Source organism: Elaeis guineensis, chromosome 13 (genome assembly GCF_000442705.2).
Source record: "Elaeis guineensis isolate ETL-2024a chromosome 13, EG11, whole genome shotgun sequence".
Classification (NCBI taxonomy): Eukaryota; Viridiplantae; Streptophyta; class Magnoliopsida; order Arecales; family Arecaceae; genus Elaeis; species Elaeis guineensis.
The window spans coordinates 3,260,230-3,324,761 of record NC_026005.2 but is presented as its reverse complement, the minus strand read 5'-3'; the positions used below and the strand labels follow the sequence as shown (position 1 = coordinate 3,324,761).

The 64,532-nt window shown below is 35.5% G+C and overlaps 3 protein-coding genes and 2 pseudogenes across 7 annotated transcripts; 1 reads left to right on the top strand and 4 right to left on the bottom strand.

The window, feature by feature from the left end:
• Nucleotides 1-11,534: 11,534 nt before the first annotated feature.
• LOC140853335 (patatin-like protein 2) lies at nucleotides 11,535-13,657 on the bottom strand. Of its 2 annotated transcripts, none has more exons than XM_073247837.1 (6): nucleotides 13,431-13,657; nucleotides 13,137-13,318; nucleotides 12,661-12,850; nucleotides 12,376-12,537; nucleotides 11,971-12,273; nucleotides 11,535-11,851 (listed from the first exon to the last, which is right to left on the bottom strand). In XM_073247837.1, exons 1-6 carry the CDS (start codon nucleotides 13,593-13,595, stop codon nucleotides 11,615-11,617), a joined length of 1,239 nt encoding a protein of 412 aa, XP_073103938.1. In that variant the 5' UTR covers nucleotides 13,596-13,657; the 3' UTR covers nucleotides 11,535-11,614. The 2 variants fall into 2 exon arrangements, with proteins under 2 accessions (XP_073103938.1, XP_073103939.1); XM_073247838.1 differs by having other exon boundaries at nucleotides 12,661-12,836; nucleotides 13,141-13,318.
• A 12,843-nt stretch (nucleotides 13,658-26,500) lies between these two features.
• Nucleotides 26,501-28,505, bottom strand: LOC140853326 (patatin-like protein 2). The gene is made up of 6 exons (XM_073247830.1): nucleotides 28,309-28,505; nucleotides 28,015-28,196; nucleotides 27,543-27,732; nucleotides 27,259-27,420; nucleotides 26,857-27,156; nucleotides 26,501-26,737 (listed from the first exon to the last, which is right to left on the bottom strand). The coding sequence occupies exons 1-6, from the start codon at nucleotides 28,471-28,473 to the stop codon at nucleotides 26,501-26,503; spliced, it is 1,236 nt and encodes a 411-aa protein (XP_073103931.1). The 5' UTR covers nucleotides 28,474-28,505.
• A 2,691-nt stretch (nucleotides 28,506-31,196) lies between these two features.
• LOC109505077 (probable peroxidase 61) lies at nucleotides 31,197-46,660 on the bottom strand (annotated as a pseudogene).
• A 5,995-nt stretch (nucleotides 46,661-52,655) lies between these two features.
• On the top strand, nucleotides 52,656-54,950 carry LOC105034426 (patatin-like protein 2; annotated as a pseudogene).
• Nucleotides 54,951-60,554: 5,604 nt separating this feature from the next.
• Nucleotides 60,555-63,172, bottom strand: LOC105034419 (protein MIZU-KUSSEI 1-like). 4 transcript variants are annotated; one of them, XM_073247782.1, is made up of 4 exons: nucleotides 62,133-63,172; nucleotides 61,902-62,026; nucleotides 61,664-61,777; nucleotides 60,557-60,900 (listed from the first exon to the last, which is right to left on the bottom strand). In XM_073247782.1, exons 1-2 carry the CDS (start codon nucleotides 62,769-62,771, stop codon nucleotides 61,970-61,972), a joined length of 696 nt encoding a protein of 231 aa, XP_073103883.1. In that variant the 5' UTR covers nucleotides 62,772-63,172; the 3' UTR covers nucleotides 60,557-60,900; nucleotides 61,664-61,777; nucleotides 61,902-61,969. The 4 variants fall into 4 exon arrangements, with proteins under 4 accessions (XP_073103881.1, XP_073103882.1, XP_073103884.1 ...); XM_073247780.1 differs by having other exon boundaries at nucleotides 60,555-60,900; nucleotides 61,664-62,026; nucleotides 62,127-63,172; XM_073247781.1 differs by having other exon boundaries at nucleotides 60,555-60,900; nucleotides 61,664-62,026.
• Between the last annotated feature and the right edge of the window lie 1,360 nt (nucleotides 63,173-64,532).

The following is a 64,532-nucleotide window of genomic DNA, read 5'->3' as shown; positions in this document are numbered from 1 at the left end:
TGTATTGTATTTATTTTTATTTGTAAATAGTTTATTTTATGGTTTATGAGACATGCTTTTTTATATTAATCGTCTCAAAGTTTCTCTGAATCTATCTTATTACTCAATTTTGTATAAATTGTTGGTTCTATAGACTAACTAGAGATCATAAAGTATGTTGGTGCAGAATTCCACCGACGCCGGAGAAGCTGGAGTCGAGGAGATTGCATCCACCGTCGGGACCTACAAGAGAAGTCTAAACTGGAGTTGGGGGTGTTCCGGCAAGACTCTCCGATGCTCAAGTCAGTTCTCTGCCTCAATAGAAATGGAGCACTCAAATAAAATTTTAGCAGAGTTTCGAGATAGAGTTTTTAGCTTAGAGAAGAACGTATCTGGGGATCTCTTTTTATAGATGGAGAGCATAGCTGATCGACGTAGTGGGCCGTTCGTGGCCACGCGGAGTTTGTTGCAGAGAGTAGTGGCGTCAGTGGGCCATTCAGAGCCATGTGAAGTTTGTTATGGAGAGTAGAGTGGTGTCCGTTGTCGTGACTTGTCAGAGAGTGGTGGGGCCACGTGGAATCTGTTACAGAGAGTGGAGTGGGATAGTGGCCATTGTCGTGACTTGCCAGAGAGTTCGGGCCTGATGGCTAAAGCTCGACTGGGACGTCTGATGGAGCGGAATGGCTGTCTGTCTCTGCAATCTAAGAGAGGCTCGGATGTTTTTGAGGTTGCTGACGAGTCCACTATTGTCGGGTGCCTTGGGTACTGATTGGGCACTGATGCTGCAGGCGGAAGACATCTGCTGTAGAAGCTCAGATGGAGACTTTCTGTTGGAGAAGTCCGGTAAGAGTTCGATTGCTAGAGGAGTCCGTCTGGAGTTTGCCCGATGTAGAAGCTCGTCTGAGGACTGTCCGTCGGAGAGGTCCGATTTTATGAGGAATTCGACAGAGGGTTGACCGACAGTGGGGTTCGGATGGCATTGTGGAGGTTCGTCCGCTGGAGGAGTCTTGAGGACACTGTTGAAGGTCGAACATTGGAGGAGTCCAGGATTCAATTTTGTTGTAGAAGTTCGGACGGAGTCCGGCTCTCGTAGGAGTCTGGATGAAGTCCGTTTATTGTAGAAGCTCGGTCAAAGATCAATTGTTGTGGAAGCTCGGATGGAGACTTCTTATTATAGAAGTCCCACTGCTAGAGAAGCTCGATCATTGATGAAGTTCGAAAGAAGTTCGGAGTAGAGATCCGACTGGTGGAGCCCATCCGTTGTAAGAGTTCGGCTGGAGTCCATCTGCTATAGAAGTTCAGCTGGGATCCGACTCTTGTTGGAGCTCGGATGAAATCTGTAAGACGGTCGATCGTCGTTGAAACTTGGATGGAGACTGATTACTATAGAAGTCCTGCTATTGGAGAAGCTCGGACATTGACGAAGTCCGGAAGAAGTTCGGAGTAAAGTCGTTCGTGGTCAGAAGAAGTCTAGGCTGAGATTCGGAGAATTATCGATCACTGTAGAAAATCGACTGATAGTGAAGCTCAGAGAGCATTTGGAGCAGTCCGGTAGATGAATGGAGGAGCCCATTATTAGAGAAGCCCGGATGGTATTATGGAAGCTCGGACGGTCGGGGGAGTTTGGAAAGACGCCACACAAGGTCGGAAGTCGGAAGAGCCCTGGAAGAGTCGGCCTTTTACAAACTTCGACTGGGGTTATTTTATACCCAACAAAATACAAAGACCTTGTATTTATCCAAGAACATAGAAAGAAGATAATTCAGGATTTTTATACGTTAAAACATGATCCACAAAAAAGTTATTCACATGGTGGCATGATAAGATAAGTTTACTCTTAAGGCTTAGATCCTGTCTTTGAATTTGAGTTTAAATGCTCCCCCTTTCCTCTTGTGTTGCAAGAAATTATTGCTTTCTTTCTATAGAATAGTGAAAGAGAAGTTCGAAAGAATAATATTCTACAGATTTTTGCAGTATCAATATATCCTTTGGAGCTATATTCTTCTATCATGCGATGGAAGTGTTTGACTTGCTATTTGTGCAGGAACAGTGTCAGCGAAGATTAATTTGCTAAGGTATTGCATTATGAGATGGACACAATAAGAAAGATAATTCTTATTTTATCAATATTTTCATCATAAGTATTCGATAATTTACGATTCAGTCTTGATAGATTTCTCTCACGATCTCAGAATCGCTACGATATTCTCGTACTCCGACTTTAGAAATAAGGATTTCAAGAAGAAGATGAGCTCTTTGGAGATCGAAGATCTCAAAACTATCAATCTCCCATAGTGTCCATTCCATTGTGGAAGTCGAAGAGCTGCTCTTATAACAATTATTAGCGACGTAAATTAAACTTTTCATCAAAATTATAATTTTCATGTACGTAATTTTTTTGGAGGAACAATCACAAATTAACTATTTATGTAATTTTTTGATTAATAAAAAATTAATGTTTTTGATGAAATTATTTTGAAAAATTTTTTAGACCAAAAATTTTTTAGATTAAAAAAAAATAATTTTACTTTTCATCATGAATATTTTTTTAATGTCATTTTTTGTTATTAAATTTTTTGGATGGAAAATTTTTTTGGTGAAAAAATCTAAAATTAATTTTTTACAAAATTGTTATTGGAAAGATAGTTAATTATTAGCGATGTAAAAAAATTTTTTATCGCAAATATTCTTTAATTTTTTTTATGAAAATTATTGATGATAAAAATAAAATTTACATTATTAATAAATTTATTAATGATGAAATTTTTTATTTTCATCGTCAATAATTTCTTTTTATAAAATTTTTTAGAGAGAAAATTTTTTAATGAGAAAATTTTTTTTGACAAAAATTATTGGTGACGAAAAAATTTTTTGTTGCCAATAAATTTATTAACGATGAATTTTTTTGCATCACCAATAATTTTTTTTGGATGAAATTCTTTTAGAGAAAAAATTTTTTTAGTGAAAATTATTTTTTTGACTAAAATTATTGGTGATGAAAATTAAATTTTCATTGCTAATAGCATTATTAATGATGAAATTTTGTTTTTTCATCATAAATAATTTTTTTTAATGGAAAAATTTTTTTAATAAGAAATTTTTTTTGGCAAAAATTATTGATGATGAAAATAAAATTTTTATTCCAACAAGTTTATTAATGATAAAATTTTTTTCATCGTCAATAATTTTTTTTAGGCAAAATTCTTTTAGAGAAAAAAATTTTTAAATGGAGATTTTTTTTGGGGGGGCATTATTGGTGGCGAAAATTAAATTTTCATTGCTAATAGTATTATTAACGATAAAATTTTATTTTTTCATCATAAATAATTTTTTTAGAGAAAAAAATTTTTAGTGAAAAAATTTTTTTTGACTAGAATTGTTGGTGACAAAAATAATTTTTCATCGCTAATAATTATATTTGCGATGAAAATTTTCATCGTAATAGTTTTGCATTTAATGCATATCAACTCGATGTCCCTTCGCACGAAACCCTCTCCTCTCCCTCTCCCCTCTCCTCTCTTCCTCTCCCCTCTTCTCTCTCCATGCTCTCCCCTCTCCTCTTTCCCCTCTCCTCTCTCCCTCTCCATGCTCTGCCCCCTCTCTTCTCGCCGGCAAGCCTGTCTCCACCATCACCGCCACCGTCCGTCGTTCGCACTGTTGCTGTGCCACTGTTGCCGTTGCTATCTACCGGAGGTAAGGTATTCCACCCCATTTTCTTTATGTTGATCGGGCCACCGGGGGGCGAAGGGGGTTGCGGGGGGAGGGGGGGCATGGGTGGCCGATGGCACCATGGGGTTGGGGAGGGGGTCGGTCGGTGGAGACGGGATTGAGGGGCGGTCGGGGGCGAGATGGGGGTGAAGATGGGTTCGGGGGGTGGTCGGGGGTGAGACGGGGGCGGAGTGGGGGCCGTGGGTGGCCGACGATGTCACGGGGCCGGGGAGGGGTTCGACCGACGGAGATGGGGTCGGCCGACGGTCGGGAGCGAAATAGGGGTGGGGATGGGTTCGGAGGGTGGTTGGGGGCGAGATGAGGGCGGGGAGGGGGCCGTGGGCAGCCGACAACACCACAAAATTGGGAAGGGGGTCGGTCGGGAGAGATGGGGTCGGGGGGCGATCAGGGGAGAAACTGGTGTGGGGATGGGGTTGGGGGGCGGTCGGGGGTGAGACGGAATTGGCCAGGGGCAAGACGGAGGCGGGGACGGGGCCATGGGTGACCGAGGTGCCACAGGGCCGGGTAGAGGGTCGACCGATGGAGATGGGGTCGGGGGGCGACCAAGGGTGAAACAGGGCGGGGAAGGGGTCGGTCGCGACACGGCGACGCCACAGGGCCGCGGAGTGGGTCGGCCAAGGAGGGGGTCCACAGGGAGGGGTGGGTGACGATGGGGAGGGGGTCGGCTGGAGAGGGGTGGGTGATGGCGAAGAGGGAGGAACGGAAGAGAGAAACGAGGGGAGAAAATAGAAAAAAAAGGAAAAAAAAGAAAAAAAAAGTGAGAAAAATATTAATCAAATATTTTATTATTTGATTGATAAAAGTAAAATTTGGATCACGATCTGAATTGTATCGAGGTCAGAATTCGGATTAAGATCCCAAAAAGTCATGACTCCCATGTGATGATGCAACGCTTGCTTCTTGTGGTCATGCGTGGCTATTTGGATAGTGATGTTCAAACTATATTGATTGAGTTGGGAGTATATTTTCGATAACTATGTTACCGAAAATTGAAGATTAACTTACTTGAGAAGTTTGAGAAAGATATCGTACTCATTCTTTGTAGGTTAGAAAAAAATTTTCTATCATCATTTTTTAATGTTATGGTGCATCTGGCTATTTATCTTCTAAAGGAAGCTCTTTTGGTCAGACCGATACACTATTGGTGGATGTATCCTATTGAAAGGTTAAAATATTGTACGCATTTTGTCATATCAGTTATAAGATATAAATGCATTTCTAAAACTTAAATTTATTTTTATTTGCTGATTCTTAGGTATCCTAAAAAAGTATGTGTGCAATAAAGCACTGCTTGAAAGGTCTATAGCGCAAGCATACGTAGCTGCGGAATATGTCATGTTCTTCTTGATGTATCTTAACGATATCGAAACAATATTCAATCGTACAGATCATAACATAGACCGTGAATAGGGTGACAAAAAACCAATGCTGTCTATATTTAAATAAATAATTTGACCAATTGGTGAAAGGAGATATGAATTTATGGACGTGAACGAGCTATCCAAGGCACACTTCTATGTTCTAAATAATTATGAAAAAATTATAGATTTCATTGAGTAAGTACCATCTTAGCATATTATTTAATATTTTAAGTAATTTTTTAATGTCGATGTAAAATTAAAAATCATAATTTGATATAGTGAGCACAAGAGTATATTATATAGAGAGAATAATACGGATGCTGATGATCGATATAGAAAAAAATTTATAAAATAATTTGTTGATCTTGTAAGTTATACTAGTAATATATTATTTTTAATAATTATAAAAATAATTATTTAAATCAATATAATTTTTTATTTTATGGTATAGATAAAATATAAATATTTTAATAAAGAAGAAGGTGCGATCGATGAGTTATACGATTTAGCATGTGGTCCCGATCGAAGGGTTAACCATTATGCATCCTGTATCATTGGAGGAATAAGATTTCATACAAAAGAGCTTGAGATGCAACGACGGATCCAGAATAGTGAGATTGGTACGATAGGATATGAAAGAAAAGAAGAGATTGAATATTATAGTGTACTGACAGATATCATAGAACTGAAGTATGAATCCAGTAATTCTGTATTCTTGTTTCAGTTTGAATGGTGGGATATTAGCAATAAAAAGATCGGTATTCATATCGATTCACACTTTATCAGTGTAAATTTTACAAGAACATGGTACCAGAATGAGCTGTATATATGAGCAACTCAAGCGAAATAAGTAATATATTTGAAGTATCTAAAGTATCGAGATAATTGATATGTCATACAAAAAATAACATCTAGAGACGTATATGACTTACCAACCTGATTAGAGATGGATCAAAATTCGGATTTACATAAAAAAAAAAAATTTAACAAGAAGAACAAACATTAGCCGAGCTTCTTGTGGATGAAGAACTTGTAATGGCTTCTTTGAATAGGACTAATTTGTCATCCAATGAAGTTGAAGCTGATTTTGTATTTAATCTAGATGAGTCAGAGTGTGACGATCAGTTCATAAATGATAATGAGATAGAAGGCGACACATATATCGATTATTATGATTCGAAAGAGGATCTACACATCGAGGAAGATACGAATATTAATGAGTAGATCTATATTCTTTATTCAATATTCTCTTGTGATAATGGTATGCGATATAACTTTATTCATTAGAATATAATTTATTTTTCATTATTATTATTCAATATTATGTTTATTTATATATCAAGAATTACAGATATGGTATCAGGAGACAGATGATGATATTCGCATTCACAGTCTATCTCAGAGGCTGAGGCGTCTTCATCGATTTTCACTGCCGCAGCAGCTCCGTCACCAGAGGATCCTGCACTGGCAGGTCCCAGTGAGGCGGATCCGAGTGAGGCGAATCCGAGTGGTATTATTATACTTTTTATATAATAAAATTTAATTTTTTTTATTTGAATAGCTATCATACTAGTGATTTATTTATTGTTGTTTCAGGTCAGTCTCCACGAGTAGTGAGGTGAGGGCGAGGTCCATCGAAAAATTTTGCTCTAGAGCATTGAAGACGTGAGCACCCAGGACAGCATCTCCATATTGAGATACCACCCGACTACACCATACCCAATAGGGGATGGTGCGAGCCGTGATAGATCGGGTTGGGCATCATATGCCACAGCTATGCCCCCGTGACGCTTTTCGATTAAAGTCACATTGTACCGGCTCAAAGAGAGATTTTCTACATCTAGTTACAGGTAAAATAAATTATACTGTGAATATTTAAATAGCACGATATTCGTCTAATATTTATTATTGGAAGGATATATTTGATATTATTGATTTTGAGGATCGCGTGCAGCAAGCTATGGACGTTCATTTATCTTTGCATTTCAAAGAGTATCACCACCATATCCATCAGCATTGGTATCATATGATGCAGGATCATAGGGTGGAGGCAGTGTGACAGCGACCCTATGACAGCATCACTATGGATGATTGGATTGTCATATGCTGGCATTATGAGAGGATCCGACATATCAGGTTACACATCCAAATTATTTTTTAGAGTTTAATGATTGAATCATTTATTCTTAAATTTAGTTTGTTACTTACTAATTTGACTGCTAACTGTACAAAGAAAATATGCCCAGAACGTCGTAAATCGGGTTAGACATACCATACCGCATTGTGGGGGTTTGAAGTTGTTCGCTTGTCACATGGAGCAGATGGTAAGTAATTTCTGATTAGTATATAATTCTCAGGCTATTTAAAAAATTTTTAATTAATTATTCTCAAATTGCAGAGAGATGCTTAGAGTGATGAGTTTTTTGATGGGATCGATATCTACCGACAGACCCACCAATGACGGTCAGGAGAATGGACGATGGAGAGCCAGGAGCTCTTTGTAAGTTTTTTAATTATTTTTTTTATTCGCAATTTGATTTTCAGTACGAAATTAAAATAGCTATAACTTTAATTTTCAGATCCCAGTCTATCTCTGAGGGCTCGACTGCATCCACAGATGACGAGATTTGTGATCAGATACTTGGTACGAGATCCTGTTGTGTTAGGAGTCTAGGGCATGGGATCACTGCTCCTTCATCCTCACGCTCGTCCAGGGCTGACAACCATACTGCTTGCAATGCTCGGCTGGCGGAGGTCCAGAGACAGGCTGAGCAGCAAGCTGATGAGTTAACTGCATGCGTCGACGAGTATCAGCAGCTTCAGATCTGGATGATGGAGTGGATGGCATAGATGGAGCAGATGATGCAGCTGATGAGGCAGCAGCAGGCCGGTCTGAGCTCATCCGAGTGCTCTCCTTCTCTAGCCCGTTCATCTTCTATAGATGCCGACACTAGATGGCCTATTTGTGTAGCTTTTTATTTTTATTTTAGACCTCTTATAATTTTAATTTAATATAATAAGATGATAAAATTTATTTATGAGTTTATTATATAAATTTTTTAATTTTAATTTTTTTTTATTTATAAAAAATATTATAAATATAAATTAAATATAAATATTCATAAATTATATTTTAAAAAAATTTATAAATTATTAACGATGAAATTATTTTTGATGAAGTATTGATCGCTAAAAAATATATTAGCAATGAAAAATTGATCGTAAATAAATTTTTTAATATATTTAAAAATATTAAAATTTTATATTAAATTAATAATGATAAAAATATTTTTATCGCTATTAATTTAATATTTATTAGCGATAAAAATTTACATAAAAAATTATGTTATTTGCGATGAAAAATTTACATCGCTAATATTTTTTTAATTTATTTTTTATAAAATTTTTTAATTAAATTAATAGCAACATAAATTATTTTTTTTATGACTAAAATTTTTTATCATAAATAATTTTCAAAAAAAATAATTTTTTTAACAATGAAAATTTTTTTATCAGTAATATTGATTGTTTGCGATGAAAATTTTTTTTCATCATAAATAATTATCAATGATGGTATTATTTGCAACTAAATATTAGCGATGAAAATATTCATCACTAATATCCTATTTTGTTGTAGTGAGTGGGACTAAGAGAACATGAGCACGAGAATGATGGATTGGGTGGGGGTGTAAGGATCCGATTCTTTGACCATCAAGAATATCTTTTTTTCATATGATTTTTAAAGCAAACAGATAAAGAAAGAAAAATTTTTGAATCTCACATGCCTAGGAAAAGAGCTCCCGATTAGCATCTACCTCCTCTCTCAAGTCCGACAAAAAGTAAATTCTAGGTCTCGTCGGATTCCAATGATATCCTAGGATTTTTTCTATAAAAACAATACCACCTATTCCCTTTAGGCATTGCCCCTCATGCATCCTCAATCAAACTGCCATTGAAATCTATGAGATTTTCTTGATTTTTCATTAAGCATTATTCGCAAACCACCACCGTTCTGGTCGGAAAAGAGGATCAAGTACTTCTCTAGAAATGAGGTATGGCCATTAGACCCCTGCTTTTCTTTTTTTTTTGGGTAGGGAGGTTCTATGGGCATTATCGTTGGTAGGTAGGGGTGGGAGTTTGTGAACAAGACTTCCCTTGTTTTGTTCTCTTCTTCTGTGAAGTCGGCCACTAGTGTCAGATGTAGCCGTGCTTAGATTGCCAAGGGCCGAAGCTGCTATAGTAATTGGGGGTTATCGCTGCCATCGGGGATCGCCGATGTGGGAGGGGAGATGGTTGTTCCTAAAGCTTTTTGCCTTCTTTATTTTTTTCAGAAAGCCGAAACAAAAAAGATACGAGAAAATAAAAAAAAAACTCCCTCTTTTCTCTCTTTTCTTTCTCTCTCATCTATACTCTTTTTCTCCCTATATATTTAGTGGCCTAGTGGTGGGTCCAAAGGTGTTTTATGGTGTGGGTCAACCCTAAGAGAGATCCCAACTCGGAATTGTGAAGTCAAGGTTAGCCTTTTATAACTTTCTATCATAAACCATGAACATTTACATTTGATCTAATGGGCCTAACTTTGTAGGTGAGCATTGCTTAGGCAAGATGATGTTAAGCCAAACTCCCTGGCCTTGAGTTCAAGAATTTAGGAGTCGGTCGATATTCATAGTGTTTGAGTCAATCGTCGGTGGAGGTAGAGTTTTCAACATGATCGTCTATATGTTTATAAAAATCATATAAATATGCATATGTACAATTGATGTATATTTTATAACTACGGTACATGTATTATACATTGTTGAATTAATGTTGCTTGAATTATAATTAATTGGTGCTTAATAATATCTGAGTAGGAAAAACATAACTTAATTGATAGGATTTGAGCGGCATCTGGATTAGTTGGTCATGCAAGAAATAGCATATATATTAGATCAGCTTCGAACTAGTGTGCGCATTGTGTTTGATTTACCATAGGCTAGAGTATGATTGTGATTATAATGATGCCAAAAATCAGATCATAATTTTAATAATATAGATAGGGTATGGGCAGTATTTGGACAAATTGGTCATATAAGAAATATGGTATGCGTGTATGTGTTGAATCAGTTTTGGACTAAGTTGTAGCATTGTATTTGATCTATCATAAGCTAAAGTACGATTGTAATTAGTCCTTTATCGGAAAGACAAACATAATGTTACATAATTATAAAAGTGAAAAAAATGAAAGCATGTAGACTAATTCACCATGCATGAAATGTGGCATATCAGCCACGAGTTGAGATAGGATATTATGATTACTGACCATGGATGGAAGAATAGTACCATCGAATCAATCTTGAAACAAGATGGATATATATAGGAGATAATTCTAGAGTTGGCATAAAAGGTATAGGCACCTACAATGCTGAATGATGGTCGTACTATACATGCTCATATTTGGTGTCCTATATGTATTAGATATTTAATGAAACTTGGTTTTTGTAATTGCCCTTCTGTATGGCTTCACAAGTTTTGGTCATGTTTAATTACTTAATCTCCCATAAGTTAGAAGTATTAGATTGCTTTTGATGATATTTGAGTTTGGTTGAAAATCAACTAGATAAAATAATCAAAATTTTAAGAATTGAACGAGAGCATGAATATTTATTTGAGCAGTTTAAGATGCTCTACAATGAGATAGAGATACATTGACAGTTGACCATTCTTAAAGCTTTATAACAAAATAATGTTGCAGGTAGACGGAATAGAATACTTTTAAGGATGGTTAGGTCAATGATGGTGCAAACAAATCTTTCTATTTCATATAGAGGGGATGCTTTTCTGACTGTGTCCATATACTTAACCATGGTCTTCTTCAATAATAGGTGCGGGCATACTTAACCATGGTCTTCTTGGGAGTCTGCTGCCTATATATATTCACGATCCTTCTCACAATTACGAATAATTGGGTCTAAAAGAAAAATAGTGTATTTTTATAAGATATCCCAAACACTCCATTATATATCTTTTTCATCAAATTCATTTACTAGAAAAGCACTACGTACTTTTAGTATCTCCTACAAACAACACCTCAAGTGGGAAATTGAAGTTCCAATATTTTCAATATCACTAATTCGTTCACTTAAGCATCAAATGTTTGATTGTTTTTTCAGCGCAATCTCCGGAAAGGTCTTCTTCAGCAATAGGTGCGAGCATACGATCTCTCTTCATTTAGACAAGCAACAAGATATGATTCTTCTATCAAAAGAAAGAAATCATATGCATGTATTATAGAACAGATTATCTCCCAAACTTTTTGTTCAGAAATGTTATTTAAAGATCAATACTTTCAGAAATGCTATTGGTCCTCATAATAAAAGAATAAAAGAATATTTTGTAACAGAAAAGAAAGAATACAAGATTTTTTTTTTTTTTGATGTAAAAAGGAAGTAGCAGGAAGTTACCCCCATTTTATTCAATGAACAAAGAAGAATGAAAGAATAATTTTATTCCATAGACGAAGGGAATTAATTGACGATCTCTTGTTTGGCACCATGCCGATGCTATCAATTCAAATGCATCTTCCCAAGCCTGAGTCGTCTTTCATCGGAAAGCATCTTGGCAAAACGAGTCAGTTCTTCTTCATTTGTTCCTGCCATTCGGACCGCTTCAGACACTCCAGAGTCTAAGTTCACCCTCGATACTGGTTTCTTTAGCAGTTGTTTGCCAATTTGAACGAGCTTCATTAAATTCTCTTTGGAAGATACGTCTACAGATGCTGTGTCACCCATCAAAGTATCATCCTACAAGCAAACCAAATAGTTCAGTCGCATGCATCCATCGTCCATCAAATCAATAAGAAACTTAGAAAATGAAATCTCGTTATCATTCCTTTAATTAGCGGCTAGAATGTTATTATTACCTGTATCCGAAGATAGTTGCCCTCGCAATGCAATGCTTGGAATACGACAGAGGCATGGATGTCCACCATATCAGAACTAGCTTGACTAAAACTATCAATCAATGGTGTCGTGCCATTGTTGTATAGCCATTCAAGGACGCCCCATTTGGATACCTTGGATGCATTCAATTTCTCTTCTTGCTTGGCTGATCCAGTCCCCAACGAGAGAACCAGAAATTTTCCATAGTCTACTGGCGTGATTGGCAAGAAGTCAGCATTTTGTAGGAAAATTTCTTTCGTAACTTCATTCAAGGTCAATAATGTCTGTTCTCAATCATTTAAGATGATTACAATCGACGCGTTAGTTTTTCTTTATAAAATAATGCAGAAATTAATAACTGAAATGGTGTTCTTGTGATGACTTACTGGATTATTTGCCGCAACCCCTCCATCAATGAGATTAAAGCTTCGGGACTTTCCGTCGACGTCTTTGGTTTGAAAATAGTGTGCGGGAAGGTATGTCGGGGCTGCAGAAGTACTTATGCATATATCTGACAGAAGAGCATCTTTTGAAGCTTCCTTCTTAGCCTGTAGAGAAGGGGAAGAGGTAAATTTAACGTTATGCATGCCTAATTGTGTCAAAGGAAGAAAAAGAGTTCATGGCAAATTTAAATGGTGTTTTTGGGAGAGGGAAACATATATAATATATACCTCAAAGGTGGAGAAGATGGTAGGCTGGAGAAGCTTGATGTCAAAAGTGGGAATAACTACATTTGTTAAAGTCTGATGGAGTCTAGTCCCACCAAGCAATTGCTCTACTTTGGAGTGGAGATACTTGCCGTCGTACTTTGGACCCGTGATGCTGCCAAATAAGCTCGCCACTGATCCTAAAATTCCCTTGCTGCATGGAGAAGCATCATGAATTGCTTAATGTAAGTGGGCAACTATAAATTCTTATCACAGAGTTATCATATATACAAATTTTCATTCAATTCCTTAAGCCTCGGTCTTTGGTTACGTATAAACATGCGCATGTATCATAGTCTGGAGTTTCATGTACACATCAGACCTGGTCTTCATTTTTTTTTTTTTGGTTTTTCTACTCCTAGGTATGACTAGAATCACTCTTCTCAACATCTCTAAATTCAGTATTTTTAGGAGTTTGGACGATGTCTCCCCATACTTACCCACTCTTGGGAAAAATCTTTGGACAAATTTGAAGGTAGAAGTCATTGATTTCCTTCGCCGCGAAGAGTGGACGATTATTCTCATCTGGAGCAGCAAGCATGGCGGTCACCAACCCACCAGTGCTTGTTCCAGCAATAACATCAAAGTAATCCACAAGTCTCACATCCTCTCCATCAATCTCCTGCATGCAGCCAAACAAACGTTATTGTTGCTTGCCGAGGAAGAATATTAATTGCACCTATCAATTACATGTAGAACTTCTTGATCTATTGAATGGAATAGGATTTCCCTACTTGAAGCTTGGATTCGAGGAAGGCAAGGATAGTTCCTGGGATGATGCCTCTCACACCCCCGCCATCTATGCTCAGCACTGTAACCATCTTTCCAAGGGAAGGTGGAGACCTTGGCGTGGCGGTGCCATTGCTGATGGTTGAAAGGCTCAAACTAAGGGAACCCATGAAGCTGTCTATCGGGCTTCAAACAAAGCTAGGTCTGCGCAATTCAAGAGTTAAGACTATGAACCAAGGGATGCTTAATAGCTTCGGTTTTCGTATGATGAAGAATCCATTCCTAGATTTATATTTATAGGCAACGAAGGGGAGGAAAGGGTAAAAGTCAGAAGGTCGATCCCAGAACTGAGTCAGAAGGTCGATCCCAGAACTGAGTCAGAAGGTCGATTCTAGAACTGAGCCAGAAGGTCAGACCATGCGGATGATCTAGGCATGGCACTTAGACCGGACCGGATCCATCTAACTAGAGGCTATTTATGATGCTGACAAGTAACCACCCCCCATTAGTATCGGAGGATGCCGATTGGTTCCTCATTTCTTTTAAATTTTATTTATTGTTTTTTAGTGTGGCTCCAACTAAGTTTATAATCATAACAATGCAGATTAGTGGTCAGAGGTCAGATCCAATTATGATGGCGTCTAGACCAATCATTCCAAGACAAAAAACAAAGCCTCATAAATGCACGTATGACTTCCCCTTGTGGGGTTTCTTCTTTTGAATAGAAGATTTTAAACGGTCCGTCTCGTTTGCATGGCCGCGGAAATTTAGAAGCCGTCAAGCAATTGATGTTCTTCCAATACCGGCCCCTGGAACTTTTCTTTTCTTTTTTTTCTTTTTTGTGGGGAGAGAGAGTGCCAAAGGCCGCCTTCAACGAGAGCACGACCGTGTCCGCTTTTGTTGGTGCAGCCACACTCTCAATAATAATAATAATAATAATAATAATACAGGGGATAAAAAAAAAGCCTTCTTTTGGACTTTTCGCCTTCACGTCTTTTGTATTACAAATTTGATGGCCGATCTGTTGGAGAAATAAAGCATACCCTTTAAATCTTTTCCACCCAAAAACGGCAGATTTCTGGGAGATGTTACTTTCATAGAGAAAATAAAAGAATACTTCCCGAAAACCTCAAGAGTTGAGAAAAAAGAGAAAAAAATCTCCAGGACTCACTGCATACAAATCCAAAATCTAATAATAGCACACCCCTGAAAGTTGGTGGTCGGATTGTACCTTTCATACAAAAAAATAATAAATTATTTTTATGGTACCAATTGCCGAATCACACATTAGATAGATTGCAAATCACTTCAATCGATCTCATCCATTCATCTATTCTATTATAAAATTACAAACCGATAGAACAAATATATAATCTTTATCGATAAAGCCAACGCAGATTATAGCTAAATAAAATATGTACAAAAATATTTTTACAAATTATTTATATTTTTTAAAATAATTATTATTCAAAACATATTCTATATCCAATGTAATTTATTTATAAAAGTATCAAAATATATATCTAACTCTTATACGGAGATAAATCATAATATGCTTGGCCATTTAATAGATTGATGTAAAGATTATGAAATAATTTTAAAAATATATCAATAAGAGTTAAGCCATTTATCATAAGCAGATGTCAAGATTCAGATAATTATCACGTGGATGCTTAATTTGAGACCCTACCCTAATTCCTATCATAACGATGGGAGCAGGATGTGGCATGATGAAGCCCCCCCAGGGCTAGTCAAGAGAGGAAGAAGAGAGAGATGTAAGAAAAAAAAAAGATGGCAGAGAATTGTGGTATGTGAGAATGAGAGAGAGTGTGCAATGAAGTGTGAGAGTATGAATCACAACAATAAAAGAATATTTTTGCAATAGAATTATTTATGACGTAAATAATTTTCGTCGTCAATAATTATATTTATAATAAAAAATTAAATTCATTATAAATAATAAAATATTTATGATAAAAATATTTTTTCATTTCAAATAGTTTACTATCAGCGACAGAAAAAAATTTCATCGTAAATATAAAATATTTACGATGAATATTTTCATTATAAATAATTTATCATTTATTTTAATTTTAAATTTTAAAATATTTACGATGAAAATATTTTCATCATAAATAATTTAAGTATTTACGATGAAAAATATTTTTTTATCGGCAATAACCATATTCCCAATGAAACTATATTGTCGCTAATATTTGAAAAAAATAAAAAATTTTAAAAACTATAGATTATTTATGATAAAAATATTTCATCATAAATAATTAATTATTTGAGATAAAAATTGATTTTTATTATAAATAATTGATTATTTATAATAAAAATATTTTAGTCGTCAATATTTTAAAAGAAATAAAAAAAATTAAAAGTTTAAAAATTATATAATATTTATGATAAAAATATTACATTATAAATAATTAAAAATTTATGATGAAAATTAATTTTCATCATAAATAATCAATTATTTATGATAAAAATATTTTCATTATCAATATTTTAGAAAAAATAAAAAATTTAAAAAATTCAAAAATTAGTATATATTTGTGATAAAAATATTATATCATAAATAATTAAATATTTATGATGAAAATTAATTTTTATCATAAATAATCGATTATTTATGATGAAAATATTTTTATCATCCATATTTTGAAAAAAATAAAAAAATAAAATATTTAAAAATTATAAATTAGTTGTAATAAAAATATTATGTCATAAATAATTGAATATTTATGATGAAAATTGATTTTCATCATAAATAATCGATTATTTATGATAAAAATATTTTTATCATCAATATTTTGAAAAAAAAATAAAAAAATTTAAAAATTATAGATTAGTTATGGCAAAAATATTGCAACATAAATAATTAAATATTTATGATAAAAATTAATTTTTATTATAAATAATCGATAAATTATGATAAAAATATTTTCATCATCAATATTTTAAAAAATAAAAAATTTAAAAATTTAAAAATTATAGATTAGTTACGATGAAAATGTTACATCATAAATAAATGAGTATTTTTGATGAAAATTATTTTTCATCATAAATTCTTAATTATTTACGATGAAATAGATTCATCATCAATATTTTGAAATAAATAAAAAAATTTAAAAATATAAAAATTATAGATTATTTATGATAAAAATATTACATCATAAATAATTTAAGTATTTACGATAAAACACTATTTCCATCATAAATAGAGTTATTTACGATGAAAATATTTTCATCTCAAATAGCTAAAAAAATAATTAAAATTTTTTTAAAAAAATAAAAATTACAGATTATTTATGATAAAATTTTTTCATTGTAAATTACTCTTTTTACGATGAAAAAAGATTTTATCGTAAATATGGGATTATTCGCAACGAAACTTGTTTCGTCACCAATAGTTAAAAAAATTAAAAATTGAGAAAAAAAATCAAAAATTGATCATTATTTATGACAAAAATTTTTTATCGTAAATAAACTATTTTTATGATGAAAAAAATTCATCATAAACACGTATTATATTTATTTTTATTCGTAAACAGTTCATTTTATGGTTTATGAGGCATGCTTTTTTATATTAATCATCTCAAAGTTTCTCTGAATCTGTCTCATTGCTCAATTTTATATAAGTTATTGATTCTATAGACTGACTAGAGATCATAAAGTACAAAGACCTTGTATTCATTCAAGAATATAGAAAGGAGATAATTCAGGATCTTTATACGTTAAAACATGATCCACAAAAAAGTTATTCACATGGTGGCATGATAAGGTAAGTTTACTCTTAAGGCTTAGATCCTGTCTTTGAATTTGAGTTTAAATGCTCCCCCTTTTCTTTTGTTTTGCAAGAAATTATTACTTTCTTTCTGTAGAATAGTGAAAGAAAAGTTCGAGAGAATAATATTCTACAGGTTTTTGCAGTATCAATATATCCTTTGGAGCTATATTCTTCTATCATGCGATGGAAGTGTTTGACTTGCTATTTGTGCAGGGACAGTGTCAGCGAAAGTTAATTTGCTAAGGTATTGCTTTATGAGATGGACACAATAGGAAAGATAATTCTTATTTTATCAATATTTTTATCATAAATATTCGATAATTTACGATTCAATCTTGATAGATTTCTCTCACGATCTCAGAATCATCGTGATATTCTCGTACTCTGACTTTCGGAATAAAAATTTCAAGAAGAAGACGAGCTTCTTGGAGATCGAAGATCTCAAAACTATCGATCTTCCATAGTGTCCATTCCATTGTGGAAGTCGAAGAGCTGCTCTTATAATAATTATTAGCGATGTAAATTAAACTTTTCATCGAAATTATAATTTTCATGTACGTAATTTTTTTGGAGGAACAATCACAAATTAACTATTTATATAATTTTTTGATTAATAAAAAATTAATTTTTTTGATGAAATTATTTTGAAAAATTTTTTAGACCAAAAATTTTTTAAACTAAAAAAATTAATTTTATTTTTCATCATGAATATTTTTTAATATCATTTTTTGTTATTAAATTTTTTAGATGGAAATTTTTTTTGGTGAAAAAATCTAAAATTATTTTTTTATAAAATTGTTATTGGAAAGATAGTTAATTATTAGCGATGTAAAATAAATTTTTATCGCAAATATTCTTTAAAAAATTTTTTATGAAAATTATTGAAGAAAAAATAAAATTTATATTATTAATAAATTTATTAATGATGAAATTTTTTATTTTCATCGTCAATAATTTTTTTTTATGAAATTTTTTAGAGAGAAAATTTTTTAATGAGAAAATTGTTTTTGACAAAAATTATTGGTGATGAAAAAAAAATTTTGTTGCCAATAAATTTATTAACGATGAATTTTTTTCATCACCAATAATTTTTTTTGGATGAAATTCTTTTAAAGAAAAAATTTTTTTAGTGAAAATTATTTTTTTGACTAAAATTATAGGTAATAAAAATTAAATTTTCATTGCTAATAGCATTATTAATGATGAAATTTTATTTTTTCATCATAAATATTTTTTTTTAATGGAAAAATTTTTTAAAGGGAAATTTTTTTTGGCAAAAATTATTGATGATGAAAATAAAATTTTTATTCTAATAAGTTTATTAATGATAAAAAAAATTTTCGTCATCAATAATTTTTTTTAGGCAAAATTCTTTTAGAGAAAAAAATTTTAAGTGGAGAATTTTTTTTTGGCGGGCATTATTGGTGGCGAAAATTAAATTTTCATTGCTAATAGTATTATTAACGATGAAATTTTATTTTTTCATCATAAATAATTTTTTTAGAGAAAAAAATTTTTTAGTGAAAATTTTTTTTTTGACTAGAATTGTTGGTGACAAAAATAATTTTTCATTGCTAATAATTGTATTTGCGATAAAAATTTTCATCGCTAATAGTTTTGCATTTAATGCATATCAACTCGGTGTCCCTTCGCATGAAACCCTCTCCTCTCCCTCTCCCCTCTCCTCTCTCCCTCTCCCCTCTTCTCTCTCCGTGCTCTCCCCTCTCCTCTTTCCCCTCTCCTCTCTCCCTCTCCGTGCTCTGCCCCCTCTCTTCCCGCCGGCAAGCCTGTCTCCACCGTCACCGCCACCGTCCGTCGTCCGCACCATTGCTGTGCCACTATTGCCGTTGCTGTTTGCCGGAGGTAAGGTATTCCACCCCATTTTTTTTATGTTGATTGGGCCACCGGGGGGCGAAGGGGGTTGCGGGGGGAGGGGGGCATGGGTGGCCGATGGCACCATGGGGTTGGGGAGGGGGTCGGTCGGTGGAGACGGGACCGAGGGGCGGTCCGGGGCGAGATGGGGGTGAGGATGGGTTCGGGGGGCGGTCGGGGGTGAGACGGGGGTGGAGAGGGGGTCGTGGGTGGCCGGCGACGTCACGGGGCTGGGGAGGGGTTCGACCGACGGAGATGGGGTCGGTCGATGGTCGGGAGCGAAATAGGGGTGGGGATGGGTTCGGGGGGTGGTTGGGGGCGAGACGGGGGCGGGGAGGGGGCCGTGGGCGGCCGACAGCACCACAGGATCGGGAAGGGGGTCGGTCGGGAGAGATGGGGTCGGAGGGCGATCGGGGGCGAAACTAGTGTGGGGATGGGGTTGGAGCACAGTCGAAGGCAAGACAGAATTGGCCGGGGGCGAGACGGAGGCGGGGACGGGGCCATGGGCAACCGAGGTGCCACAGGGCCGGGTAGAGGGTCGACCGATGGAGATGGGGTCGGGGGACGATCAAGGGTGAAACGGGATGGGGAAGGGGTCGGCCGCGACACGGCGATGCCAGAGGGCCACGGAGTGGGTCGGCCAAGGAGGGGGTCCGCAGGGAGGGGTGGGTGACGATGGGGAGGGGGTCGGCTGGAGAGGGGTGGGTGACGGCGGAGAGGGAGGAACGGAAGAGAGAAACGAGGGGGAAAAATAGAAAAAAAAAGGGAAAAAAAAGAGAAAAAAAAGTGAGAAAAATATTAATCAAATATTTTATTATTTGATTGATAAAAATAAAATTTGGATCACGATCCGAATTGTATCGAGGTCAGAATTCGGATTGAGATCCCGAAAAGTCATGACTCCCATGTGATGATGCAACGCTTGCTTCTTGTGGTCATGCGTGGCTATTTGGATGGTGATGTTCAAACTATATTGGTTGAGTTAGGAGTATATTTTCGACAACTGTGTTACCAAAAATTGAAGATTAACTTACTTGAGAAGTTTGAAAAAGATATCGTACTCATTCTTCGTAAGTTAGAAAATATTTTTCTACTATCATTGTTTAATGTTATGGTGCATCTGGCTATTCATCTTCTAAAGGAAGCTCTTTTGGCCAGACCGATACACTATTGGTGGATGTATCCTATTGAAAGATAAAGAAATTGTACGCACTTTGTCATATCAGTTATAAAATATAAATGCATTTCTAAAACTTAAATTTATTTTTATTTGCTGATTCTTGGGTGTCCTAAAAAAGTATGTGTGCAATAAAGCACTGCCGAAAGGTCTATAGCGCAAGCATACGTAGCTGCGGAATATGTCACATTCTTCTTGATGTATCTTAACGATATCGAAATAATATTCAATCGTACAGATCATAACGTAGACCGTGAATGGGATGACAATAAATCGATGCTGTCTATATTTAAATAAATAGTTCGACCAATTGGTGAAAGGAGATATAAATTTATGGACGTGAACGAACTCTCCAAGACACACTTCTATGTTCTAAATAATTATAAAAAAATTATAGATTTCATTGAGTAAGTACCATCTTAGCATATTATTTAATATTTTAAGTAATTTTTTTATATCGATGTAAAATTAAAAATCATAATTTGTTATAGTGAGCACAAGAGTATATTATATAAAGAGAATAATACGGATGCTGATGATCGATATAGGAGAAAATTTACAAAATGATTTGGTGATCTTGTTAGTTATACTAGTAATATGTTATTTTTAATAATTATAAAAATAATTATTTAAATCAACATAATTTTTTATTTTATGGTATAGATAAAATATAAATATTTTAATAAAGAAGAAGGTGCGATCGATGAGTTGTACGATTTAGCATGTGGTTTCGATCGAAGGGTTAACCATTATGCATCCTGTATCATTGGAGGAATAAGATTTCATACAAAGGAGCTTGAGATGCAACGACGGATCCAGAATAGTGAGATTGGTTCGATAGGATATGAAAGAGAAGAAGAGATTGAATATTATAGTGTACTGACAGATATCATAGAACTGAAGTATGGATCCAATAATTCTGTATTCTTGTTTCAGTTTGAATGGTGGGATATTAGCAATAAAAAGATCGGTATTCATATCGATTCACACTTTATCAGTGTAAATTTTGCAAGAATATAGTACCAGAATGAACCGTATATATGAGCAACTCAAGCGAAACAAGTAATATATTTGAAGGATCTAAAGTATCGAGATAATTGATATGTCGTACAAAAAATAACATCTAGAGGCGTATATGACTTACCAACCTGATTAGAGATGGATCAAAATTTGGATTTACATAAAGAAAAATTTTTTCAGCAAGAAAAACAAACATTAGCCGAGCTTTTTGTGGATGAAGAACTTGTAATGGCTTCTTTGAATAGGGCTAATCTGTCGTCCAACGAAGTTGAAGCTGATTTTGTATTTAATCTTGATGAGTCAGAGTGTGACGATCAGTTCATAAGTGACAATGAGATAGAAGGCGATACATATATCGATTATTATGATTCGAAAGAGGATCTACACATCGAGGAAGATACGAATATTGATGAGTAGATCTATATTCTTTGTTCAATCTTCTCTTGTGATAATGGTATGCGATATAACTTTATTCATTAGAATGTAATTTATTTTTTATTATTTTTGTTCAATATTATGTTCATGTATATATCAAGAATTACAGATATGGTATCAGGAGACAGACGATGATATTCGCATTCGCAGTCTATCCCAGAGGCTGAGGTATTTTCATCGATTTTCACTGCCGCAGCAGCTCCATCGCCAGAGGATCCTGCACTGGCAGGTCCGAGTGAGGCAGATCCGAGTGGTATTATTATACTTTTTATATAATAAAATTTGAATTTTTTATTTGAATAGCTATCATACTAGTGATTTATTTATTGTTGTTTCAGGTTAGTCTCCACGAGTAGTGAGGTGAGGACGAGGTCCATCAAAAAATTTTGCTCTAGAGCATTGAAGACGTGAGCACCCAGGACAGTATCTCCGTATTGAGATACCACCCGGCTACACCAGACCCATTAAGAGATGGTGCGAGCCGTGACAGACCGAGTTGGGCATCATATACCACAGCTATGCCCCCGTGATGCTTTTCGATTGAAGTCACGTTGTACCGACTCAAAGAGAGATTTTCTACATCCAGTTACAGATAAAATAAATTATACTGTGAATATTTAAATAGCATGATATTCGTCTAATATTTATTATTGGAAGGATATATTTGATATTATTGATTTTGAGGAGGATCGCGTGCAGCAAGCTGTGGACGCTCATTTATCTTTGCATTTCAAAGAGTATCACCACCACGTCTATCAGCATTGGTATCATATGATGCAGGATCATGGGGTGAAGGCAGCGTGACAGCGACCCTATGACAGCATCACTATGGATGATTGGACTGTCATATGCTGGCATTATGAGAGGATCCGACATATCAGGTTACACATCCAAATTATTTTTTAGAGTTTAATGATTGAATTATTTATTCTTAAATTCAGTTTGTTACTTACTAATTTGACTGCTAACTGTATAAAGAAAATATGCACAGAACATCGTGAATCAGGTTAGACAGACCATACCGCATTGTGGGGGTTCGAAGTTGTTCGCTCGTCATATGGAGCAGATGGTAAGTAATTTCTGATTAGTATATAATTCTCTAGCTATTTAAAAAAATTTTAATTAATTATTTTTAAATTGCAGAGAGATGCTTAGAGTGACGAGTTTTTTTATGGGATCGATATCTACCGGTAGACCCACCAATGACGGTCAAGAGAATGGATGATGGAGAGCCAGGAGCTCTTTGTAAATTTTTTACTTATTTTGTTCATTCGTAGTTTGATTTTCAGTACGAAATTAAAATAGCTATAACTTTAATTTTCAGATCCCAGCCTATCTTTGAGGGCTCGACTGCATTCACAGATGACGAGATCTGTGATCAGATACTTGGTACGAGATCCTGTTGTGTTAGGAGTCTAGGGCATGGGATCACTGCTCCTTCATCCTCACGCTCGTCCAGGGCTGACAACCATGCTGCTTGCAATGCTCGGTTGGCGAAGGTCCAGAGACAGGCTGAGCAGCAAGCTGATGAGTTAACTGCATGCGTCGATGAGTATCAGCAGCTTCAGATCTGGATGTAGAGTGGATGGCATAGATAGAGCAGATGATGCAGCTGATGAGGTAGCAGCAGGCGGTCTGAGCTCATCCGAGTGCTCCCTTTCCCTAGATGATCTATTTGTGTAATTTTTTATTTTTATTTTAGATCTTTTGTAATTTTAATTTAATATAATAAGGTGATAAAATTTATTTGTGAGTTTATTGTGTAAATTTTTTATTTTTATTTTTTATTTTTAATTTATAAAAAATATTATAAATATAAATTAAATATAAATATTCATAAATTACTTTTTTAAAAAATATAAATATTCATCACTAATATCCTACTTTGTTGTAGTGAGTGGGATTGAGAGAACATGAGCGCGAGAATGATGAATTGGGTGGGGGTGTAAGGATCCGATTCTTTGACCATCAAGAATATTTTTTTTTTCATACGATTTTTAAAGCAAACAGATAAAAAAAGAAAAATTTTTGAATCTCACATGCTTAGGAAAAGAGCTCCCGATTAGCATCCACCTCCTCTCTCGAGTCAGACAAAAAGTAAATTCTAGGTCTCGTCGGATTCCAATGATATCCAAGGATTTTTTATATAAAAACAATGCCACCTATTCCCTTTAGGCATTGCCCCTCATGCATCCTCAATCAAATTGCCATTAAAATCTATGAGATTTTCTTGATTTTTCATTAAGCACTATTCGCAAACCACCACCATTCTGGTAGGAAAAGAGGATCAAGTACTTCTCTAGAAATGAGGTATGGCCATTAGACCCCTGCTTTTCCTTTTTTTTGGGTAGGGAGGTTCTATGGGCATTATCGTTGGTAGGTAGGGGTTGGAGTTTGTGAACAAGACTTCCCTTGTTTTGTTCTCTTCTTCTGTCAAGTCAGCCACTAGCGTCAGATGTGGCCGTGCTTAGATTGCCAAGGGCCGAAGCTACTATAGCAATTGGCGTTATCGCTGCCATCGGGGATCACCGATGTGGGAGGGGAGGTGGTTGTTCCTAAAGCTTTTTGCCTTCTTTATTTTTTTCAAAAAGCCGAAACAAAAAAGATGAGAGAAAATTAAAAAAAACTCCCTCTTTCCTCTCTTTTCTTTCTCTTTCATCTATACTCTTTCTCTCTATATATATTTAGTGACCTAGTGGTGGGTCCAAAGGTGTTTTTGGTGTGGGTCAACCCTAGGCGAGATCCCAACTCTGAATTGTGAAGTCAAGGTTAGTCTTTTATAACTTTCTATCATAAACCATGAACATTTACATTTGATTTGATGGGCCTAACTTTGTAGGTGAGCATTGCTTAGGCAAGATGATGTTAAGCCAAACTCCCTGGCCTTGAGTTCAAGGATTTAGGAGTCGGTCGATATTCATAGTGTTTGAGTCAATCGTCGGTGGAGGTAGAGTTTTCAACATGATCGTCTATATGTTTATAAAAATCATATAAATATGCATATGTACGATTGATGTATATTTTATAACTACGGTACATGTATTATACATTGTTGAATTAATGTTGCTTGAATTATAATTAATTGGTGCTTAATAATATCTGAGTAGGAAAAACATAACTTAATTGATAGGGTTTGAGCGGTATCTGGATTAGTTGGTCATACAAGAAATATAGCATATATATTAGATCAGCTTCGAACTAGTGTGTGCATTGTGTTTGATTTACCATAGGCTAGAGTATGATTGTGATTATAATGATGCCAAAAATCAGATCATAATTTTAATAATATAGATAGGGTATGGGCAGTATTTGGACAAATTGGTCATATAAGAAATATGGTATGCGTGTATGTGTTGAATCAGTTCTGGACTAAGTTGTAGCATTGTATTTGATCTATCGTAAGCTGAAGTACGATTGTAATTAGTCCTTTATCGAAAAGACAAACATAATGTTACGTAATTATAAAAGTGAAAAAAATGAAAGCATGTAGACTAATTCACCATGCATGAAATGTGGCATATCAGCCATGAGTTGAGATGGGATATTATGATTACTGGCCATGGATGGAAGAATAGTACCATCGAATCAATCTTGAAACAAGATGGATATATATAGGAGATAATTCTAGAGTTGGAATAAAAGGTATAGGCACCCACAATGCTGAATGATGGTCGTACTATACATGCTCATATATGGTGTCCTATATGTATTAGATACTTAATGAAACTTGGTTTCTGTAATTGCCCTTCTGTATGGCTTCACAAGTTTTGGTCATGTTTAATTACTTAATCTCCCATAAATTAGAAGTATTAGATTGCTTTTGATGATATTTGAGTTTGGTTGAGAATCAACTAGATAAAATAATCAAAATTTTAAGAATTGAATGAGAGCATGAATATTTATTTGGGCAGTTTAAGATGCTCGACAATGAGATAGAGATATATTGACAGTTGACCATTCTTAAAGCTTCATAACAAAATAATGTTGCAGGTAGACGGAATAGAATACTTTTAAGGATGGTTAGGTCAATGATGGTGCAAACAAATCTTTCTATTTCATATAGAGGGGATGCTTTTCTGACTGTGTCCATATACTTAACCATGGTCTTCTTCAATAATAGGTGCGGGCATACTTAACCATGGTCTTCTTGGGGGTCTGCTGTCTATATATATTCACAATCTTTCTCACAATTACGAATAATTGGGTCTAAAAGAAAAATAATGTATTTTTATAAGATATCCCAAACACTCCATTATATATCTTTTTCACCAAATTCATTTACTAGAAAAGCACTACGTACGTTTAGTATCTCCTACAAACAACACCTCAAGTGGGAAATTGAAGTTCCAATATTTTTAATATCACTAATTCGTTCACTTAAGCATCAAATGTTTGATTGCTTTTTCAGCGCAATCTCCGGAAAGGTCTTCTTCATTAATAGGTGCGGGCATACGATCTCTCTTCGTTTAGATAAGCAACTAGATATGATTCTTCTATCAAAAGAAAGAAATCATATGCATGTATTATAGAACAGATTATCTCCCAAACTTTTTGTTCAGAAATGTTATTTAAAGATCATAATAAAAGAATAAAAGAATATTTTGTAACAGAAAAGAAAGAATAAAAGATTTTTTTTTTTTTGATGTAAAAAGGAAGTAGCAGGAAGCTACCCCCATTTTATTCAATGAACAAATTAGAAGAATGAAAGAATAATTTTATTCCATAGACGAAGGGAATTAATTGACGTTCTCTTGTTTGGCACCATGCCGATGCTATCAATTCAAATGCATCTTCCCAAGCCTGAGTCGTCTTTCATCTGAAAGCATCTTGGCAAAACGAGTCAGTTCTTCTTCATTTGTTCCTGCCATTTGGACCGCTTCAGACACTCCAGAGTCTAAGTTCACCCTCGATACTGGTTTCTTTAGCAGTTGTTTGCCAATTTGAACGAGCTTCATTAAATTCTCTTTGGAAGATACGTCTACAGATGCTGTGTCACCCATCAAAGTATCATCCTACAAGCAAACCAAATAGTTCAGTCGCATGCATCCATCGTCCATCAAATCAATAAGAAACTTAGAAAATGAAATCTCGTTATCATTCCTTTAATTAGCGGCTAGAATGTTATTATTACCTGTATCCGAAGATAGTTGTCGCAATGCAATGCTTGGAATACGACAGAGACATGGATGTCCACCATATCAGAACTAGCTTGACTAAAACTATCAATCAATGGTGTCGTGCCATTGTTGTATAGCCATCCAAGGACGCCCCACTTGGATGCCTTGGATGCATTCAATTTCTCTTCTTGCTTGGCTGATCCAGTCCCCAACGAGAGAACCAGAAATTTTCCATAGTCTACTGGCTTGATTGGCAAGAAGTCAGCATTTTGTAGGAAAATTTCTTTCGTAACTTCATTCAAGGCCAATAATGTCTGTTCTCAATCATTTAAGATGATTACAATCGACGCGTTAGTTTTTCTTTATAAAATAATGCAGAAATTAATAACTGAAATGGTGTTCTTGTGATGACTTACTGGATTATTTGCCGCAACCCCTCCATCAATGAGATTAAAGCTTCGGGACTTTCCGTCGACGTCTTTGGTTTGAAAATAGTATGCGGGAAGGTATGTCGGGGCTGCAGAAGTACTTATGCATATATCTGACAGAAGAGCATCTTTTGAAGCTTCCTTGTTAGCCTGTAGAGAAGGGGAAGAGGTAAATTTAACGTTATGCATGCCTAATTGTGTCAAAGGAAGAAAAAGAGTTCATGCAAATTTAAATGGTGTTTTTGGGAGAGGGAAACATATATAATATATACCTCAAAGGTGGAGAAGATGGTAGGCTGGAGAAGCTTGATGTCAAAAGTGGGAATAACTACATTTGTTAAAGTCTGATGGAGTCTAGTCCCACCAAGCAATTGCTCTACTTTGGAGTGGAGATACTTGCCGTCGTACTTTGGACCCGTGATGCTGCCAAATAAGCTCGCCACTGATCCTAAAATTCCCTTGCTGCATGGAGAAGCATCATGAATTGCTTAATGTAAGTGGGCAACTATAAATTCTTATCACAGAGTTATCATATATACAAATTTTCATTCAATTCCTTAAGCCTCGGTCTTGGGTTACGTGTAAACATGCGCATGTATCATAGTCTGGAGTTTCATGTACACATCAGACCTGGTCTTCATTTTTTTTTTGTTTTTCTACTCCTAGGTATGACTAGAATCACTCTTCTCAACATCTCTAAATTCAGTATTTTAAGGAGTTTGGACGATGTCTCCCCATACTTACCCACTCTTGGGAAAAATCTTTGGACAATTTTGAAGGTAGAAGTCATTGATTTCCTTCGCCGCGAAGAGTGGACGATTATTCTCATCTGGAGCAGCGAGCATGGCGGTCACCAACCCACCAGTGCTTGTTCCAGCAATAACATCAAAGTAATCCGCAAGTCTCACATCCTCTCCATCAAGCTCCTGCATGCAGCCAAACAAACGTTATGGTTGCTTGCTGAGGAAGAATATTAATTGCACCTATCAATTACATGTAGAACTTCTTGATCTATTGAATGGAATAGGATTTCCCTACCTGAAGCTTGGATTCGAGGAAGGCAAGGATAGTTCCTGGGATGATGCCTCTCACACCCCCGCCATCTATGCTCAGCACTGTAACCATCTTTCCAAGGGAAGGTGGAGACCTTGGCGTGGCGGTGCCATTGCTGACGGTTGAAAGGCTCAAGCTAAGGGAACCCATAAAGCTGTCTACCGGGCTTCAAACAAAGCTAGGTCTGCGCAATTCAAGAGTTAAGACTACGAACCAAGGGATGCTTAATAGCTTCGGTTTTCGTATGATGAAGAATCCATTCCTAGATTTATATTTATAGGCAACGAAGGGGAGGAAAGGGTAAGAGTCAGAAGGTCAATCCCAGAACTGAGTCAGAAGGTCGATCCCAGAACTTAGAAGGTCGATCCTAAAACTAAGTCAGAAGGTCGATCCCAGAACTCAGAAGGTCGATCCCAGAACTCAGTCAAAAGGTCGATCCCAGAACTGAGTCAGAAGGTCAGACCATGTGGATGATCTAGACATGACACTTAGACCGGATCGGGTCCATGTAGCTAGGGTCATTTATGATGGTGACAACTAACCACCACCCATTAGTATTGGAGGATGCCGGTTGGTTCCTCATTTTTTTAAAATTTTATTTATTGTTTTTTTTAGTGTGGCTGCATTAAGTTTATAATCATAATAACAATACAGATTGATGGTACAAGGTCAGATCGAATATGCTGGGCGAATCATTCACGGACATAAAACAAGGCCGCATAAATGCTTGCATGGCTTCTCCTTGTTTGTAAGAAATTATTAAATAGGCTCATTCTATCGTAAACAAGAAATTCTACACATCAATTGATTCTTCGTTAATTGCTCCTTGTGGGGTTTCGTCTTTTCTTAGAAAATTTCATACGATCCATCTTGTTGGCATGGCCGTGGAAATTTAGAAGCGGTCAAGCAATTGATGTTCTTCCAATACCGGTCCTGGAATCTTTCTTTTTTTTTTTTTCCTTTTTTTTTGTTTTGGGAGAGAGAGAGAGCGCCGAAGGCCGCCATCAATGAGACAACACGACCAACGCTCCATGTCCGCTTTCGTTGGTGCAGCCACACTCTCAATAGAAATAATAATATTACACGCGGATCAGAAAAGATGTTAGAAATCCATGATAAAATTAATGGAACAAACAATCATATGATATAATAAAATTTTCCTCCAAAACGCCAATACCAGGATCAAAAGAAGGGCTCATGGCTCTAAAACAGATCCTAAAAAAAAATAAATCGGGAATCTAGAATCCGCCTTCACCAGGTAGTTTCAGTCTCCGATCCAGAGCGATATTCCCGAAATCCCACGCTGAGATCCGTCCTCCGTGCCTCGAGGATTTCAAGGACACGGCGCAGAATCGAGCAACCTAGGCGAGGAGGAGGATGAGGAGGAATAGGAATCTGGACATTTTGTTTGAACGTCTTGGACGAGAGCTGGAGCTCCTCGTACACTTCGTGTTCAGGAGGCGGGAGGCGGCTTGTTTTATGGTGTTGCCCCCAACATAGCATAAAATTAGAGAAAGAAAGTCCTTCCCATAATTTTTCTTTTTTTTTTTTCAGATTGTTGTTGTAAAAATTAATTTATTTAACATACATCATATGGTTTATATATTTTCACTATTTGTGACATCCACATGTATATGCCTTGGAACAATTTACAAAGTTCATAAATTTTCTTGCTTCTGGGTTGCATGATATCACATTGATTAAACCAGTTTTGCTTGCTTAATTTTTAGGCTCCTATTGATATATCTAGGTGCAAATAATGAGTTCGAAACCTCTCCCATTGGAGATTGAACTGGAGATTTCCAGTGGCCAATCAGCAGCTGTCTGTGTATCGTTGAACAATTGATGATTGAATGGAATCCATGAAACATGCATGTATGCAGGGTTGTCTCTGCCATGCTCTGGTGCTGGATGTTCCACCATACATTGACCGACGGTGAATGGCAACTGATCTCTCCAGTTCGACACCAAGCTGGAGAGAATCCCGGCTTGTAAATAATATTATTTTTAACCAATTAACTTCTTGTTTTTCCTATAGGAGTAGGATATATTTGCTGCCTCTGTGCATATGTATGCTTGCATGTTCGTAGCTCAAATACTTCGAATTATGGTACGATGACTGTTGATGTATTAAACCAACCTCGAGACACGTGACATCATCATATGAGATCAAGGAGGTATCGATCTTAAAGCACCAGATCCCAACATACCAATCTATCTGTAAGTAGATTTAGATCGGTATTATACTGAACTGAATAAAAGACATCTTTGTATTCTAGATGATGTCTCTACTGACAGAAGTGCTCAGATCGGTTGTGTACCGGTCTGAATCCTAATATTTTTATCCGGGATGAATCTTATGGCATCTCTAATTCACCCCGATCATCTACCGAGGTAAGCTATTATTGTGATAGACTCAGCCGTTCTGCAAATGTCCACAGTGGTTTCCTCTATCAAGCCACAGCTGGCTACGATTCCACGTCCAGCTCATATGCGCGGTTGTACACCAGCTCATTTACAGATGGCTCTCTAATCGCATTGGATAAGGGTGCAAGCTTTATGCTTTATAACATGCATGTGTTTCGACCCATGCTTTGCCATTGCATCGTTCTAACGTTACTAGCATTCATTAATAAACTGTTATTCTATGAAAGTATGACTTCTGTTCTTGCTGCAATTTATAGAGACGCTTGAAGTAGTCTTGCATTGCCTTGTTATGCTTCGTGATGATAGGAAAAAGACAATCCTTATTTGAATAGGTGACGATCTAGCTAAGTACACCACTCAGTCTAGAAATAAGAAGAGCTCCAATTTGCCAAAGGAAACAAGATGTTGTTCAACTAAAATTAATGGTCAAGATGTAATTCCTCACATCAAATTTTTGGATTCTTTGCATTTGTGTACCGACAGTGACTCCGAATCTCACCTTTGGTACCTGTCAGCACTCCTATGCTCCCCATTCGGCTCATTGTGAAAGCAAAATAACGCCTGAAATCTTCGAAATTATGGGCAAACTGATCAGCTATCCGCCTTCCATCCTCAGAGGAAGTGAACCGCTGGTCTATTCCAAGCACACCCAACTTCCTTAGTACTCGTTTGTTGTAGGAGTTCTCAAATGTGTAGTTCTTGCCGGATATGGGATATAGGAAGACTGTCGGATCTCGGTGCATGTCATAGCATTGTGGCTGGCATTTCCTCCTAATCAGCTGGAGAGAGAGAGAGAGATCGAGCCATGATCGGGTCTGGTTTGGCGGTGTGGTTGAAGTTATGAATGCGATCATGGATGTAATGGCAGTGAGTCACTCCCATGGTGTGAGCACCTACATATTAAAAGCTAGTATAGAAACTAAAATGAAGTTTTACTCGAGAGAGAACAGTTTTGTATATGGTAATATATATGCTGTCACCTACTAAATTAATCAAGTAATACAAGTAAGGTTGAGGAATGGCAATATACAAATTACGTCAGTAATCCAAAGAAAACTTGTCATCATTGGCATCCCAATAAGGTTATTTTAAGATTATTTACGTGCAAATAAGCTTATTTTTGAACAACTAACTAGGGTTATTTTGTATAAGTAAAATTACCTTGATCCCTTAACAAGATCAGAAACTGCACTGAACATTTCAAGATAAGTTGATTTTTTTGTCAGAAGGTTGCTTTCAGGTACAGTAGATGAGTAGAACTTATCAAAGTATAGGAAGAGAAGATGTTAGAGATCATGTATGTTACCTAAAGTTGTTCCAAGGTCAAGCACATCCAGACCTCGAGATTGGAAGTATGCAAGGGCTCGATTCCATGAAATAGAAGGAGATGGTAGGTCTACTGATTCGACTGTACGGATTGCACACCGTCGCGTCTCCCTGTAACTACTGGGTACTTGGGTGCACCAGCCTTCAAGAACAACACCTTGCCATAACATCAGGTCAATATAAAAGGTCAACTAAAAGAGTGTTGCAATTTATTAAGATTCATGTCTCCAACCAATTATTTGATTGGTTTACTAATTTGGTTCTCTTGATAGGCGAGATTTTGTTGAATTGATTAAGTTCCTTGTTGAAATCGGCAGAACTTGATGATCTGACCCAAAATGCTTGCTCGAGATTACAATGATTTGATTAATTTTAAAAAAATAATTTTTTTCGGTAAACAGACAAAAAGTAAAAGATGCAAACAAGGATTCTGATTGTTGGTATATACAATCCAACCTCATCATTTGGACACGTGGAGATAAATTATTATTTGAATCATGAATATTCTTTTAGATCACATTGGCCGTTTACCGATCTACTTCTTCAGGCTAACATTTGATCGACCTAACTCGTCTAGGGCTGTTCCTAATTAAAGTATAATACCCATCTCAGCATATGGCCGATTTGCGATGAATTACATTGGTTTTAGGCTGATGTGGTTATTAAGTACTAATGGAGTACATGATGTTCAGTTCAGTCGTTTGTCGATCTAATCTGTGTCACGTTGGTATAATGCCGATGTATCTCAGAATATTAATAATTATCTGGTAGCTGTCATCCAGCTCAGTATTAGCTGTCTTCCAACTATATTACAACCAATTACTATATGGACAAACGTCCCATGATCTTTATACATGTGATGGCCCGGCCTGGCCCATGTAACAAACCCAGCCACAAAGCCCAAATGAAAAAAAAAAAAAAAGAAAAACAGGAGTCTTCTTCCTCCTCTCGCCGGCTCCCAATCGGAGTAGGAAAAGAGCCCCCCTCTGGCTCTATTTAAGAAGGAGAACCCTCATCTCTCCCTCTCACCGAAGATCTCAAGCCCAGTCGGCGGCAATCGCCGGAAAACCACCACGGAAGCCCGTCTCTATGCTTATCCCAAATTTGCGCCAGAGATATCGCCGGAGCTCGAGGTAAGCACTGGGTTCTCTTCCTCTCTTCTCCCTTTTCCTTCCCGTGCCAGTGTGCACGCTCGCCGGCAACCAGAGTCACCGGATTTTGTTGCGGAAGAACCTCTATTTTTGCCCATTTTTCTTTGATTTTCGACGCCAGTGGTCACCGCCGACCACCGGTTTGGCCCTCCTCTTGTCATTGGGCCGCCCACTTCCTGCCGACGGTCGTCTCACACCGGCTGCGCCACCGGTTGGAACTCCAAGGAGGGGACTTGTCGGTCCTCTGTTTCGGTCAGGAAAGAGCCCGAAGAAGAAAGAAAAAGAAGAAGGAAAAGAAAAAAAAAGAAAAGAAAAAAAGAAAAAAAAGAAGAAGGAAAAGAAAAGAAAAAAAATGAAAAAAAAAGAAAATGAAAAAGAAGAAGAAGAAGAAGAAAAATAATATAATAATAATATAATAATAATAAATAAGATTTTCTCTCCTCTCTCTTCCGTGAAGAAAAAGAAAAAAAAAAGAAAGAAAGAAAGAAAAGAAGAAAGAAAAAAATAAATAAATAATGATATAAATAATAAAATATGAGAAAGAGAGTTTCTTTTTCTTCCCTCTCTTTCTTCAACCTGAACTAGTATTTTCTCGCTCTAGAATTGGACTTTCTCTCTCTATTTTCTCTCTCTAAAATTTTTTCTCTAGATTATTTCTCTCTCCTAAGATTTTTTAAAATTTTGAGAAGAATGATGATGAATTTAAATGATTCTAGTGATGGATTTTTGATTTGGGATCACCGGACGGTATACCGACATCCACTTTGATCAGATTAGATATTTTTAGATTTTAATTTTTATAATTTTATTGAATTATCCACATGATAATCTTAGCATGATTTGATCTGATCGATCAAATTTGTTGAATCATATAGTCTAAAAGTCCAAGATGAATTTTCTCTCTCTAAAATTTTCTTTCTCTAAAATTTTCTCCCTCTAAAACCATTTCTCTCTCGATTGATTTCTCTCTCTTGATCGATTTATTAATAAAAATTTTTTTAATATTTTGATCTGATGAAGAATCTTGATCCATGATTGTTGGGTAGTGTATTGGCACCCACCTTGATCAGACCATGAATCTTTAGATTTGATCATCCATGATTTCGATCTAACTATGACTTGATTTGATCATGTTGATTTTACTACTCGAGATATTGGACCAATCATAATGTTGGATTATGTCACCTGATCAATTCGAATTATACCTCATGAATTCTCTCTCCTCTAATTGTCTCTCTCTACTTGATTTTATGAAATCGATGAAGAAATCTCGATCCTATCATTTCGAATTCGATTTGATCTAATAGTCAAACTTTGGATCGTTTAGGTCCTAATTAGATTTTGATTAGCTAAAATTAGATGATCGGACCCAATCTAAACCGTTGAAATATGGTATTCGTATTCTTTCTAATTATTGAAATTGATTCTGTATAGGATTGTGGATGTTTGATCATGGGATATCGCAATATGATCTACGAACAAAATTTTTAGAAGAAAATTTATAGAATTATGTGAATTTATTGGAATGAGTTCGAGATAAGTAATATTTTATTTTTTTTAGATTTATCGATAAATTATAATGTATTTTTCTGATATGATTTGTGAAACGATGCATGAATTGGATGAATGGTATTTTGTTATGAAAATATCTTATTTGAAATATTGTGATGAAGCATGATTGAACATATTAATTTCATGATGCATTATATTGATTAATTTCGATACTACATGATTATATATTTTATTATCGAAATTAGAATATGAAATATGATTTATGAAGAATTCTGATATAAGAATAATATGAATTGACAACCTGACTATGTAAAGGACCCTGCCAATGGGGGCATATATGTTGGTAATTGATTTGTCCTGAGGATTCATGTCGCCAGAGAGACCAGCGACAAACTATCAGAGAGACCAGCGATTCCGAAGGACTTTGCTGCCAGATGATTCGCAGCTCACCGCAAGAAGATACGCGGTGTTATGACCCTGCCACAAGAAAAATATGATCATAGCTCATGGTTGATGAAAAGAATTTAAGAACGAAAGAAATTAAAATCTTGAAAGAAACTTAAATTTTCAAAAAAAAGAAATGAATTTGGCATGAATTATGTTGCATAATTGAAATTGATTTCGAATTGATGAACTCGATATGCTTATTTTCTATAAATGATTATTTACTTAAATGCCTGATGAAATCTGTTGAAAAGTGATTATTGCTTACTGGGCTGTCTAGCTCATTACCTCTTATTTTACTATTTTTACAGATGTTGAGAAATTAAGATAATACAAGATATGAATGGAAGAGTGATCAGAAGCAGAATCTTTATACTTTTATTTTCGGTTGAAAGTCTTATTGAATTTGATGTAAGGACTATGAATCATTGTTGAATTTATTGAGACATTAAAGAAAAAAATTTAGATCGTTATATTTTGAATTTAAATTATTGACTAATTATTTCGCTGTTGTTTTAGGATAATATGATAAGATGCCTTGCATGCTTATGGAAAGAGTTTTCTATGAGTATGCGGCGGTTGCCATGACCCTCGATTCACAATCTTGGATCGGGGGCGTGACAATTATTATGGTATCAGAGGATAAGTGGATGAATTATGAAATATAGAATCAGATATAGAATGGGTGTAAGTGGATAGACACCAGGGATATTATAGAGTGGATCTTTGATGATTGTAGTGGGAGAAATATTTATAAATTTTGATTAAATATTGAGATTATGTATGAAAGGATCACAAGAGATTATGACATATAGCATTTGAAATATGATGGATGATCTATTGATCATGATATGATTAGTTAGATTTTGATTGAAAGTAATTACAAAAGGATTGACATAAAATTTTATTGTGCATTGTGGTTATTAATTTGATCATTGATTATTCAAGTGAATCGTAAGTTCAAATTCGATGTGAGAATAATACTATGATATTACTTCTAGTTGAGAAGTTGATTATTATTGGCAAGATAAAGATTTGATAATAAAATATTGTTCCAGAATGGGCTAAGAAATTTTTTTTTTATAATGCTTGATTGGAATATTTATCGAAAGTGAACTTGATATGTGGATCATATATAAAGTAGTATATTAGGATAAATACATATTTGAAGATATTGCAAAGAAGCCTATTTCTTATTGATGAAATTGATTTTGAGATTGTAGGATATTCATCGTACTGAAATCTTTAATCATCATCCTTAGATCTAGATAATAGATCTTATTATGTCTCTTGGAGACTACATGATGTGTATGAAATTTCAATTTAAAGATTTTGTATCTAAGTTGATCAAGAGATTTTTTGATATTATTGTTGAGGTTGTTAATGAAAAATTGATATCCTCAGATTAAGAGAAAAGATCTGATTTATATTTATTTCAGATTAAGGGATCCATGTAAATTTATAATTTAAAAATTTTGGATTTAGGAATTGATATGGAGTTCCTTTGCTTTTGTTAACGAGGTCCCTAATTGAATCTACTATTAAATGGAGATTTAATTTTTGAAGCTTGTATGATTGTTATGAAAGGATATTTGATAGATATTGAAGATCCTAATGATAAAAATTTTAGAAAAAAAAAATAATAATTTGAAATTCTTATATATTCTGATTATGTCCAAATTTGGTGGAGTATCGAAGGATTTTTTTTTCATTAATTTGACTTATAAGGATTTTTGGTTTGAAATTTATCAAATTGAATTGATATGAGAATTAAGATTTGATTCATATTGATTATAGTAAATCCATATGATGGTTTAAATATGATATTGGACTCAAGGGTTAATCAAGATTATTGTATACCAGTAAAAGTATGAATGAGAATCAAAAGTTAATCTTTGACTTCCATTAAAATTTAAAATTTTAGATCTTTTCTATTGATAAGATAAAGAAATAATTTGATCAAAATTTTTTTTTGGTGAACCTAAGAAATTTTGATTATTAGATCAGAGTGCGCAGCGGAAGCATGGTAATCTAAATTACTTTGAGTAAGTCAGGAATGTTGACCCTTTGAGTTAAAGAATTATGATAGATGATATGGTTTGATATAAAAAATTTATTGATATTAGAAAGAATAATATTTTAAAATTTTAAATTATTTTAGATATCCTAATATGATTTTTAAAAGTAGTGCTTCCACCTACTATGCCACAAAAAAAATATTTAGCATCCTAATTCTAGGATGAGTGGACCCTTGATTTTTGATTTTAGATTTAGAATATTTAGAGATAAAAATTTTCTATCCTAGAATTAAATTTTATAATTCTCTATTTATTAAAAAAAATTTAAGATTATTTATCGAATAATGATTTTGATCTTAGATTATTATACTCAAATATTTATCTCCAGAGTATAATAAAATTTAAAGTTTGGATTCTTTTGATCATTATTATTTCTCTGACTGAATGAAAAAGATTGAGATTATCTATTAATATTGACGATTGTTCTACAAAAGATGGATTGGAGTTATTTATAATTTAATTTGATAATGAATCGATTAATTAAGAGTAGTTAACATTTAGATAAAGCAAATTGATATACTTACTTAGAATAGAGATATTGATTTTGACTATAAGAAAAATATAGTTTTGATTTAGATCAATTTTTGAGTTATTGAATTTTATTATGGAATGACTTAATGATAAAATTTGCTTCAAGAATTAGAATATTTAAGAGTTTGAGGGTTTGAGTAAGAAAATTTCGATGACTAGAAATAGTGATATTAATTCTAATCAACATTGATGATATTGATCTTTATGAAATGACTTAATGATGAAGTTGCATCGAGAATTAAATATCAAAAGTTCGAGAATGAGATTGAAATGATAAATCTTCAACCTTTGAAAGTATGAATAAGAGAAAATATTTTTGAATTTTGATTGATTAGGATATCATCAAATGATTCATAGAAGTATGTTTTCCTATCTTATGATGGGTTGAAATTAAGAGTGGTTAATATTTTGAAATAAATAAATAAATAAATGAATGATGATGAATGAAGTTCTTATGCAAGAATAGAGACATTGACCTTCTTCTATTCACAAGAGATAGATTTGATTTTAATTTGAGTCATGAGATATTGAACATTAATTTTTACAGAAAATAAGATCATAATTTTGATATCTTGAAATATTAAAAATCTTTGAGATGTTGATCTTGATAAATAAGAAAATGAATGGTTCCATTCCAGATCAATATTTGATGTATTGACTTTTTCCTTATAAAATGATTTAAGAATGAATTTGTATTAAGAATTAGAATATTAAAATATTTGTGGATGAGATTCAAGTAAAAAAAATACAAAGATTCAAGCAAGAAAAATTTCGAGGACGATATTTCTTTTAGAAGGGAAGAATGTGATGGCCCGGCCTGGCCCATGTAACAAACCTAGCCATAAAGCCCAAATGAAAAAAAAAAAATAGGGGAGAAGACTCCCAAAGGGAGTCTTCTTCCTCCTCTTGCCGGCTCCCAATCGAAGTCAGAAAAGAGGCCCCCTCTGGCTCTATTTAAGGAGGAGAACCCTCCTCTCTCCCTCTCACCGAAGATCCCAAGTCCAATCGGCGGTAATCGTCGGAAAACCACTACGGAAGCCCGTCTCTATGCTTATCCCAAATTTGCGCCAGAGATGTCATCGGAGCTCGAGGTAAGCACTGGGTTCTCTTCCTCTCTTCTTCCTTTTCCTTTCCATGCCAGTGTGCACGCTCGCCGGTAACCGGAGTCGTCGAATTTTATTGCGGAAGAACCTCTATTTTTGCCCATTTTTCTTTGATTTCCAACACCGGTGGTCACCGCCGACCACCAGTTTGGCCCTCCTCTTGTCGTTGGGCCACCCCCCTCCTGCCGACGGCCACCCCACACCGGCTGCGCCGTCGGTCGGAACTCCGAGGGGACTTGTCGGTCCTCTGTTTCGGCCAGGAAAGAGCCCGAAGAAGAAAGAAAAAGAAGAAGGAAAAGAAAAAAAAAGAAAAGAAAAAAAGAAAAAAAGAAGAAGAAAAAAAAAAAGAAAAAAAAAAGAAAAAAAAGAAAAAAATAATATAATAATAATATAATAATAATAAATAGGATTTTCACTCCTCTCTCTTCCGTGAAGAAAAAGAAAAAAAAAAGAAAGAAAGAAAGAAAAGAAGAAAAAAATAATAAATAAATAATGATATAAATAATAAAATATGATAAAGAGAGTTTCTCTCTCTTTCCTCTCTTTCTTCAAACCGAACTAGTATTTTCTCTCTCTAAAATTAGACTTTCTCTCTCTACTTTCTCTCTCTAAAATTTTCTCTCTAGATTATTTCTCTCTCCTAAATTTTTTTAAAATTTTGAGAAGAATGATGATGAATTTAAATGATTCTAGTGATGGATTTTTGATCTGGGATCACCGGACGGTATACCGACATCCACTTTGATCAGATTAGGTATTTTTAGATTTTAATTTATATAATTTTATTGAATTATTCACATGATAATCTTAGCATGATTTGATCTGATCGATCGAATTTGTTGAATCATATAGTCTAAGGAGTCCAAGATGAATTTTCTCTCTCTAAAATTTTCTCTCTCTAAAATTTTATCTCTCTAAAGTCATTTCTCTCTCGATCAATTTCTCTCTCTTGATCGATTTATTAATAAAAAAAAAATTTTAATATTTCTGATCTGATGAAGAATCTTGATCCATGATTGTTGGGTAGTGTATTGGCACCCACCTTGATCAGACCATGAATCTTTAGATTTGATCATCCATGATTTCGATCTAGCTATGACTTGATTTGATCATGTTGATTTCACCACTCGAGATATTGGACCAATCATAATATTGGATTGTGTCACCTGATCAATTCGAATTATACCTCATGAATTCTCTCTCCTCTAATTGCCTCTTTCTACTTGATTTTATGAAATTGATGAAGAAACCTCGATCCTATCACTCCGAATCCGATTTGATCTGATAGTCAAACTTTGGATCGTTTAGGTCCTAATTAGATTTTGATTAGATAAAATTAGATGATCGGACCCAATCTACACCGTTGAAATATGGTATTCGTATTCTTTCTAATTATTGAAATTGATTCTGTATAGGATTGTGGATGTTTGATCATGGGATATCGCAATATGATCTACGAACAAAATTTTTAGAAAAAAAATTATAGAATTATGTGGATTTATTGGAATACGTTCGAGGTAAGTAATGTTTCATTTTTTCTAGATTTATCGATAAATTATAATGTATTTTTCTGACATGATTTGTGAAACGATGCATGAATTGGATGAATGGTATTTTGTTATAAAAATATCTTATTTGAAATATTGTGATGAAGCATGATTGAACATATTGATTTCATGATGTATTATATTGATTGATTTCAATACTACATGATTATATATTTTATTATCAAAATTAGAATATAAAATATGATTTATGAAGAATTCTGATATAAGAATAATATGAATTGACAACCTGACTATGTAAAGGACCCTATCAATGGGGGCATATATGTTGGTAATTGATTTGTCCTGAGGGTTCATGTCGTCAGAGAGACCAGCGACAAACCGCCAGAGAGACCAGTGGTTCCAAAGGACTTTGCTGCCAGATGATTTACAGCTCACCGCAAGAAGATACGCGGTGTTATGACCCTGCCACAGAAAAAATATGGTCATAGCTCATGGTTGACGAAAAGAATTTAAGAACGAAAGAAATTGAAAACTTGAAAGAAACTTAAATTTTCGAAAAAAAAGAAATGAATTTGGCATGAATTATGTTGCATAATTGAAATTGATTTCGAATTGATGAACTCGATATGCTTATTTTCTATAAATGATTATTTACTTAAATGCCTGATGAAATCTGTTGAAAAGTGATCATTGCTTACTGGGCTGTCTAGCTCATTACCTCTTATTTTACTATTTATACAGATGTTGAGGAATTAAGATGATACAAGATATGAATGGAAGAGTGATCAAAAGCAGAATCTTTATACTTTTATTTTCGGTTGAAAGTCTTATTGAATTTGATGTAAGGACTATGAATCATTGTTGAATTTATTGAGATATTAAAGAAAAAAATTTAGGTCGTTATATTTCGGATTTAAATTATTGACTAATTATTCCGCTGTTGTTTTAGGATAATATGATAAGATGCCTTGCATGCTTATAGGAAGAGTTTTCTATGAGTATGCGGCGGTTGCCATGATCCTCGATTCATACTCTCGGGTCGGGGGCGTGACAATACAGCTGATTATTCTGTTATAATAAACTAACGGCCTAACAACCTGAGCAAGTCTCCTCACCCCCTCTATATAAAAGAGGGCAGGATATCCTCCACAAGATAAGTCTGATTTAATAGAGCTGAGACTCTGCTGAATCATTTTCAGCTCTCCCACCAAGGAGAACAAGAGTCCCTCTCCATTTGTCTATAATTTCTTCTTTCATTCTTTTATTCTCTCATTTTCATAACCTATTCTCCAGACTTAATGTGACTTAACCATCGGAGGATCCTGAATCGATGGGTACCCCACCGATTTTGAGACTTTCTTTGTGGGAATCGCCGCATACTTTGTTGCATTCAACTAAGAAGTAGTCTAGTCCGGTCCAAAATCGATCTCACCATCAATCTTTTAAAATCTTATAGTAATAGATTGACGCTAAAAGAAGGGCACTTTTGAAAAATTTTGATAAAAATGATGAATAAGAAGGCATCGAATCATCCTTTATCTGCTCCATTTTCTCCTGAAGATGTTCAGATGAATACCCAACCTTCGATTACTATTGATCCACAATAATTTAATCTTTTGATTCAGTAGGTCCAAGCTCTCACTTCCGTAGTACAGCAACTTCAGCATATGACAGAATGGTAGCAAAAAAACAACTCCCCAAGAAGCTCAATCGCATCACACTCAGCAATCAATTCCTCAAGATCTTTGCCATGATCATCTTTTTGATTGTGCTGATCAATCTTGAGAAGTAGGATCTGCTCCATATAAGAAGCATATAGAAGAAGGTCTTGGACAAAAGATCTAAGATCTTGAGAAAAAATTGATGGAGATATAGATTAGAAGCCACTCTTAAGACAGAAGAGATTTCAATTTACAGTCTTCCTTTTCTCAAGAAATTCTTGACGAACCAATTTTTTTCCGATTCAAGATGCCTATAGTGGAATCATTAATTGATGGCTCCACTGATCTTTAGATCATCTCAAAGGCTTCAAAGCCATTATGAGATTACAAGGGGCATTTGATATCCTACTCTGCATCACTTTCCTCATCACTCTCAAGACATTTGCAAGAATTTGATTCTTCGATCTCCGGCTAGGATATATTTCATCTTTCGAGCTATTGGCTAAACTGTTTGTCATATATTTTGATAATAACAGGGTTCATCTAAAGAATACTAACAATCTTTTTACTGTTAAACAGCAGGAGGATGAATTCCTTCGAAAATATGTGGCATGCTTTAATACCGTCATACTGGAGGTGAAGAACTTCAACGAGTCCATTGCAATGACAGTTTTAAAGCAAAAACTCAGGAGCAATCGTCTGATCTTTTCTTTCAACAAAAACTATCTAGACAACTATGAACAAATATTGATCCGGATTCGAAAGTATGCCCAAGCTGAAGAGGAAGAGAGCATACTTCGTCAGGCGAAGAAAGAAAAGGATGAAAAAAATGGCCTTAAGAAGAAGATCGCAGAAATCAACAGGATAATTCTGAACGACCTCGGGGTCCAAAAGGCCACCTCGATAATTTGATACTTACACTTCACTATCTGCTCCTCAAACTCAGGTACTGATGAAAATCGAGGATCAAGGATATCTTCGCCGATCTAATCTTATAAAAGTTCCTCCGGCTAAAAGAGATAAAAAAAATACTATAATTTCCATCGAGACCATAGCCATGATACTAAGGAGTGCCGTCAACTAAAAAGTGAAATTGATGCATTGATCCATTGACCAATGACAGAAATTTGATAATGAAAATGAACTCAACAAACCTACTGTTGGGGTTATTAACATAATTTTGGATCTTTATAAAACTGAGGAGGTAGCTAAGGTAACTAAGAGCCTTCCAAAGCGACAGCATATAGATAACATAATTTTATTTTATGATGATGATGATAGAGGAGTTCAAATTTCTCATAATGATGCTGTTGTCGCCTCTATCACAATAGTAAAATATGATATAAAAAGAATATTAATTGATAATGGAAGCTCTGCTAACGTATTATTCTATGATGCATTCCAAAGAATGGATATGATAGATCAACTAAAATAGATCGGCACCCCCCTAATAGGGTTCTCTGAAAATTCTGTAGCTGTGGAAGGGGAGGTCACTTTGCCCATTACTACAAGGATGGAACCTCGTCAATCAACCATAATATTCACTTTTCTGATTGTCAAAGTACCATTAGCTTATAATGCTGTCTTTGGCCGACCTAGAGTTAACGTCCTTAAGGCCGTAGTTTCTACTTATCACTTATTAGTCTGATTCCCAACTATGGAGTCGGAGAACTATGGGAAGATCAAATGTTTGCTAAGCAGTGTTTTCTGATAGCCACAAAAATGAAAAGACCTATGAAAACTCTACCGATTGAAATTCTTGATCAAAAAAAATAAAATTGATATTAGCAAAAATCGAGAAAAACTGTTGAGAAACTTAATACTGTTCCTTTGGGTGATGATCCAAAAAGACTGTCTAAATTGAATCTTTGTTAAAGCTCGATCTGACAGAAAAATTAATATCTTTTCTTCGAACAAACGTCGATATTTTTGCTTAATCAGCTTCTAACATGTCCGAGAATTTATCCGATGTCATTGTACATAAGCTGAATGTTGATTTAAAGCATAAATCGATATAGCAAAAAAAAAAAAGCTTCGTTCCGAAAAAATAAAAAGTAATAGATGAAGAAGTCGACAAGCTTCTAAAAGTCAAATTCATTAGAGAAGCACAATAGCCAAAGTGGATTGCAAATGTTGTCATGATTAAAAAAGTCAATGAAAAATAAAAAATCTATATTGATTATATCGATCTCAACAAAATCTATCTAAAAGATAGTTTTTCTCTTATAAGGGTTGACCAACTTGTTGATGCTACTTCGGAACATAAATTACTAAACGAGGTTTGTATTATGATAAAATAATGCCTTTTGGTCTAAAAAATATAGGTGCCACATACCAATGCTTAATCAATAAGACCTTCAAGCAACAAATTAGCCATAATATAAAGGTTTACATTAGTGATATGTTGGTGAAAAGTACCAAGTCAGATCAGTAATGCAAGAAGCCTTCGGCGAATTACGAAAATATTAAATGAAGCTCAACTCCAACAAATATACTTTTGGAGTGACTTCAAAAAAATTTCTGAATTTTCTTATGACTCAAAGAGAAATTGAAGCTAATCTCGAGAAAATCTGAGCTCTACTTGAAATGAAGCATCCAAGCTCCATCAAAGAAGTACCGCAACTTACTGGACAAGTGGCATCGCTCAATCGATTTATTTCCAGATCAATTGAAAAATATCTTTCTTTCTTTAAAATTTTAAGGCAGATCAAAGACTTTAATTGATCAGATGAATGTCGAGCTACCTTCGACGACCTCAAGAAATATCTTGGTGCAGCTCTATTACTATCAAAGTCGGTTGAAAGTGAGGAATTATTCATGTATATCTGTCTGTTTCAATTAACACTGTTAGTTCGGTTTTGATCCGAAATTATGCATGAATACAAAGAATAATTTATTATACAAGCAAACTACTTAGAGATGTTGAAACTTAGTATTTCAAAACTGAGAAGATTTATGCTCTCATTACATTGGAAAGATGACTTCAATCTTATTTTCAAGCTTATTTTGTTATTATCTTAACTGATCAATTTTTGAATCAGCATTATAACGGCTTGATAATTTAGGTCGGATTGTCAAGTGGGCTATTGAATTAAATGAGTTCGATATTCACTATCAACTTTGGTCTTCGTTGAAAGCTCAGTCATTAGCTAATTTTATTATTGAATGCTCTACTCCCGATGAAGAATCAATTTTGGAAGACTTGAAAAATATCTGAAATATCTTCTTACTCCCCTTACATGCTTTGTACATGCTCTTATGGATGAAACAATATAGGCCTCTCATCAAAACAACAAGATGCAGCAAGTGTATGAGAGGACCAACAATATAACTATAAAAAACATCATTCCAAAACTTCACATCTAGAATGATCATCACTTCTTTAGCTTTATCTAACCTAGATAGTTGCAATTTTCTGAATTGCTCATAAGTTATCAATGCCTGTAAGTTCTGCTTGTGATCATGAAGACTCTTCAATGTAATAAAAGCGGGAGCAAAGCAACTCGGTCCTGGCCTTATTACATCTGTCCAACTAGGCCTTATAACATCAATGGCCATTCAAAGGAATCTTGGCGAACTATAGAAAGGAAAATTTGGAACTCATTGAAGGAAAAAATGCCAAAGTCATGGAGGAAGTGAGGAATTAAATGAAGACCTCATCCTTGAGGTCATCCATGGTGGAGCACGAGCCAAAGAAGAGGGAAGAATAACTGAGGGTGCAGAGCTGCAAAGGGGGAAGCAAGGTTGCAAAGGGAAGTATGGGAGAGGATGGCTGAAGCCAAGGAATAGGATGGCAGGGGGTGGAATGGGATAAATAGTGGAACAGCAAATAGAGAAAGTACCGAGTAGTCGAGCACAAGAGAGCCACTCAGGATTCGATGTTCTTCCACTTCATTAAACACTTACCCACTCCCCCCCAAAAAAAAAGGGTCAATATAACATGAAAACTCGGTTCACTTGAATTTTCAATCAAGCAGATCAGCAACTCAGACAAATTTCTGAGTCAATATAAAATAATTAACAAAATATATAATATAATATAATATAATATCTAAGTAACATAAATATATAATATCATATATAAATTAATATAATAAATACATATACTAATATCATGATATATTTATATATTTATTAAATGTAAATATACATGTATATATATTATATAAAAACAAAAATAAAGTTATATTATATAATACCAAAATCAATACAAAGTAATCAAAATAATATAAATATAAAGTATTAAATATATTTATATAAATTTAAGTGCATATGATAATAGACTAACATATTTTTATATAGACAATTCTAATAAATTTGGTTGAGGTGGATCACCAAGCCGCTTGGTCCGTGAGCTGGATCTCTGAGATTTTAAACAGAGCGTGTGAGAGTGAGAGTGAGAGTGAGAGAGGGAAGAGACCGAGTCCTTCAACCCTCAGGCGACGCCTCGGACTGGGGAATGCTATGCTGTTGACGTGGCCTCTGCTGCCAGCTGAGACTTCCAGCACCTGGTTGCGAAGAGGCTAAGGCTTGCTCTTCGACCTCGGAGGCCCGGCCGTGGCAGTGGCAGTGGCAGTGGCAGCGGAGATGGAGCATTCGTCGATGTTGCTTTCGTTGAAGAAAGCCTTCGGTACTCTCTCTCTCTCTAAACTAAAAAAAGGCAAAAAAAAAAAAAAAAAATCTTCCATGGAAGAATATTGGAAGAACATTAATTGTTTGACCGTTTCTAAATTTCCATGGCCACTGATATCTTCCGTTCAAACCAGAAACCCTGCAAGGGGAAGCCAAGCATTTATGAGCTTTATTTTTGGTTCTTTGAATGAATGGTCCAGGTGCCATCATATTTTTATCTGATCTGGTGCCACTAATCTGCATTGTTATTATTATAAACTTAGTGGAGTCACACTAAAAAATAATAAATAATTTTTTTAAAAAAAAACGAGGAAACAACTTAAGAGACAAGGTGGCAGCCTCCAATACTAATGGTTTGCTGTTGCCTGTTAGCATCATCAGACCCGGTCGGTCCAAGTTTTAGCATCATAAGACCCGGTCGGTCCAAGTTCCATGACTAGATCATCCGCATCGTCTGTCGTTCTTACTCGGTTTTGGGTTCAGCTGCTCTCTCTTACCATTTCCCTCTCGTTTGTCTCCTATAAATACTTCTATAGGAATGGGTTCTTCGTCATATATATGATAACTGAAGCTAGCTATTATATTAAGAATGTACATTGTCTATATCAGGAATATATAGAATATTAGGAATATACATTATCTATAATATTTTTTACAATGGCATGTTACAGAATATTAGGAATGTCCATTGTCTAGAATATTGTCTAGAATATTTTATAATTACTATGGTATGTTTTTGAATTGGGAGGATCACGTGATTGATACCGTGATCTCTCCAATTTCCTGCCTGTTTCTCTCTTCTTCATCTCTATATATGAATGTACATATCATAGTGAAATATAATGAAGTGATCTTCTCCACTTATTTTTTTTATGTTTCTCCTCCTTTTTTTGCATCTCTCGGGCTTTTCTTTTACATGGTATCAGAGCAGGGTCGCCATTGATCCAAGTCTTTTCCTTGATTAAGCGCTTACAGCAAGTTGTTGCTGAAGCGTCCTCTTGCACGTAGCTGGAGGCAAATAGTTGCTACATCTTATCCTCATCAACATGTCCGATCAAATCGATCAGAGCACCACAATCGAATCTATGGTGGATGGTTCGTCATCGACCTTAAATGCTGCGCATGATCCGGCATCTTCCTATTTCATCTCACCTTCAGAGAATCCTGGAAATGCCCTTGTGACATCTCTTCTCAAGGGACCGAACTATCCTGCATGGCGAAGGGCCATTATCACTGCTCTTCGAGCCAAACGAAAAATTCGGTTCGTTGATGGGACACTTGCACGACCTATAGATGGATCACGGGATCATTTTCTCTGGGATACGTGCAATTCAATGGTGATGTCATGGATCTACAACTCTGTTGTACCAGAAATCTATGACAGCATCTCTTTTTTTGAAAGTGCTCGAGATATTTGGGTCGATCTTGAGGAAAGATATTCTCAAGGCAATGCTCCTCGCATTCATGAGTTAAAGACCCAAATCTGGAGTTTCAGGCAAGGCAATGATATGACTATTGCCGCTTATTATGCCCATCTTCGTGGCTTGTGGGAGGAACTTACGGCTTATTCCAAGGTGCCGACTTGTTCGTGTGGAGCCACTAGAGAGATCCAAGTTGAGAAAGAAGAAGAGAGACTACATCAGTTTCTTTTTGGTCTCAAGGACTCCTACGACACGTTGCGAGATCAGCTGCTGTCCATGGAGCCATTACCAACAGTTAATAAGGCATATGCCTTATTGATTCGAGGTGAAAAGCAGAAGGAAGTCGCCGCTGTTCGAACTTCTCAACCTGAAGCCGCGGCTCTCGCTGTTAAGCCCATGATAGAAAGGACGAATAAAGAGATCGGCTCCAAGGAAAGAAATAAAAAATATTTTCGATGCGACCACTGCAAGAAGACAGGACATACCCGTGATAGATGCTTCGAGCTAATCGGGTAGCCATCTGGATGGCAATCCAAAGATCGAGTTAAGGGTAGAGGCAATGGAGCCGAGACCGGTAGTCAGCACCAAGGAGGGGTTGCCGTGAATGCTACTACACCATTGAATACAGACAGAATCTCTCCAATACCGGGTCTTTCTCCTACACAATATCAGCAACTTATTTCCCTTCTTGGACAAGATAAGACTCAAAGTGCCGTAAATTTTGTTGGTAAGGCCTCTCTTGATTCTTTTCATCATTCTTGGATCCTTGATAGTGGTGCTTCCAACACTTAACCTTTTGTAAGTCCTTTCTTCATGATATTGAACCTCTTGACAATGCACTCCCAGTTACTTTATCTAATGGAGTCAATATGCCTGTACATTCATATGGTGATGTTACTTTGACCAATGATATTACCTTGCACCGTACTTTATATGCTCCTAATTTTACTTGCAATCTTGTTTCAGTAAGCAAACTTGCTCGAGAACTTAATTGTGCTATTCTCTTCTTTCCCATATTTTGTGCTCTACAGGACCTTGCCACGAGGAAGCTGATTGGATTGGGTGAACTCCGGGATGGTCTTTACTACTTCAAAGGCTTGGCAATACGTCCTGCACGGATAAATAAAGTCAATGTTTCGATTAATCTCTGGCATGCTCGGTTAGGACATTGCTCTTACAAGTGTTTGAAACTTGTTCCTTTTCTTTCAAATACTTCTTTTGATTCCATAAATAATTGTTGTGACATTTGCTATCGTGCAAAATAGACAAGAAAGTCTTTTTCCTTGAGCATTAATAAATCTGCTTCACCATTTAATTTAGTTCATATTGATATATGGGGACCATATCGCACCCCATCACACACGGGAGCTCATTTCTTTCTCACTATTGTTGATGATTGCACAAGGGCTACTTGGGTTTATCTATTACAAAGAAAATCTGAGGCATACCAATGCTTTGTTAATTTTCATGCTATGGTCAAAAATCATTTTGATGCCAACATTAAACACATACGTAGTGATAACGCTCAAGAGTTTGTAGCCGGACCATTGAAATCACATCTTCTAGAACATGGGATTATATCACAAACTTCTTGTGTTGGGACACCAAAACAAAATGGGGTGGTTGAGCGTAAACATCGACATCTATTAAATGTTGCCCGTGCTCTAAGATTTCAAGCCAACTTACCTGTGTCATTTTGGGGAGAATGTGTTTTGACTGCCGCCTATTTAATTAACTTAACACCTACACCAAAATTGAATGGCAAGAGTCCCTATGAACTCTTATTTCATAAACCACCCACCTATGATCATCTGAGAGTTTTTGGTAGCCTTTGTTATGTGCATGAGACGTCCAGTGATAAATTTCAACCTCGTTCTCGTGCTTGTATGTTCGTTGGATACCCTCTTGGTCAAAAGGGTTATCGTGTATATAACCTTGAAACTCATGAAATATTTACTTCACGTGATGTTATCTTTCATGAGAAGACGTTTCCTTATTCTCAAACATTACCTTCTTTTTCTATTATACCTTCTTTTTCACAACCAAATCAGACTGATTATGATGTGGAATTTTCTTTGGCAATCAATAATTTACCTCATGTACCTAATTTGAGTCAGACCCAAGGACAGATTTCAAATCCTATTCCTTCTCATGAGTCAGATCAAACACAAACCAATTCCATTGATTCGAACCAAATGTCAAGTTTGAACAGGACTCTTGATGCAATCGATACTATCTCTCCTAAGCAGGCTTCACCTTCTAAGATCATTGGACCTAATTCACGGCCCGTCAGAGATAGGAAGCAACCCGTTCGATTACAGGACTACATTGTCGATGCCCCAAGAGTGGGGAGACCCCCGGACACATCCGCCAATTCAGTGACTTCAGGTAAGCCTTATCCTATTTCTTGCTACCTCACTTATTCTAAGCTTAATGCTTCCTATCGAGCTTTTATTTCAGCTATTACCTCTCATAAAGAACCTAAAACTTTTTCTCAAGCCGTAAAGGATCCTAAGTGGCAAGAAGCAATGGGGGCTGAGCTCACTGCTCTCCAGCAAAATGGCACTTGGACTTTGGAGCATCTACCACTCGGAAAGAAACCCATTGGATCGAGATGGGTATACAAAATTAAATACAAGGCCGATGGTTCTATTGAGCGATACAAGGCTCGGTTAGTGGCAAAGGGATACACACAAATAGAAGACCTTGACTACACCGAGACTTTTGCTCCGGTGGCTAAATTGACTACAGTACGGTGTCTCTTAGCTGTTGCTTCCGCTAAACATTGGCAGTTACATCAGTTGGACGTCAACAATGCTTTCTTTCATGGCGATCTTCATGAAGAAGTATACATGACACCTCCGCCAGGATTTCTAAAACCAAGTGATACACGTGTTTGTCGGTTGCGTAAGTCTCTTTATGGACTCAAGCAAGCGTCAAGACAGTGGTTTGAAAAGTTCTCCCACTCCTTGCTCCAATATGGTTGTACTCAATCTAAAGCCGATCACTCTCTGTTCATCAAACAGGATGAGGACTCTTTCATTGCCATTCTTGTTTATGTGGATGATATGATTATTACAGGGAATAACCTTTCAAAATGTCAGGCACTGAAACAATATTTGCAAGACAAGTTTCACATTAAAGACCTGGGCAACTTAAAATATTTTTTTGGATTAGAAGTGGCACGATCACCTTCGGGCATATTTGTATCACAACGAAAATATACTCTTGACATTCTCCAGGAGACCGGAATGATTGGGACCAAGCCCACAAAATTTCCTATGCAGCAACATCTCAAGCTCACGGTGGATGATGGAAAACTACTTGATGATCCAGGTCCATATCGTCGATTGCTGGGACGACTCATTTATTTGACCATCACTAGGCCTGATATTGCATACTCGGTGCATGTTCTGACACAGTTTATGCAATCTCCTCGGCAACCACACTTAGACGCAGCCTTCCGTATTTTGCGATATTTGAAAGGGTCTCCAGGTCAAGGCATATTTTTTCCAAGTGTCAACACCTTTCAGTTATATGCTTATTGTGATGCAGACTGGGCAGGATGTCCCATGACAAGGCGCTCTACTACAGGTTTCTATGTTTTCTTAGGAGATGCTCCGATTTCTTGGCGTGCTAAGAAACAGACAACAGTGTCTCGTTCCTCTGCAGAGGCCGAATACCGGGCTATGGCACACACTATCAGTGAATTACTATGGCTTCGAGCCCTCTTATCCGACCTCAGTGTTTCACATCATGGTCCCATGTTCCTTTATTGTGATAATCAAGCAGCTTTACACATTGCTGCAAATCCTGTGTTTCATGAGCGGACCAAACACATAGAAATTGATTGTCATTTTGTCAGAGAGCGACTACAATCTCAAGACATTGCTACACGATATGTTCCTACACATTGTCAGCTTGCAGATATCTTTACCAAAGCTCTCGGCTGTGATCATTTTCAAGAGATTCTATGCAGGTTGGGCATTCGAAATCTCTATGCGCCAACTTGAGGGGGACTATTAGGAATGTACATTGCCTATATCAGGAATATACAGAATATTAGAAATATACATTATCTAGAATATTTTTTACAATGGCATGTTACAGAATATTAGGAATGTCCATTGTCTAGAATATTGTCTAGAATATTTTATAATTACTATGGTTTGTTTTTGAATTGGGAGGATCATGTGATTGATACCATGATCTCTCCAATTTCCTGCATGTTTCTCTCTTCTTCATCTCTATATATGGATGTACATATCATAGTGAAATATAATGAAGTGATCTTCTCCACTTGTTTTTTTTATGTTTCTCCTCCTTTTTCTGCATCTCTCGGGCTTTTCTTTTACATATTAAGCGTCCATTGGTTCAGAGTCCTGAATTGCACAAACCTAACTTTGTTTCAAGTTATCCTGAATCCCAAAAGCCTTAGCATTACAACTAGCCAAAGCCTCATGAGTTCCCTTAGCTCGAGCCTTTCAACCGTCAGCGATGGCATCGCCACACCAAGGTCTCCACGTTCCCTTGGAAAGATGGTTACGGTGCTATGCATAGATGGTGGGGATGTGAGAGGCATCATCCCTGGAACTATCCTTGCCTTCCTCGAATCCAAGCTTTAAGTACGGCAACCCTATTCCATTCATTAGATTAAAAATTTTCTATAGGTATACTTGCAATATTCTTCTCTGGAAAGCAACAATCACATTTGTTTGGCTGTAGGAGCTTGATGGAAAGGATGTGAGAATTGCAGATTACTTTGATGTAATTGCTGGAACAAGTACTGGTGGGTTAGTGGCCACCATGCTCGCTGCTCCAGATGAGAATAGTCGTCCACTCCTCGCAGCAAAGGAGATCAATGACTTCTACATTGAAAATTGTCCAAAGATTTTTTCTATGAGCAGGTAAGGATGGGGCAGCATGGTCCAAACTCTTTAAAATACTGAACTTTTAGGAGATATTTGGTTGGAGAGAATGGGGTTCTTGAATCGGAATCGGAATGAATGACTTTCATTCTAATTGTTTGATTAGGAGGAGTCCCATTTCGATTCTGATTTCAGGATAGAATGGGAATGACTCAATCTATATAGAACTCAATCCCTATTTTTCTCTATGAATTCAAATTTTCATTCCAATTCTGATTTCGATCACGAATCAAATGGTTCGAAGGATTTGACCATTCTGATTTTGATTCCAAGCCATTCCGATTTCGATTCTCATTTCGATTTTAGTTATGAACCAAACACCCCTTAAAGATGTAGAAAAATGGTTCCAGTCATACCTAAGCATTTATCAAAAAGAGAGAGAGAGAGAGAGAGAGAGAGAGGAGACCAGTTTTGATTTGCACATGAAACTCCAGACTAGGATGCACGCAAATGTTTCTACGTGACTAATTAAAGATCGAGGCTAAAGGACTTTGATGAACAATTTATATGATGACTCTCTGACAAGAATTTATAGTTGCCTTCTTATATTAACTTCATGATGCCTCTCTTCATGCAGCAATGGAATTTTAGGATCAGTGAAGAGCTTATTTGGTAGCATCACGGGTCCAAAGTACGACGGCAAGTATCTACACTCCAAAGTACAGCGATTGCTTGGTGGGACTAGACTCCATCAGACTAACAAATATAGTTATTCCCACTTTTGACATCAAGCTTCTTCAGCCTACCATCTTCTCCACTTTTGAGTTATATAATATGTTTCCCCCTCAAAACACCATTTAAATTTGGCATTAATTTTACCTTTTCCCCCTTCTATACAAGTAAATTTTCGTTACAATGGTGATACCACGTCATCGTTGTAACAAACCAATCAATAGTCAGAAATGGATAAAATACTAGGGGATAGTGTGAAGTATTATCCATGAAAATCGATAAAATATAAATATTTTTATTGATTTGTTATAGATTTGATGTGGTATCATCGTTGCAATGAATATTTTTTCCTTCTATATAGACTAAGAAGGAAGCTTCAAAGGATGCTCTCATGTCAGATTTATGCATATCAGCAGCCCCGACACATTTTCCTGCACACTATTTTCAAACCGAAGGCTTCAACGGGAAGTCCCGAAGCCTTAATCTCATTGATGGAGGGATTGCCACAAATAATCCGGTAAGTCATCACACGAACACCATTTCAATTATAAATTCCTGCACTATTTTATAATGAGGAACAACTAATGCTTCGATTATAATCATCTTAGACATTATTAGCCTTGAATGAAGTTACAAAAGAAATTTTCTAACAAAATGCTGACTTCTTTCCAATAAAGCTAGGAGACTATGGAAAATTTCTGGTTCTCTCTTTGGGGACAGGATCAGCCAAGCAAGAAAGAAAATTGAATGCATCCAAGGCATCCAAGTGGCGCGTGCTTGGATGGCTATACAACAATGGCATGACACCATTGATTGATAGTTTCAGTCAAGCTAGTTCCGATATGGTGGACATCCATGCCTCGGTCATATTCCAAGCATTGCATTGCAAGAGTAACTATCTTCGGATACAGGTAAATAATAACATTCTAGTAGCTCACTTTAAAAAAAAACATTCTAGTAGCTAACAAAATTTCATTTTTAAGTTTCTTGTTGATTTGATGGATGTGACAAATATTTGGCTTGTAGGATGATACTTTGATGGGTGACACAGTATTTGTAGATGTATCTTCCAAGGAGAATTTGCTGAAACTTGCTCAAATTGGCGAAGAGCTGCTAAAGAAATCTGTATCGAAGGTGAACTCAGACTCTAGAGTGTATGAAGCAGTCCAAATGGCAGGAACAAATGAAGAAGAATTGACCCATTTTGCCAAGATGCTTTTCGATGAAAGATGACTCAGGCTTGGGAAGATGTGTTTGAATGAGCAATGCCGGCATGGTGCCAAACAAGAGAATGTGAATTAATTCGCTTTAGCCGTGCAATACAATTATTCTTTTGTTCTTCCTTTTCTGGTGCAAAATATTTTTGATTCTTTTATTATAAGGACCAATAGCATTTCTAAAAATACTGATCCTTAAATAACATTCTCTTGTGAAAAGTTTGGGATATATATATATATAATTCATTAATTAATTAATTTTTTTATTTTAATAGAAGAACTGTATCTAATTGCTTATCCAAATGGAGAAAGATTGAATACTTGCACCTATTATTGCTCAAGAAGATCTTTTTCTGAGATCATGCTCAAAAAAATCAAAAATTTGATGCTTATCCTAATGAATTAATAATAAGTGAAACTTTAACTAATGAGATAAAGGAAAAAAATTGGAATTTTAGTTTCCCATTGAGGCGTTGTTTTTGCAGGAGATACCAAAACTAGAGCTTTCCTTATAATGAATGAATTTGGAAGAAAAAGAAAGAAAAACAAACTAATTTTACATTTATTGTTGAATCTAATACCCGAACCATTTTATTGATGGCCATTCAAATAATTATTTTAATCTGATCGAGAAGAAGAAAGATTTTTCTTAGTCCACTTAACTCGAGACTCTCAAAAGAAACTAGAAGAAGATGGAAGAATTTCAAAAGTGGGGTTTAACTCATTCTTTTTTGGATATTTTTTTACACCTTGTAAACTAAGATACATAGCCTTTATTTATAATATTGATGCGGCCCTATCTTACATAATTGAGTAGGATTCTTTCCTAATTTGAATAGGACTAGGTTTCTAAAAAAAGGCTAGTATATATAAATAATCATGCTAAAATCCTACACAATGTAGATTTCAACTTTTACATTAATTTTGTCTTTTGTCACTTTACCTAATTTTTTATAGATTAGAAGATAATATCTAATCAAAGTTTTTCTTAAAATTAAAGAAAAGCTTCAATTGATCAATCTATTTTAGAGCCCAAATGATAGAATTTTGGCCTAATTTAACTCTTAGAGATTTGCCCAAAATTGTAAATCTCAAAAAGCTATTCGGTTTAGAAAAAGAACATCAATTCTATTGGGCATCGTATGACTAAATTATGACTTTCAAAGTTTTGATATGGTAGATCTTGCTTCTTAACCCTATCCAATTTTACTCATAATAATTAAATTGGTCCATGTCAAGTTTCGTAATCCTTCTAAACTAGAGCTCTTCTTATTTAAAAGATTTAGTTCATACTAAATCAAAATTAAAGGTGAAAAAATACTTGCTTTCCTATCTCACAATTGAACAATCTGACTTTGCTCAAAAATGGATTATGGCCTTTTTCTTCTTTACTGGAGGATCTCGATGAATCACTTAGTTTGCACTTGTATCTAGATGTCATGTTAGGCATACTCCTTATCATCATTCCTCATTGATAATAACTACAGTGACTCCTTGATATCGATCTTAGTTGATCAATTGGTGGAAACTAACGGATGAGAGCTTGGCTGCTCATGAGTAGTATCGGCTTCTCGTACCATCATCATAAACTTATTATAGGCATTAACAAATCACTTTGTCTAGGCATGATAGTTGTAAGATTAATATTATCTTATATTCTGTAGGCATTGCTTATGAAATCATTAATCTCATCTTTTACGAGATAATATTTTCTTTGTCTCTTATAGGATTTTACATCTCAATCCCAAATGTATAATCTCCCAAGGATAACCTGGCAAACATCCAAAGAAACTATTTCATAAGTTACCTCATCAATATATCATTCAGTCATGGTGAACTTGAAGGTACATTACTTGGTGATATTCAACTCAATACCTTTCTGAATCTAACAAAAAAGATAAGAACATGTATGAGACTTGGTCTATAATCCTAGGTTCTAAATCAAACATTTAGAGATAAGATTCTTCTAGCTTCTAAGATCTATAATAGCCTTAATGATATTCTACTTCACCGACATCTATAAGCAGAGAAGTTTGTCTCATTCCTCTATATCTATTTTAGTTGTTGTCTCGAGTTTTCTCATCATTAAACTCAGTTTGGAGTCTATTTGCTCGAATTTGGGTAGCTTATCAATCTCTATAGTATTGAGGATAGCCTTCTCCTTTTTTTTTTTTGGAATCATTATCCTTCAACTTCAATTTGGGATGAAGCTTCCAACATTTTTCATTGATGTATTCATGAAGGTTACAATGATCACCATAATTCTTGAGTCAAGTCGGCCTGCTTCTTACCTTACTCCCCCTTCTAACTTGATTATCTACTATCTTTCTTCTTGCCTTCCTAGATCGATTCTTCTCCTTGATCCCCATTACCTTTGCACTACCTTCACTGATATTTTTAATTTTTAAGAGCTTTAACTCTTTTTGGATATTCTCATGGAGATCTTTGACATACTTCATGAAAACTACATAATCATCGATGCAGATTTCAAATGAGATTCCTTGTTTATAGAACTTAATGGTATAGTCTTGGACCTATTGATTTGTAATGCAAATACTGCTACTTAAGCCACCAATTCTCCTCATGGCAAATTGGATAAAACTATTTCTTGACTAGGCCCCTGTATTTGCTTCCTGTCATATTAGAAATGTCATGAGGAGAATTGGTGGTTCAAATCATATATGAATTCTATTAGGAAAGACAGCATGGCTAGAAAGCTTTAGATCAGGCAAAAGTTATTTTCTAGATACTAAAGTATCTATAGATAGTAAAGTATGTTTTTAATCATCTAATTTTTCGGTATCAAAAGTCTCATCGTATAAGGGGAACTTGATTTGTAGACCTGTCAATGGGTCGGAACCTAGATATCCAGATCTGGACCCGATCTTAGGTACTGGATCCGAACCCGGACCCGAATACTGGACGGGTCTAGCCTTGAAGTACCAGATCCGAACCCTAATGGGTCCCGGGTATCTGGATCCGGTTCTGAGATCCGAAACTCATATTTAAAGTCTCAAAAAAAATTTAAAAATTATACAATAATCTAGAAAAATATCTAAAAATTATACAATCATATGATTATACAAATAAAAGTATAAAAGTTGTTCAAATTCAACAACTAAAACTCTAATTAAAGCATCCAAAAACATAACAACATACAATTATAATATATATATATATATATATATATATTATTCATATCTCGGATCTATCGGATCTGGGTATTAAATATCCATACCTTATCCGTTTACATGATGGTTTATCAGATCCGAATCCGGATCTGGATCCAGGTAAACGGGTCCAATACTAATATCAGACCCATATCCGTCCGTAAATATCTGCAGGTTTTGGGGCTAGACCCGATCTGTTGACAGTTCTATTGATTTGAACTTCAACTTTAAATAGTTGAATAGAGGATCTTTATCTTCAAACATAAGAGATAGCTCCACAACAGAAGTTATTGGTGCTTATATTGAAGGTATCATCACTTGAGAGATGATCTCAATGAGTTTAGCAATCTTCTCCTCTAGTTATGCAAGACGTCCCTTTATCTCATCATCTATCAAGGAAGAACTAGTAACCATACTCATTTTTATCCTTCAATATATTTGAAGCATAAATAACCCTTCTCTTAATTGCTTATATTACTTATGCACCTGAACAATAAACTAAGATTCTATGGATGTAGAAAATCGATGCTTTGATACCAACTTGCTCGATGGAGGAACGAGGCTCTAATATCTATGTGATTTGATCAAAGAGAAATATTTTTTTTTTGAACTAGCTCATCTCGAATCTCTCAAAAAAAAAAACTAGAAGAAAATGAAAGAACTTGAAAAGTAGGGCTCCAATCATCTTTTCTTTTTATTGATTTTTCACATCTCTTAAATTGAATAGCCCCTATTTATAATACCAATGAGGTCCTCTTGCACAATTTAAGTAGGATTTCTCTTTTAGTTCAACTATGACTAGATCTTTAAAAAAAATAACTAATATAAATAATCATGAAAAAATATTAAATCCTATAGAAGGTAGATCTCAATTTCTACATCAACTTTATATCCTATCGCTCCATCTAATTCTTCATAGATTAGGAAATAACATCCATCAAAATCTTTTCTAAAAAGAGAAGTTTCGATTTGATCAATTCTTTTTAGAGCTCAAATAATGAAATTTTATTCCAATTCAACCCTTCAAGAGGTTGGCCCAAAATTATAGATCTCAAAAAGCTATTCAATTTCAAAGAAATTAAAGATCATTTCAATGGAGCATTGTATGACCAAGCTATGACCTCCTAAAATTTGGTGCATATTTTTTGATTTTTTGATATGGTGGATCTTACTTTTGGATTCGGTTCAACCCTATTTATTATGGCTAAAGTGATCTACATCAAGTCTGATATCTTTTTTAGTCACCATTGATATTGGTCAAGCATTAGGAATCGAAGAAGAAGAAGGATGCTATAACATTTCTGGACTATACGAAAGAAATGGAACTTTGATGGCAAAGCTAGAAGTTGAAGAATTATATCACAGAAGACCCTAACCATAAATGTTTGTCCAAAGTTTGACCTAAGGAGAGGGAAAGTCCAGCTTGTGCTTAACATCTTTTAACTTTGTAATTCTTCATGGATTTGTTTATCTTTTATTGTTGAATGAATTTCAGATTAAGCTTTGGTCCTCTTAAAAGAATGCCCTAACCTTCAACAATACTTGTTTATTAATTTTGTAATTGTGTGGCATGACACATATGTAGCTGAGCTTATGTCTCTTATGACAATCGTAGTTAGGGGTTATGTGGCACCTTGCATTTCTAGTAGCATGTAAAAATTATTGCAGCTATAAGAAGTATTGTATGTGTATTTGCTAGTGTTTGTTTAACTTATTTGTATCTATCCTAACCTTATGTGTAACTAGATTGTAGAAAGATCTAATTGCAAGCAACCATAGAGCCCCTTCATGCTTGTTTGCATGTTTCACATTTTAAACTTTGCTTATCATAACCAACAATACCGCCACTCATCTTCTCTTGACTAATTGTGTTTCATTCTTTATTCCAATGATAGATTTTATAATTTATAAATTATTCATTTTTAAATTTGATATACAATTTTTTGTGTTAAAAATGTTCAGTTTCTTGGCTCATATTAAAGTAATTTTCATTTGAATAAGAATTCATGTTTAAGTTACCTTCCCTCATGTTTAATTGGAAAATGTATAGTAACATTGTATTTGATCATTAATTATTATAATTCTAACTATAAGAGTATTGTTAAAATGAAATAGGACAGTACCATCGGTATGATACTATTTCAATATTGCGAAACCAAGTATACTGATACCATCTATATTGGTGCATATTAGTCGTATAAACTTATATCGATGTATACCAACAATATATACTATATTAAGTATACCAGTGCATATCAATGGCTTTTCATTTTTTTTCTGGATGTTTGTAGCTAGTTTCGGCGTGTCCTGTCCTACTATATCAATAACATACTATTTCAATGAAAAATAGTACAAGATTCGGTATTTGATATTTAAAATCATGATTTTGTTTCTTGAGCATGCAAGCATCATCATGAAATTGTATAATTATGTTTTTATATTTAGGTACAGTCAGGTCCAACTGGGATAAAATACGGTCCTCATGCCGTGTACTTCCACTTAAAACTAGCTTTTAGAAGCACAATACATAGAACATGATGTCCCATTTTCTTTATGGGAGGGAGATGGAAGACTGACCAAATTCATGCTTTTCCAGTTTACAATGCTATCATGAGCTGGATCTGGCATGCTTGATGCTGATTGATGGATACAGTCATTTCCCATATCTGTTGTGTGGGAAGTCGAAGGTCATTCTCCTTTGGAGTTTGCTGCTGGGTGTCTTTCACAAGGCCTTGGAGTCATGTGGAGCCTCCAGATGGCCATCCTCTTAAGGTGGGTCCTTGTGAACTGATGTTCCTAAAAAAAATGAGAAATGATATCGTCTATGGAATGCACTACCATACAAATCATTTTATCTTCTTTTTACGTGCTTCATTTATTATGTGCCCAACGTGATGATTCACCCATACAAAAAAAAACGAGCTGATTGGCATGATGCATTAGCATACCGATGCATACAGTGATCCTGTTTGTTTGCATACTTGTTCTTGTACAACATAGTGGAGACCATTTAAAAAAATATAGGAAAAAACCTGCTAACGTGCCATGGAGTTGGTGGAAGCAATCACATGTTTGCTGATTTGCTCGTGTAGCTGGTCTACCTCACTTTGGGGATGGTCAAGTGGTTCTTCCCTACCATCATAAAGCTAACATCATGTCACGTTCATTGGTGCCCAATGCACCGAATGGAGCCAATAAAGGCACTCTCATCTTGTGACATGCACTTTATCTTGGTTTCCCTTAGACAACCTATCGTCAGTCATTACTGTTGCATCTCTTGAACAACTTATCCGTATCTAATGCACCATATATATATATATATATATGATCAACTCTATATACAAGTTCTTTTTTTTCTTTTATTTTTATTAGCAACACACCATCAAGAATTTTAAGCAAGATTGTTAATCAGTAATTGTTCAGTGCATAGAGCAAAAATTGTATTCACATGTGGCTCATTCTGGTCAGAGAAAAGGATTTTTAAATAAATAGCAGCAAAATGAGATCCGTATAGGCAACTCAAACGTAGTATAAATAGCCAAACATGATAAGGTCTTACCTAACTAAGATAAAGTTGGGGAATATATTTGGCACAGGTATTGCAATAGTTCTCATGAAGAATTCATGACAATCTTTGACATGACCATAGCTCAGGTGGTACAGCATTAATTTTCTGAAGAAAATCAAAATTTCAGTGCAAGAAGGTACTTCCGCACATGCATATATGAAAGATACAAAACCTATAACACACTAGGAACTGAAATTGCCTTCAGATCATGGATGCACAGAGGACTAACCTTACCATGCCTAACTTCTCTGCAGACTCCTATCAGTTTGATCACAAACTGCCTTTTAAGTAAAATCATCATATCATTGGAAAAAAGAAGTATTTTCTACTTGCTCTCAACAATTCCCACCACCACTGCAATATCAATGACAAATGAGAACTTATCAAAGTTCATATATATACCGGGAGAGTATATGGCACAAGAAGCATAGAGTCCAAACATAGTTTACTTCACCCTCACAAGAAAGATGCTCAACTCCGGCCCGCCGGCGCCGTCGGGGTTGATCATATACAAAGCTTCCGAGTCCTTCGATCCCACCACCCTCTCGAACCGAGCTCTCAAGTATGTCATCTCCCCCTCCTTCGTCTCCTTGTCGCATGGCAAAACGCCTGCACCCATGGAGACACCCCTCAGAATTTGCATGACATGTCCCTCGTCGTCGGAGATCTGCTTCCTCCTTATCGAATAACCCGACTTCCGGCCATTGCAGTAAACAGCCCAAAGGTATTCCTCGATGAGCTTCTTCTTTTGAGTCCTTGTCTCGCTCTCAAGCGCAATCTTCACCAATCCAGATGCCATTTCTTTGTGGAGAGAGCTTGTGAGCATGGGGAGCTCTATAAGAAAGGTGGGTGGAGACATGGGGTCTTCTTGTATGGCCAAGCTCACCCTTCCTTTCCTGTATCCAAATAATGTGATGGTTGTAGCTTTGTCAGAGAGTAGTGATCTTTTGCTTGGCCGGCCTAAGAGGGCAACCATCTTGCAGCCGGATGTGAGCATGGGAAACAGTTTGAGCATCCGAAATATCCCCCTGCCGCCCATCTTGGTTCGACGGCCTTCGGCGGTGTGCCGAAGTAATGACATCAATTTTGGTGTCTCCATTACTGAAGGTAGGTGGAGAGTGTGTTCTTTAAGGTTTGGTATAGAAAGTGGTGGTTTGGAAGGTAATGGAGGAAAAGGTGGGGAGTTAAATTTATTCAAGTGTCATCTCAAAGGAAGAGAGGGCCTTGCATTCGAAGTCTTATAGGAGATTGGAAGGGCGTTGCATTGGGTGTGCCTTGGAATCCTCTTCCTCTTTTTGGAGTTAGGGAGGAGCACTTCCCTTGTTGGGTCTCATGTCATCAGGGTTGGTGATGAAAATATTGGAAGGAGAGTGGATGGACAAGGTCTAGGTGGCCGGACCACCCGGGGTTAGAAAAAAGGAGTCCTCTCTGGTCAATGTATGGGTGTCACTCTAATGAGCTTTATGCTTAGCACATCATCCATGAAAAATTATTGGTTAGACCGGATTCATCGTGGACCATAATATTTTGTTTGTTAAAAAAAGAGAGAATTAAATACATTGTAGCAGTATGTGTTGTTGCTACGAAGTGCAAAAAAAAGAATCCAAAACACATGCTTCGTTCATGTATTTTTTTTTAATTAATAATTATTAGTGATTCACGATGGATCTAATTCAATTAATAATTTTTTCATTCATAAATTTAAATTAAATTTTATATATAAAATAATTTTTTTTATAATATTAATTATTGAATTATATTTTGCATAGAACGCAAAAGCGCTCTAAACTTCTCTAACTATTTTTGCATAAGTGCCGAAGTGATGAAGTGATGAAGAGACCACCGTCTAATCTAACAGTGGATTTATGTGTGGGAAGGTGGACCCTTCTTTCCCACCAAACGTACACCCTCCTTCCTCCAGCCATAGCCTAAACTAATAATTGAGGCCATCTTCTTTTAAAATGTACTTTTCATTCATGTGGCAGGTAGCTTTTGTTTGGGTTACTTTCGTCTCGTGATTCAGATAAAACATGATAGTCTTGCACGCATGGTGCAGAAGTTAATTTCTTGAAGAAACCGTAGCAAAGAAAATATGAAGTTGAGGTGTTGAACCTTGTCAAAGTTTGAAATCAAAGGAAGATGAACCTTTTTTCTTGTGGCGACAATCACAAGAAGATGGTTATAAGTTTAAGCTGTCCCCAAATGTACATTTAACCCCTTAAGAAACGTTTTAGATCCCAACCAACATATGGCCATCATAATAAATTGCTATGATAAGGATGCTGTTATGATCCATGGTTGATGTGGTGCACCGTTTCTAAGCAAAGTTTAGATAATAGTGCTATTCCCTCATAATGGACTCCACCAAACCATTAATTATTGTTGTAATGGTTATAATTATTATTATTCTTCCTAAATACATGATTTCAATTTTAATCCATAATACTTCTGAATTAAGGAAAATAGTAAGAGCCTTTGGTTGCATCCCTGGAAATGACTAAAACATCCTTGATTAACTTAAACAAAAAATTTAAAAAGTGATAAAATAGGTGATAATGAAAGATCAGCCTCTGTTTCTATCACTCTTATTTTATTGGTTATATGTTAGAATTTAGACCCACATCAAGATTCTTAATATATTGGTCCATTCATTACAAATTTTGCTAGTTGTTACTCTCCTCCAAGTTGAAGACTCTCCTGATCTAAAAAGGAAAATAAAAAAGTCTCATGGACTGCTCTCTCTCTCTCTCTCTCTCGGTTTTGAACATGAAAACCAAAGAAGCTCTGTGTTAGAAATAACATGCTATATTAGGATAATTAATATATGTTAGAGAGATTTTCTCAAAAAGATCCTTAACTC

What these genes read in the sequence shown, in the direction of transcription:
- LOC140853335 (XM_073247837.1), bottom strand. Translation starts at nt 13,595, where the DNA reads ATGGGTTCCCTTAGTTTGAGCCTTTCAACCATCAGCAATGGCACCGCC. An exon ending in AAGATTTTTCCCAAGAGTGG is followed by an intron (nt 12,851 to 13,136) that starts GTAAGTATGGGG and finishes TTCTCCATGCAG; the next exon opens with CAAGGGAATTTTAGGATCAG. An exon ending in CCATCTTCTCCACCTTTGAG is followed by an intron (nt 12,538 to 12,660) that starts GTATATATTATA and finishes CCTTCTCTACAG; the next exon opens with GCTAAGAAGGAAGCTTCAAA.
- LOC140853326 (XM_073247830.1), bottom strand. Translation starts at nt 28,473, where the DNA reads ATGGGTTCCCTTAGCTTGAGCCTTTCAACCGTCAGCAATGGCACCGCC. An exon ending in CCATCTTCTCCACCTTTGAG is followed by an intron (nt 27,421 to 27,542) that starts GTATATATTATA and finishes CCTTCTCTACAG; the next exon opens with GCTAACAAGGAAGCTTCAAA. An exon ending in ACAACTATCTTCGGATACAG is followed by an intron (nt 26,738 to 26,856) that starts GTAATAATAACA and finishes GTTTGCTTGTAG; the next exon opens with GATGATACTTTGATGGGTGA.
- LOC105034419 (XM_073247780.1), bottom strand. Translation starts at nt 62,771, where the DNA reads ATGGAGACACCAAAATTGATGTCATTACTTCGGCACACCGCCGAAGGC. An exon ending in TGAGCATCTTTCTTGTGAGG is followed by an intron (nt 62,027 to 62,126) that starts GTGAAGTAAACT and finishes TTGATATTGCAG; the next exon opens with TGGTGGTGGGAATTGTTGAG.